Genomic DNA, 72,089 nt, shown 5'->3' on the forward strand with positions numbered 1-72,089 from the left:
GCGTGTGTGTTTGTGTTTATGTGTGTGCCCTATATCGGAATTTGACCGCCGTGTCATTGCCCAGTGTACCAGCCCCAGCAGCAGCAGCAGCAGCAGAGAGAGGCATCTTCTCAGCGGCGGAGACAAGAAAGGAAGAGGAAGAGGAAGAAGAGGAGGAGGAGGAGGAGGGGGGGACACTGTCCGCTTCACTACACTCTCACCATCTGCGCCCTGGACGGCGGCTTGAAATGAGGAGGACCACATCCCGGCTCCGAACCGCGTGAGGAGAAGAGACGAGCGGGGCGGCAGCAGGTTCTTCGGCTTTCAAGGACGCAAAGAAAAAGAAGAAGCAGAAGAGGAAGGGGGAGAAGGAGGAAGAAGAGAAAGAAGAAGAAGAAGGGAAAAAAGAAAAAGTGGCCGCCGGCCCAAGGAGCTGTGTGAAGCATGGAGCGGGACACCGACACCGACACCGTGCTGCCCGTGAGCGCGGCGAGCGCCTCTAAAAAGACAATAATCGCCAAGATATTCAAAGTTCGCAAGAGGAGGGAGATGCTTTTCGTTCAGGTGTGCTTTATCTGCAGTGTCCTCTTCGTGGCGTGGGGCATGTCAGCGCTGTTGACCAAGACAGGTGAGTGGAGGTGGAGGTGGTGGTGGTAGTGTTGGTGAGGGAGGGGAGGGGGGGACTGGACTGCTGAGATGCACCGGGGGTGGGTGGCACAGAGATAGAGATGGGAGATGGAGAGAGCCGAGGAGAGGACGGGAGCGGACGAGCGGCTTGGGGGGAAATCTGCAGTGTAATCACGCACCCACATGCACATCAGTTAATTGTAACCACAGAGCCCCCCCTCCCCTCGTCCTCCTCCTCTCCCCCCCATTCCCCTCCTATTGATCACAGACACAAACCAATAGGCTGTAATGTCAAGGGCATGCGATCTGAATGTGATATTCGTGTTCCCAGCAGCAGCAGCAGCTCCATCTGCCTGTCTCCTAAAATGCGTATGTGATGTGATGTGATGTGATTCCCCCCTGATCTGATCGCGGCGTCTCTGTCCGTTTTGGGTGAAGTGTGTAGTTGTTTTGCATTAAAATAGCACAGAAGGTGTTTAGTGTCCCTGGCTCCATCAGCACATGTTATTGTCAGCTGAGATATTCTTCTTCTTCTTATTTCTATTATTATTATGATTATTATTACAGTGTTGGTGAATCCATGCGTCTGTTTGTCCGTATATGCCGCAGTGTGCGCGCTTGTGGCAGCGGCACGTTTTTTAATTTGAGAGGCAGGCTCATAATCACGGCACACGCGCACCTCACGCTCCACATGCACGCACCGATCAAGTAACCGACCCCAACGAACGAACGAACGAACACAGTCAGGTTACTGCTGCATGTGTTTTCGCGTTTTATCTCCCTGTGCAAAAATAGATAGGTGCATTATATCGTCGGTCACACAACACTGGAGCTCAGGTCCGGTGGTTAACGCTGGCATCATCGTGCCTTGGCCCGGGGCTTCACACATAGACACACTCACACCATTGCACACTGGACTGGTCTCAATCACACTCGAGCATCATCACGCTGCTTGTCAGGTTGAGGCATGGCGATCGAGGGATGTCGATTTTTTTTTATTTTTCTTCTTTTACGCAGAGGCCACTGACGATCTTTTTTTTTTTTGGGAAGGAGGGCGGATGAACTGTGCTGCTTTTTCGTTCTGCTCCGTGTTGCAATATTCACATCTGATGATGTCCGAGGTGTGAGCTGAGCAAACGACTCCGATGGCTGATCATGCGTGATGCGTGTGATGCCCTCACACACAAACACACACATACACACTTCAAACAACATGCCCTCTGCATGCACACATGTCAAAACTCTTACCTCGGGCCCGTGCAAACACTGACACGCAGAGAGCATCCCACACAGCCTCACACACAGTTATGTAATCTAACGACCAACCTTGACATTTTGCTGGTGAAGAATGATAACTGACTGACACACCACTGGGATCAGAGGTTAACTTCAAACCACACACACACACAGGACACAACTATAACTGAGTGTAGTGCCAACATGAATCTTTGATACCATGTTTTATTGAAGGGAGACTTATTGCTGCATTTAAGGCAGGTATTTTTTTGCAGGAAAGAGAAGAAGGCATGGTCTGTGTTTTTTTTCTATCTCCTCCACCTCATAGTTGCTTCTTCTTCCTAACCCTAAAGCCTCAGCCCCGGTCGGACCCCGTGGTGGGATCTGTCCATCTGCAACCACTTAGACCTCGGGGCTGAAAGCGGCTGTAAATTCGCCACAGCCTCTGCCTATGACTGTAGATCTCTAACGGATGTATCGGGAGTTTTATTAATTACATTAAAAACAACAAGAGGCTTAAAAGATTATTCTGGAATGATATCATACAGGCGAGTGCAAATCTCCTATCTCCAAAGGCAGGCTGTGGGAGCCAAAGTAAGCCCCCTCTCCAACCCCCTCAACCCAGTCACTAATGGCTTGCCTCTTTTTTTTTCCTATCTAATCAAGTTCGCCTGACCCACACTGTGTGTTGTCATGTGGAGGCATTTGACAGAAGGCGGCTCTCGTGAAATTCAGACGACTGTTTGACCAGCAGCTGCAGCAGCATCGGTGGTGGTGGTGGTGGTGGTGGTGGTGGTGGTGGGGGGGGGGGGGGGGGGGGGGGGGGGGGGGGGTGTCAAGGTGACATGCATGAGAAAGTGTTCGACAAGAGAGAAAGTGAAACCCCCTCTGAACCCAAAGCTCAACCATAATCATCGGACTTGTCTAACTGGCCGTGGCCTTCTCATCTTTCAGCCATCACAACAGGAGAAAGCATTCGTCATGTCACAGTAACAAACCTGTGCCCCGTGTTTGCCACCACTTTGATTGATAGTAGCGTGGGGAGGGGGGTGTGGGGTGGGGGGGGTTGGTTGACGTGCCGAATGGTCCAGATGGATGAGATTTGATGTACTAGTCCCGGGTTACATCTCCATGAAGAGGCGTAGGGCACGACATGCTGTCGTGCATGCTGATCGAGGCTGCGTGTGTGCATGTGTGATGGAGCCTCCGCATGGGAGACCAGAACAGGTGTTTGTGAGAGAAGCAGGGCAGGACTCGGCTCTGACAGGTAGCTGCAGCAGGCTGATGGTGGGGGAGGAGGAGGAAGGAGGAGGAGGAGGGGGGTTATGTGGGCTGACTTTGCTGGGGATGCTGTATACACAAGAGAGTGTGTTCATAGCAGAGGGAGATTGATGGATGGCTGTCCTTGGTCCATCTCCTTCCTGAGCTGATTGGGGAAAAAAAACCTAGAGGGACGACATTAGCATGGTGCTATTTTCTGTCCCTCTGCTGCTCAGTACAGACTAGACTGTAGTCACAGTGTGGTTTTAAGCCCCATTTTAGCTCCGTTGTTTCACCTTCAAAGTAGCCAAAAAGATTTAGTTACCTGTTTTTTTTTTGTTTTTTTTACACTGCAGTATTTTAGGGTTTGGAGTTGGCCTCTCCTGTGTGCACTTTATTTACTAAGGAGTCAATTATAGAAGTCGTACAGAATGTAAACGGCCAACATCTCTGAGAAATGCTAGATCTCGCTGTTTAACTCCGTCGTCCACTTGAAGTGAGTTGACACATGCAAAGAAGAAATTGGAATCAAATGTAGATGTAGAGCTGAAATAATCAGTTAACTGAAGATTAATCAGTAGCTGCTCATCAGATGTGAACATATGATGATGCTTTTATTTGTCAGATATGTCTCAGTTAGTCCTCCAGACTTTAAAGTGTTACGGATACTTAGCATGACAAGTGTTCGAATATGGGGGGAAATATTAAAGGGATAGTTGCCATAATCTCTATAGTCTTAGGTGGAGGTTCGTTACCTTTAACTGTTGGTGCAAGATGTTTTTAGAACGGTGGAGCAGAGCTGCGAGCTGCTCAGAGCTATGCTACGGAGGCTAATGGGATTTCTTGGTTTCCCTCATCAAATACACAATCCAACAACTCCAAAACGCTCTCGTGGACAAGTTGTGATCTGCACATTCACCGCGCTATGAGATAATAACAGAACGTTACGAGACGGGAGTTGTTTTCTAGGCAAAAATACAGAGACTGCTTGCCGAAAAACTGCCCCCAACGGGAACGTGCATCAGCGGTTTCGCATGAATTTACCTCGAAAACAACTCTGTGTCTGCTAACGTTCTGTTATTATCTCATAGCGTTGTGAATGTGCAGGTCACAACTTGTCCACCAGAGCGTTTTGGAGTTGTTGGATTGTGTATTTGATGAGTTTGATGAGGGAAACTAAGAAATCCCATGAGCCTCCGTAGCGTAGCTCTGAGCAGCTCACGGCTCTGCGCTGCCGTTCTAAACTGACAATTAAAGGTAACAAACCTACTGCTATGACTGTAGGGATTATGGCAATTGGCAAATGTTGAACTATCCCTTTAAGGCAGTAACAAACATTTTTATGTGTTGAATTAATAAAATAACAAATTAAGTGCTACAATTAGTGATTATTTTCAATATTTATTCATCTGTATTTTTATGATTGATTGATCATCCCATAATTTGTGAAAAATTACAAGCATATAACATGTGGACCGTGGCGTAGCAGGAAGTGTCACCGTGGCAGAAAACCATATCACATAAATGTTAAATCAGAATTGTTGGCAGTCGTTCATTCGTTTTCTGTCAGTTTAATCAACTGATTATTAAAGCGCTAGAGTAATCGATTATCTGACTTCTCAGATTCAGTACCGGGACTCGAGTCCTCCTCGTCCATCAAATTCCACTGAAAACACATCTTGGGATGCTTGTAAACAGAGAGGGATTAATCAGGGGAAATCAAAACCATCAATTTCTTAACAACACCAGAGCGCTGGCCATTGAACACGAGGAATAAGACGATTAATCAAAATGAGTCAGCTTGGAGAGGAACGGGGCTGTAGTATGAGCCAGCAGCGCCGTGCCCACAACAGACTGCAGTCCTTATTTTACCTCCAGCCTGCCTAGAAGTACTGACAGAATCACGTCGTCTTTGTTTTCCCTTTCAGGTTCTTGGCAGTGAGAGTGCAGTACATTGAACGGCCCCTGTGTACACACACACACGCATACACACACACACACACACAGACACACTCTGTAGTCCAGCTTCGTGTAGTCTTCCAGAAAATGGTGAAGACACAGTGTTTTGAAGACAAAAGATTTCATAGTTGCGTTCAGGTGATTCCACACATAACTGTCCGGAGAAATTACACTTTACATGGGCGGTCATGCACAATTAGGACAAAATACACTTATGTCCGAACTAGTTTGGTGTTCAGCTGTGGGAGATCACACCATAATTCTTTCATTAAGTATGACCTCTTCTCTCAGTGGGTCCATATGTTTCCATGCCCTTTCCCCTGATATCTGATTGGACGGCGCGTTGTTGTGGCTGTAGCCTGAGAAGAAATTAAACAGGAGACCAGGGGCAGCAGAGGAGTGGAGCCGGGCTGGTTAGTGAGGAGGAACAGGTTGGAGCGATGACTGGAGGGGTTGGCCTTTTGGAGATCTGTGGGAAGCAGCTGCAGTCGCCTTGTGTACAATCTGTTAGTCCAGCGCCTGCTGATCTTCACGATGTCTGACCGAACCGGACAGACAACCATGTGATGAAGACACTCGTGTGTCAGTCCTCTGAAAATACACTCAGGTTGAAATTTTTAATTTTTAATTGCACATTTGGAGTTTGGGGAAACGTAATTTCGATCCCCTGTGTAATTGACAGTTACATAATGTGATTGACAAAAAAGTTTACTAAATAAAACTAAACTAGATGCACGACAACTCTTTTTCTCCACTGATAACAATAACTGATAACTTCCTGCTTCTCATAACCGATACAATAACATTTTTAATAGTTTAGATTCACACCTGAGGTTATGAAAGGCGAAGATGTAGTGAGGAAAGATGAATTTAACATTATAGCTCTGCCTCTGACATAACCAACATCACTACTGTAATCACAACAAAAACAACAACAGTTATGACTCTTCAAAAATCAACTTGTTTTGTTGTTTCAAATCAACTAGGAGTTAAAAGTAATGTTGGTTAACTTATCTATATATTCTGGCAGATAATTATGCTGATAATTATCAGCCAATATCGGGTCGATAATTATCTGTACCGATAGTTATCGTGCATCCCTACACTTATTGTAGGTCCAGGTAGAAAACTTGTGAAACAGAATCAAGAGTTAATTTATATTTTCTGATAAACCTTTGAAAAGGTTCTTTGAAAGCAGGACTAATTTGCCTTTTTGTTTTAATAAACCATGAAACCCGATCACATGAGGATCACATGGATTGCTCATTATCCCTGCCCTTCTAAGCGTTTTATAGCCTCTTTAGGCTCATTGTTTTGGTTTTTCTGTACCACATTTTAAGTCTTGCTGCTTCCATCAGCGTTGTTACAAAATGCAGAGGGCAGCTGTTATCAGTGGGGGGAAAAAAAGCTTCAACAAAGTCACTGTACACTCACCTGATCAGCACCAAATGGCAAATTGACACAGTTGGCGACTAGCTGGTGAACGTGGTGAAGCATTTGGCAGCCAAAGAGCCAGATGTTTCCCTCAGGAGCTGGTGGAGAGTGTTTTGTCGGGCGGGCAGGAGGATAATGTTGTTGTGTGACAGCTGGATGCGTAAATGGCGGCTTGTCAAGTGTTTTTCAAGTCATTCATGAAACACATTTTCCAAAGTATAATGTACAGTAATGGCATAATCTTAGGCTGTGGCTTTACTACTGTCTTGGGCTTTTTAGAAATATTTATGTATGGCAGTGCGTTGCTGTTATGTAGCTGCTTGGCTATGAAAAAACATTATTAGCTCATTTTCTTGCAACAACAGGAACTTTTTTTGTTCTGACAAGAACGTGATTATTTTTCACTTTATGACATTCTCCCAGAGAGAGAGCACATCACTTCGTCTTGTTACGCCACAGAACTTTCTTCTGTTATGTAAAATCAACACATCTCATTTAACATTTCTAATTTTAACACAAGTTGGACTAAAAGATAAATGATCAGATTAACTGTTAATCTTTCAAACATCTTAATGTTTCAAACACTTGTGCCACATGTACTTTTATTTTTCAGTTACACTGAGGATAATGTCATTTATTCAGTTCAGCTCTACAATGCAATATACAGTAGTACCTATGAATGTAGTGTTGTGTGGGTGTAAGAAATTGTTCCTCGATGGCTATACACTTACCGGAAAAACACACTTAGACCATGCTTTTCAATTTGTTTCCCTTTTTAAAGTTGTACTTGTCTCCTTTGTTTGGAGCCATTAGTTCCTCGAAGTCACTGCCAGAGGGGAACTTATCTTCCTGAGGGGTGGGGAGACATTCACATGGTCTGGGAGACCTTTTACAAACACTGAGATCATGAGAGTCTGTTGCTTCTTCGAAAGTCTTTCACACCTATACAGAAGGTGACCTCTTGAATGAAGCAGATAATCGGTCCTCAGGGATGTTCGTGCCCTGATTATATGCTCATAACCGTATACACAACAATAGCCTACTGTTGTTGTCGATCCAGCCCTGTGTTTTGTTCTGTATGGCGACATTTTATGAAAATTTCAAGTTTTGAAACTGCTGCTCGTCTCGTTTGCATGTGTGTTTTTTTTTTTACATAATAGATTTGGGACTGCTGTTTTTTTTATGTCCTCATTACAGAGGCTTAAGAGCAGTTTAATGAAAAATGAAACTTGTACGCTCCTCCTCCCACTCTGCCGTCCCCAAAACATAATGGCACAGCAGCTGCATTTTGATGTGTTATCGCCGCCGCTGGATGAAAATGTCATATCTACATAAACGGAAAAACTTTTAAGGGATTAGAAGAAAGCAACCTTGTTTTGATAAATGACCACGTTCATGATCGGGGATCTTTTGGGTCACGAAAGATGCTCTGTGCCATGGTGGCCATGTTAGGTTTTGATTGCTGTATTTCAGATATGCAAAATGGAGTCTCAAGGTTCCCCTGCAGCAGCAGAAGGGGGGAAAAATATTATATTTGTTCAAGAAGCAGGAACTTCCAACATGTTGTGTACTGTGGATTTGGATGCAAGCATTGATGCTGTATTTATGTGAACTGTCTGATAATCAGTGGTGTTTGTTGTTCTGTTTCAGGCCATGGGATGATAGTGGAAGGAAGTCCGGACCTGGAGCACTGGGGAAGACGACTAATGGCCTCCGTATCTGACAACGACACGGAGCCAAAGAACTGTTCAGCTCCAGGTACACTGCTCTGACATTAAAGCTGCACGATCAACTTTGTTGTTTATATTGACAAACTAACAGAATTATCACAGAACGCTGCAATTTTCCTCGACTGTGTGGTCTTCGGGTCTTTTGTGTTCTTCCCTCACAACTTAATATACAGCACAGGTATCACATACAGCAAAGATAATGTAATCCCAACCCTCCAAAAATCAATAAATACTGCTTTCTTTTCTAATTTCGAGCCAACGATCAAAAGGTTTAACGGTCTTGAGCTTTAATGATCAGTTGCTCAGATTCCGCTAATTAAAACACAGGGCAGGGTTAAGGCAGTTTAAGGATCATTATACACTCATATCTCTCATTAAAGGAATGTGTTGTTCTAGGAGGAAAAATAAACAACACGTATAAAACTATTAGGAGACTTGGAATGCATGATGTTAGAGTGGTTAGAGCATGTACCATGTTGGCATATGCCTGAAGCAGCGCTGGTTCGAGTCCCAACAGAGACTCCACCATCATCAAATAAAACAAAAACTGTAGGGAAAACTCCTGCTAGTTGAGGTTTTGCTGCTTTTCACCTCTGTCATGGGTCTACATTGTTAATGCTGTTTGGATCACATGTGTTGTAATAAGCCGTGGAAGGGGTTAATTTATTGATTTACTTCCCAGAGTCTTTTTTTTTTTACAGTTCGAGGAAGCAGCATTTTCTACAATTAGTCATAGTGGAGTGTATGCTGACACCTTTACTGACATGGCTGACATCTACATCACGCTATAAAAAGCATTTTTCATGGAAGTATCGATCCACTGTCATCAAAAGAGACGGCGCTCGTTTGTCTTGTTTGTTTTTATTTTCTTTTAATTTGAATTGCCTCGGCAATTAATTTTTTTATTTATTTTTTAATTTTTTTAATTTTCATGTTTCAAACACTATAATTCACTTTCTGTCGTCCTGGATGACTCGGTGGGAAAAGCAGCCAGGGTTACAGATTTTGTCCCATGGGGCCATAGTCATGATACATATTGTATGTTTTGGTCTGGTTGTATATGGACTGTCGGGGATTTCCAGTACAAAACCATTGGAGGAGGGAACTGATGAAGAGACTTGTTGAAGGAGGATTTTAAAACCATTTGAGTAATTATTTTTGCCAAATGATCTCAGTGTTGGAATTTGTATTGATTTGTATTGGGCGTCCACACAGACTCCAACGCTCAGACAATTTGGAAGTAATTTGAAGTGTTAAAACTTTACATATTTACTGGCTGTTGCTTCATTACTGGACCCAGCAGGCAGAGTCCCTCAGGGATCAAGTGAACCTGCTGCTTTTTATGTATAAACAAGCAAAACCAATGTAATTTTCCTTTTCATGGCAATTGAGCCACATGTCCATGTGAACATGTGAACTTTCTTTTAGAGTCACAGTTGGTTTCTATTGAAATCTACGCCAAATGACAAGATTATGTGTTGGAAGTTTTCCTACTAATCCTTCAGGATTACCTTTTTTTTTCCATTCAGATGTCTACAGCACCGGAGGCACCACACTGTACTTCACATTCCTCACATTGCTCGTCGGCTCTAGTCCTCCTTCCTCTTATCCTGCCACCCACTACCCTGCCTCATCAGTGCGAGCTGATCATGAGACTCTTTGTTCTTGGGGCTGGGTCTCGTGAATAATCCCGACATAGCTGCAGACTTGAGACGCTCAGCTGATGAGGATGTCTGGTTTTTGGTCTGTTTGGGCACAATGGGTGGTTTTTGATTGTACAGTAGTTGTGCAAGAATATTACAGTATCCAGTCAATACTTTGATATTGCTTTAACAGTGTATTGTATTTTTTCAACATAAAACCATCATTTAGGCTACACTTAAAATATGCAATTTGTAAGGATTTCTATTGCTACAGCATAAGCATCCACAGCTGATTATTCACCAGTCTAGAAGAAAGGTTGCGAGTAGCCTAGAGCATCAAACTTTTAGTCCTGTGCTGCCAACAGCAGTGGAAAACAACCCTAGAGTCATCTATGTACTGAAGTTAGCATGCTAACCAGCTACCTCTGACCCAGTAGAGTGTCACTGCACCCATCCTCAAGATGTCACATTACTCTTGTTTGTACAAAGACAATGATGCCTGAAACTCTGTCAATGACAGTCACCACCGCTCAGCAGCAGAGGGAAGTTAAAAATAGATCCATTTCAAAGGATATATTCTGTTGGCAGTGTTTTTTTTTCTACGTTTGAAGACGCTTTTGTTTGCCCTTGTGGACATAGGTTATTCTAAATATTTTAAGTAATTTTGTGTAGAAACAAGTGTCTGCATCATGAAAGAGACGGACCAAATCCAATCACAGAGTATCAAGAAAATGTAATCATAGCAGTAAGTTCATTCATAAAAAGGATTATGGACACGAGGAAGTCTCATTCTCATAAATTTCAGCTGCTCTGACTGTGGGTCTTGTCAGCTTTTTACAAACTCTGAGAATCAAGACACATGACTTGTCAGTCAAAGAAAAAAATTCAGACTCTGTTCAGTGTTGCCAAAAAAAAATTTATCTTACAGAAAGTACATGAAAAACTTTTTCAACTTTAGATGTGACAATCGACCTCCCACTTTGCAACGTGGTGAAATAAAAAGGTTGTGCTGTTTAGTACCAGTGGGTGAAATGGTAATGTTTTTTTTTTAAAGAACTGATTAGGTTTGACAGTGAATGAACTAGTTCATGTAGCATTTGTCACTGTCAAAGAACGTTTTGTCAGGGAAACTCCGACTAGCTGTTCATGGTGTTTGTGGAAAAGAAAACGATCTTGGAAAATGTGGGGATGGTAAACAACAAGTTTGTCATCCTAGAAAGAAGTGAATGCCCTATTATGACAATAAGAGACACATGTTTGTCTTGCAGATGTCTGTATGAGTGTGTGACAAACAGTGGAAACACATAATCATGTAAACATTGGAAAAAAATGTTGCAATGGCTTTGCCTTTGACGCAGGTTTGAGGTTTATAGTTTTAGTTTGAACGCTTGATTCCCTGTGCAGTTGTTTGTCCAGAGCTGATGATCCAGCAGTGGACCGGCGATGCCGCTGCTCTGCACCGGCCGGATGAGTATTATTGGAGGCTTTTCGTTTTATGCTGAGTGTGTGCAACATCTGACGCTCCGTTTAATTAGGCCGCCGGTTGTGGGCTGCATAGATTACACTCGGCCAGCTTTGGTCTCTCCACCTTCTCCTCCTCATCATTATTTCTCTGATCAGCGAGGGAGCCCTTCTCCGGGTTCATGGGGTGTAATGTACTTTTTGCTTGTCCCAAAACTTGCTCTGCTCAGGCAGATATTCATCATAAGTGCCTCTTTTATTGGTAATAACTCCACAAGGTGCTGTCCAAACAGTATTTTGTGCTTGATTGCAATGCATGCTTGTGATCTACAACGGACTAAATCACACCACAAAGGGGCTGAAGCAACCTCTGAATAGTCTTTACTGTCACATGCAGACCTTGAGATTCACTTCCCCTTGTAGCAATCCCATGACGAATGAAACAAATGCACTCTGACTTTCTTCACTAAAACCTGACGAGAAGTAGTAATTTAATGGCTGTTCTTTAATTTTATTTTTAATTTCAGAATTGAGCCGTTTATTAGTTCTCCCAGGCTGTGTGAGGAAGACGATCAGTGGTGTGTGTTTGCAGAGAAAAGACTTGGGGGTTTACATGGGGACACAGAATATTAGATGCTCTCTTGTATGTATCCCCTCCCATGTGGGACCGCCTGATGCCAACCGTGCAGCACAGAAAATTGGCGAGGGGGCAGAGCAGCGTGGCTAATGTTCTGTAGGAGGAATAATTTGCCTTTAATAAAGATGCTGCTTATGCCATATATTGAAAACTCCCACTTGAGTGCCATAATTGGCCTGATGGAAGTGGATGGCAGTGCAAAAAATACAATTGAACATTGAAGCGAAGGTTTTAGTGTGGCTTGGTTTGTACTATGAATTAATCCCACAGGATTTGGTTATAGTGGTTTTTAGATATGGTACTAATCTGCTCATGGGTAGGGGGTGCACATGTTGCACGTTAGGCGTTCGTGGAAGAGGAGGAAGTGTTGGTAACCCTGGCCTGCAGAGTTTGTTTGAGATTTTTTGGTACATTTTTGTGTGCAAGCTCTGTTGTTGGCTCAGAGAAGAAAGGCAGGATTTGAGGCAAACAGAGGTTGGGACGATACCGAGTCATATTTTTATTATTTTTTTATTTTTTGGGTGAGGCAGCAGACAAGAAATTTTGGCAGCAGCGTGAGGAGCAAAGCTGCAAGCGGGCAGCGGGCTGCTGCAGGTTGGTCAACTCCAGGGAAACACCAGAAGGAGGCTTTTTAAAAGGGAATTACACAAGCGGGGATTATGCTGCGGTGCATAATGGAAACTGACCTCGCTCTGCTTCCCGCTTGCATGCCAGCAGAGGAACAATGCAGCGCAGAGGAGGCGAGCGCGGGCACGAGCACCTGCACAGAGCACTTTCCGTTCAGCACAGTTCAAACATGCCTGACCTCTTTATGTACTTATTCATTCACGTTCTGCGCTGCTTGTGATTTGCTGCCTTTTTGTTACTCATACAATCTCATCCCATTGAGCTTTTGGCTAGTGTGGAGTAGGCTACCTGGTTTTTTTTTTTTTTTCATTGTTACTATTAAAACTGAGGTTAGAAACCAGAATGGGACAGGATTTTAAAAGAAACGTGTAGTCACAGCAGCAGGATAGCTCCTCTGTTCTTCCTTTGTTGCTGCTGATCTATACCCTCACCCCGAGGGAGTTGTTTACCTGTTTCTCGTTTTCACAGTTGAAAGCGTGCGTCTCACAGCGGTGTCCCCTTTAGGTTATTGAACCAGGTCCACCAACAGGCTGACTGCAGACACAGAGAGGCTACAGTAATGGGACTTTATGCTAAAAGTAGACGTGTAGGAGGAATGTGAGTGTGTTCATGCAGGTGACATTATTTCCGAGTGCTTACATGGCCCATGTGAGAGCAGTTTGTACATGTGATGTTTGAGCATGTGCAAAACAGCAAAAGGATAATAATCGCGTGTATGTGTGTGTGTGCTTTTTGAATCGACTGCCCTTTTTCAGAACGTATCGTCTCTGTGTGACCTAAAGATTTTCCCCACCAGGCGACTCGTGATGTCTTTGTCATGTTTACAAGAATGGTGGTTGTCAGTCGCAGTCGAGTCACTAAGCCAATTATCTAACGGGCTAATAATGACCCAGAGGAAGCGTTCTCCTCTGAAGAGACTCTTGATTACTGTACTGTGCCAGTTGTATTCTGGTAATGACCCGACCGGTCTGTGGGTCAGAGCGCAGGGCGGTGACAGAAGGTAGCACCAGGCGCGCTGCCAAAACATCTCGTTCACATCATTATAATTTTATTTTGATATCTGACGTCATTGCAGAGTTGTTTTCTCAGAATGATGTTTTTGGGAGATTTAGTTGGAGGCATCTTTGCGTGATTTCTTCTCAGTCTGTGAAATGATTGTCCCTTTTTATTGTTTCAGAGTTTCCTTTGTCCAGGCCTGAACCATGCGAGTGTTTGCAGCCTGGCCTTTTCTGTGCTCTGTTCTGACAGTCCTGAGACAACAGACGGCACCCGATACTGAGCTCCATTATGTAATGGCACCATAATATCTGGAATATTACCAGATTATGGAATAATAATTGCACAAATGTAAAGAATGGCCTGCAGGCTCTTTAGCATTAGCTTTAATACGTCAGTATATTTTATTATGAGGTTATCTGAGGGGGATTTTTGTATATTAACCAAGACTTAAAACAGTGGAAAGTGGCCTCTAAAGAGACAAAGTGGAGATTTTTGAATTTATGTTCTTTTTTTTTTTTTAAATCACTGAATTTGCGGAACTAGAGCAAGCAGTGCTATAAATCCAAGCGAGAACATACAGTACATTTAATAAAAGCCAGGGGTCTTTATAAGGATTGTGCTAAAGTGATGGAGGAGGTGGGGCTGCGTGGATGAGAGAGGGAGTTATTTTCTTTGAACCGTCCCCTTGACTTAGATAAAACACTGCAGTACACCCCAAATATCTCCAAATAACAAAACGATATTAAATTGGTCCATCTTATTTGATCATTAACTAAGAGAGAGAAAGCACAAAGAATAAACAATGTTTTGATGGGATTGTTCTTCGCCACTAATCATGCGTTGGAAATGTGGTGGGTTTATGTCAGACAGAACAAAGTAGTGAATATCCCAGTGTTTTTTTTAAATAAAGAGCTGCTAAGCCAACAGCTACTGTCACTATATGTGTGATCTAGGCCCAGTGTCTCTTGCAGGATTAATGTGATATTATGGGATAACTTTATGTGACATTACTATTATTATTTTTTCCTTTCTGCTAATGGAATGACTGTTAGAGATGCTGCTCAGGCCACTGTGTTCTTGCTTTCTTAAAAAGCTGACAGATTTCTACCCCATGTGGTACAGCAGCTCTCAGTATGAGAGGCAAGCACACAGGATTGCTGTCCTGTGCATTTCTATGTGGCCCACTGTGCACATTAAAGTGTCCGCCACTCCCTAACACACACACACACACACACGCCTCCCCTTCATGATAATTTTCGTCCTGTCCCTGACCCATGACAATGCAGCCAGCGTTGGCCTTCACAGTAATACAGTGGAGGGTGGAAACACTGCGTCTCATAAAACCCCCACCGTACACTTCTTGTGAGGACTCTGTGTGGACTTGTAATTACTTCTGGGGTTGAGAAGATGAGGAGAAGGAAGAGGAGGAGGAGGAGGAGGGAGGGGGGGGCAGATGAACAAAAGTGTTGCCAGTAATTTCTTGCATAAGCGGCACAGTCAGGTGTCCAACTAGAGAATCCAGGGTTTATTTATAGATTTGTAGCTTAGCTTCTAAAAAGGACTTTTTTTTCTCTCCCTTTTGCCTGCCCTGCGATTCCAGACGTTCCTCATTCACACTCCCTCGTCGCCTCCAAAACAGACAGCAGCCCCGTACAAATATGAGCGGCACAGCAGGATAGAAAAAATGTTGTTGTTGTTTTTTAATGTTTTCAGATGTGCACAATTGCAAAACCTCTGTTCGGCAGTCAGAGTAGTTTCTATTCTGAAAGCAGCTCATGTGGCACAATGAAATTTAGAATTTCTGGCAAATAACATTTAGTTTAAGATGCCAGACATTTAGATGTCTGTGTTTACAAGTCTGTACTGAATGGTAAATCATGGCTGCTGCATCTATCAAGTATCTTCTTGACAAACTGTCAAACATATAGCACATGTCTGAGGTGACGTCAGATGTTAAATATTCAAGAAGCAAGCAAATCTCTCTTTTTTTTTTTTAGAAGTGACAAAGCTCATAAACTGGATTGTGGTTTGACAGAAAATCAATCCATCAAACGTTCCCCAGTTCCAGCCTGTCACTTGTGAAGGTTTGCTGCTTTCCTTCTTGTCTGATGTCGTGATGAACCAACATCACTCTCTCTGAGGTTTGGATTATGATTCAAGACGACAAGAACAGACCAGATGATTAATGAAGAATATAATTGGCAGGTTAATGACAAGACAATTTGAAATAAATGTTAAGCTTTGGAATCATGAAACTGTAACTTTGCACATGCGTCCAGGGTTTCACAACATCTGCAACACACTGGACGATGATGCGCCTTTTTCCAATTTATTTCTTCCATTTCTGTTAAAATGACATTCGAGTCAACTTGGCTCCATATTATTTATGATTCTATTTATGGACTTCATTTGAGATGCATCACTGAAGCAGCGTGTCCGTCGACTCGCTGCTGTGTGTACATCCTGTCCTGCCCTTGTGTGTGTGTGTGTGTGTGTGTTTGGGGGATTGGGGGAACGGCTGTGGAAGCATGTTCATGTCCGGTTTGACCTCCACAATGTGGAGAGAGACACAGACGATTCCTGCAGAGGCTGTCTGGTCGAGTGTTTACAGGGACGGGGAGGTGACCCCTGCCGTCCCACTGCCGGCGCCCTTTAAACACCTTTTTGCCATCACCTATTTTTAACACGCGCTCAGCTAGAGGTGATTGTACATAGTAGCAAGGGGGCTGAAAGAGTAACTGAAGAACATGGATGACTATGGCACTTAATTATTGATTAATGGAAGTCCTACAAGGCTGTTAACTGAACATGCCAGCAGGAGGTGAAGGGACCTGGCAGGGAATTCAGGCCTAGTGACATTTCCCCTGTTTTTTTTCAGAAGTTCAACAGGAAGCCTTGTGCTATTCGAATCATATATGGTCGTGTGGTTTGTCCTTTAGGTATCAGTAGGAGTTGAGCCTTCTGTAATGGTGTCGGTGTGTTTTCAGTCACCTCTGAGGGCACAGCTGACAAATCCTGTAATTGATTGCGCCTTCGCTTGAGGCCGTCGGCGGCTTTCCGGCGCGTTACATTCAGCACATAAAACCCGTCAGAAACGAAATGAGCCAAAGCCGTCGGCCACAGTCGGCGTTTTCAGTGTCACTCAGGTATTCTCCAGTTTCTTGTTATCGTGTACATTAAAATCATGATCCAAATTACTTTTGTATTCAACTTGTTATCCCCCCCCTCCCCTAATCTAATCTGGTGCATTTACTGTGTTGTGAAAGGCGCTGCTGTGTCGCCTGCGAGATACCTAATCTCCTGCAAATCAAGGTCGGATTAATTTGTGTCCCACTGCCAGAAATAGCATTTGTAGTTTTCTTTTGTGTTGTGCCTCTTTGTTTCCGTGGCAGAGATAATGTGTTGGATGGCAATACGGAGATGCAAAGTGTACCGCATTTCCATATACGTGATGTAATTGAATGAAATCCAGGAGGCACACAGTTGATTAATTGGACCTGGTCTACATCCTGCAGAGTATTTGATTTGCCTGTGCAATGTTCCAAACGCTACGCCGATGCAGTCATGTGTGTCTGCACTGCACACCGTCGAATAATCATAAAAGCAGGCATCGGTAGCCTGTCGGTGAGGTGGGGACAGATGCGGTGAGAAGTCTCAGGTGAGCGCTGTTCCACTTCATGAGTCCATATGTGACAAGGGCCTAAATCTTTGCCTTTATGTCGTGTTGTAAACAGCATTGTTCTGCAGTCGCTCACATCTGCGTTATAGTGAGTTTTTTTTTTCAGTCAGGCAGCTGATCGCCTACTTTGATCCTTTTATGAAATGTGCTAACGATTGGCTGGATTGCTGTGACATTGTGTATTCACTATACTGTACCTAAAGCAGTGCCTCTTACACTTTTTTCACATGAAGGACTCTTTACCAACACAAATTTGACCACGTGCCCCGACATCTGATGATAAAAGCTTGTCCCAGGGTCTCCCTATCTGAAAAGATTTTTGCTTTTTTAGATGTTTTATTACAGAGAGTGTTTGAGACCCCTGCCTGAAGTATCTATAGTGTAATTGTCTACAAATAAAGTGAAAATAAATAGTTCCCCTCTCTAACTGATAAGCTCCACCAGGACCTGTGGACTCTGGCACTGCCTTAAAGAACAAATCCCAACCACATTAATGATCCGCTCACTTTTCATCTAGTGCCACAAGCAGCTCAGTAAGTTTCCACTTATCCACCTCATTATCTGCAGACTTAAGTCCAGACCTTCAGGTTTGTGGTTTCATGTGACACCTATTGTGTATATATGATGGATTGCCATGACATTTGGGAAAAAAAAAATCTGGTGATGTTGTTCTTAATTGTGTCACCCTCATCAGATCAAAATGTAGTTTTTGATTTGCTTTGACAAATATTCTGCAGAATGAATTGTATCCACATCAGCCTCAGCTGCGCCTTGTGTTTAATGCTTTAATTACCAGATGTTTGTATGCTAATATGCCGCCCCAAGATGGGGGGGAACAGGATCAACATTTTGGCGCCTAAACATTAACGTGTGTCACTGCGAGTCCTTTCAGCTAAATGCCAACATCAGCATGCTGAGTGGAGTACAGCCTCAAACAGTCGCTGCTCCAGACTCAGGGTCTTGTTTATCCTGGCTGCAGCAGAAGGCTAACTGTAGCTTAGAGATAGCTGTAGCTTATGTAAGCAATATTGCTGGTAACGTTGCAGGCTTGTTACAAGGCGAGATGTGAGCCTGCAGCATGGGGATGGGGAGGAGGAGGAGGGACGGCGGGTCGGACAGAGGCCGCTCCCTAAAGATGCTGGATCCTGTCGGGGAAGCGGCCAGCTCCTGTCTCCAGCCAGGTGCACCGTGGAGCGGCCGTGCTCCCAGAGATCTGAGCCGTATGGTGGTACCACGATCACACGGCGTTCCAGCTGGAGCTCTGGCTGACGGATGACGAGTCCCCAGCATGGGAGTCTTTTTTTTTTTCTCTCTCTCTGCCTGCACGCTTTTAATTCTGTATGACTTCAGGCTCTTAATATAGCCCCAGTTTTTTTTTTTTTACAACGGTTCTTGAGGAGATGTGATGGTTAATTCTTGCTCTCTTTTATTTTTATTTTCCTTGAATAGGTAAGAAGTCGTTGGTTGTCGGGCGGTGAGGCTGAAGATAATTTTCAGAAAATGTTTTGAATCATTTCAGTCCTTTGAAGAATTCAAAGCCCTTGATGATGGCTGAGTTTCCAGTTGTTGTTTTTTTTTGGATGATGATCACAGGCTGCTGTTTAATTTGCATCTGACCCTTTCTGGCTGTGCTGCCCCGTTTTTAAGGTATACAAGATGTTTTTGATGTGTTAAATAATCCTCTGGAAAGGGACAGAAGGAAGAAAAAAAAAGAATAACTCTAACATAGTTGCTCCAAACAAATGAGTGTTGTGTGTGTGTGTGTGTGAGTGTGCTGAACCAACAGGGCATCCCGGGCCTGCTCCTCTGATACCGACATCCATCATGAAGTCACACGCTCCTCGCAGGGTGGGGCGGGCGGGGACATGTTACCTCACTGTCAAGCTGCTGATGTGTGGTGACCGTGACATTTCCTCTCTCCTCAGCAATACACGAGTTCCCCAATGACATTTTCACCAACAATGAGCGAAAGAGTGGGGCCGTTCTGCTGCACATTTCAGCGGTAAGAGGGACTTCTTTATTTCATGATTAGCATTTTTAAGAAACTGCACCTGCATCTCTGTCCCCACGGTCGCTGGTCGACACTCTCAGAGGAGCTCAGCTGATTGCAGGTGGATTTAGAAGCTGTAGATGCCTCAGAGGACGTGAGCGGTGGTGAACCTTTAATCTTATATCAACGGCTTGAAAACAGTAGCCTATGTAAAGTATGATATAAAGCTAAATTGAATCAAAACTACAGTACATCAGGCAGGTTAATGGCTTTTCATTTTTAAATGTTTTGTAAAACAAGATGGAACATGGGTCAATAGCATGACACAAATGATGTATCCTTTCTACTGAGTTTCAAATGCATCCAGACTCATGGTATACATACAGTTCAATGCAAAAAAAATTATTGAGAAGTCAAGCTATTTGACCCGAGCAATTAGGAAGATTGACGTCTTTTTCTTCTTAAATAACTTCCCAGGATAAACCCGTCACAGATGCATTAAATAGTTCTTCTTAGATCCTAAACCTTAAAGGACTGCTGCCTAAGCATCACAGCTGATGTAGCCCAAAGATGAATTGTCATTTGAATGCACATTGCAACAACAGAGGAACCACAAGAAGTCATTAATTTAATTTAATGGCTCCGAGTGTCATAAAATGACGATGCCTCTCCGAGGAGAGCTTCAGCTCTTAAAGCGAATGCGGAAAGCTTCATAAATATGGCGGTGGAGTATTTTTAGCCTCATCTGAAATGCTCTCATGATTCATAAGAATGGTGAGGTAACTCCAGCCCCAGGTCAGGAATAAGGACGTGCACATGTCTTTTCTTGTGGGTCTGAGGTGTTTCGCCACATTTGAAAACCATTATTGTCCATATTCAGTCATGCTAAGCTCCATTCAATTTGACATAAAGACACAGGCCACCTGTGGATTCCAGTGGAGCTGCTGGGCATTGTTCATTTAAAACACCTGTGAATAAACTCTTCATGCTGGATTTAACTGGCTTTAAAAAGGTTTGCTCTTTTTTTTTGAACCCGTCCTGAGCTGCAGTCTGAATTTCACAGTCACGACTTCCAAAAAATAACACTGCTCTGAATATTATGATAAGAATTTAAAAATGAATGGAAATTTTATTTCCCCAAATGAAATACTGTTTCAAAGCTTGGTTTCTGGGAGGAAAGAATCTGAAGCCTTTAATAATGTATTATTGATGGTCTTTCTTAAAGTTAGTCTTTTTCTAGTGAAAAATTCACACTTATTTGTTGCAACCCCTCCACTGCTGCTAAGCAAGGAAGTACAGCAGAGGTTAAAAGGCAATTTCATAGTAAAAAAGACTTCAGTTAAAACGTTAAAGTGTTTCACAGGAGTTTGCTCCTCGTATTAGAAGAAATTGGTCTTTTAAACACCAAAGGAATTGAATACAAATAAAACCTTTTTAACCTTTATATCAACACCTGACTGTTGCTTTAAGACGGACATGTTCAGGACCAGGTTATGAAGTCTCCTTACAGATACAAAGAGAGTTGAGCTATAATTCAGTCAAAATTGACCTACACGTTGTCCCCATCTTTATGTTCTACAGTGAAATATGACTTAGTACTGTCCTCACTTCAGCACTGTGGGCAGGAGAATAAAATGTAAAGGAGGGGGGCGTGTGAGCGTACTGCAGTCCTGCACTGCCCCCTGTGGACAGCATAGAGCGGAGCACACCTGTCAGAGAGATGCTGGGCTATGATGATGTCACAGCTGATCTATAATTAATAGATTTCTCCACAGCTACTGAAATACCCCTTCCCTCCGCCCCCTCTCCCCCACCTACACTCCACAGAGATATGCAGATCCCGCCGTTTTTGCACATGGTAAAGGAAAAACAACCTGTCACTGAGCTGACATCTTGAATTCAGCACAGACACGGGCTCAGTTTTAACTAGATGCTGTGCTCTGGGGTTTCCCTTCACCTCATCCTTTAGCAGGAGTGTATCTTTGCTCTGCCGAGGCTCTATTAACTCTGCTGCAACAGTCTACACACTCTCACACACTTAACTCTGTTCCTTCTGTCTTTAGGCGCTCTACATGTTTCTGGCCCTCGCCATAACATGCGACGAGTACTTTGTGACGGCGCTGGAGAAAATCTGTGAGGTCCGTGCACTTTGTAATGTTTTCATCTTTCAGTGCTGCGGCGTCTGGTTTGTCTGTGTTAAATCATCCGTCTCTGCTTTAATTCTGCAGAAACTGGATCTGAGCGAAGATGTTGCCGGAGCCACCTTCATGGCAGCTGGCAGTTCTGCACCAGAGCTTTTTGCATCTGTCATTGGTAAACAAACCCCCACACACACATGCACAGGGAGCGCATGCATACACTTAGACATTCCCAGATGGTCGGTGTCAGCGCTGATTCTGATTGGCCTCCTTGTGTGCAGGTGTCTTCATCACCCACGGTGATGTGGGGGTGGGGACCATCGTTGGCTCAGCGGTCTTCAACATCCTTTGCATCATTGGTGTCTGTGGGATCTTCGCTGGACAGGTGTGTGTGTGTGTGTGTGTGTTTGAGGGAGAGAAAGAGAGAGGAGGAGTGACTTACTGCTGCAGCTGCATCATTCTGTTTATTTATAGACTGCAGAGTAGCACATGTGTGGCAGAAGTTTTTTTGCTGAGGGGTAACAAAGCCATCTGCTTCATTTAGCTTTCTCAGAACTGGTTTTAATAGAAGTGGGGGAACTAAACTCTGGAGGCGTAAACAGATTATTCATCTGTGATTCTTCTCTTCTACTGTTTTACTGTTAACTAATACACAAAAGTCTCAAACATGACTGCACACTCCTTTTTTCACTGTGAAATCTTAGGTGGTGGTGCTGACCTGGTGGGCTGTTTTCAGGGATTCCTTCTACTACATCCTGTCCGTTCTGGCTTTGATTGCCGTAAGTCTATCAACTTCACCATGTGCATTTATTAGTGGACACCAGCTGAGATTATTTAATCTAATTTCCCTTAATTTTTCAGTTCATCTACGATGGGAAGATTGTTTGGTAAGTTCTAGTTATCTGTAATGCACTGTTCAATTTTTAACACTTTCTGTAACCCTAATTATTGATTTTCTATTAGTAATTGTACCAAAGAAAGCGTACAAATGTGCTATAAGCCTAAGGATTTTGGATATTAAATACTGTAAATGTGAGTCTGAATTTGTTGTCCTGGATCTGTGTGTTTAGGTGGGAGGGTTTGACGCTGGTGCTCATGTACGCAGGATACATCCTCATCATGAAGTGAGTTCTGCATATTCATGTTGTTAAAAGGGTTCATGTTTAACCAGGCAAGTTGAATACCACATCACCATAAAAAGCTGAGTGTGTGCGTGGGGGTGTGTGGATGTTATGTATGTGTGTGTGTGTGTGTGTGTGTGTGTGTGCGCGCGTGTAGGGGGTGGTGGTGGTGCTCACACACTAACACCTGTGAGCTGCTGAGTGTACCCGACTGCACACTCGGTGGTTTTTACATGAGAAGAATGAGTTTCCAGCTGGAGGGGAGTGTCTCACTCATGTCGCCTGCACAGATGTTAGCTGCAGACTCAACTGTGGAGCACTTGTGGAGAAAGATGATGCTCCTTCAAAATTAAAATTAAGACACTGCAAAGTTTTTTTTTTAGGTGGGATAGAAAGGGCAATGTATCAAAACCATATTACGGTACCTTGTCTTGAAAATTACACCAGATATTAGGCCTGTCACAATTATTACGTAACCCCCTGATTGAAATTATTTCAGCTGATCGCAACCATTTTGCATAATTGTTACAATTGTTTCCATTAGAAATGTCATATTTCATCACTATTTACTCGTCGTTTTCCACCTTTTAAGGTTTGACTGGTGCTTTTTTAATGACATCATCATGTTGCGCCCCCTTCTTCTTCTATGGTTTAATGACACATGTGTGCAGTAACACAAACTCTTTATCTCAAGGTGCTTCATTTCAGCCTAAAAAAAGCCTAAAGGTTAAACAGTTGTATGCAGTTTTTATTAATGTTCCAATGTTTAATGCCACTAAATGGTTCTTCTTCATAAGGTGTATGTGTATTATTAAACTGTGTTTAGGCTTATACTATAATAGTGGCATAAAAAGATCTGAAAAAGACAATTACAGTAAATCGTTAATCACAGTTATTTGAATGGCAATTAATCTGCAACTAAAATTTCATGCTAATGACAGCCCTACCAGAAACCAAAATTAGGTGTTAACGTTCAGTGTTTTCACTTCAAGTGGTAATTAACTATAAATACTAATTTCATGCATAGTCCCGTGTTGAATTTATTAAGTTATATCTACACCTTGCAGTTTTGGTTTTAAACTTGTAATACTTATTTAAAAATACAGACTGGAGTGTGAACTTTATAGTGAAACAGATGATGACTATTCAGGGTCACAATCTGCCCCGAGAACGCCTCGTCCCCGGTCTCCTTTACTGTCAACATTCAGCAAATAACACACTTCTCTATTACACCACATTTGTGTCTTTACAATCCAAACTGCCTAATGCCAACCACATCGTTGTGCGCCGCTGTGTCTGTCCAGCTGGTAATCTGTGTTACACTCAGCAGCAGTCTGCTCTCTCCCTGCCATAAGAGTTTAATCTTTCTCCCTCTGCAGTGGCTAAGAGCACAGGCTTAACTGGATCACTCCTCTCCTTTCTCATTTGGAGGAAAGAAGTGCTTACTGTAGGATATGTTGTCATATGTCTCCCTTCTCCCAAAATATCTGCTAACCATTTTGGGCTGTTCAGTCAAAATGGAGCAGAGTGGGTTTTATATAGCACAGTGTCTGCTCTGAGGTGACCTTCCAGGGCCCGGCTGTGAAATAAATATATTTTTTCCCAGCAAACGGCACGCTCACTGCCAAGAGAAAACAAATAACAGCGCAGGGAAAAAACGTGATGGCAAAAAGTGTAAATGTCATTATAAAAACCTCAATACTTTGGAGTTTAATGTGAGTTTAATATTAGCCAAGTGCTCAGTCTAAAATATATTTCCGTAATTTTAAAATATTATCTTTATCTTCAAGTCTCCTAATCTACTTTCATCATTATTAACATTTTGTGGATGTATTTAAGTTGATGTCTCCTCTCTCCCAAACCAAACTTAAAGGTTTCTAAGAAACAACAAGGTAATTAAATGATTGTATTGTATTGTAAACATTAGCTTTAGCAATGTAGCTTGCTTACAGTAATAGGCTAGTTGTGAGTTAAGCCACCTTTCATCTGGTTTGAGGTTAATTTAACAGTTTAAAGTTTTGTTTTTACCTAGATTTGGTGATTGAAGTGGTGATTGTGTTGACTCATCAGTGCCATTTTTGGTTTAAATACTTTTCATACTAAGTCAATTTGTGCACAATATAACAACTTCAATCCCTAAAACCTGTAATTTGCATAAAGAAAACTTTAAAGTAATAATAAATGTGGAATTAAAATATCAATAATTTTTTGCACATTGCACTCAACTCTGAAGCTACAACACATTTTTAGTTGCAGTGTCGGCCTCTGATGCTGGACCTCTGAGTGCAGCTCTTCTGATGTTGCCAGTGTTACCTCTGCACACATTATGTTCAAAGGCAGCAGCGGCGGCGGCACTCAGTACAGTATTTTTGATCCATTTTTATGTAATGCACTCAAATGGTCTTACTGAAGGCCCATGTGGCCGATGAAAGCCTTGTGATTGGCTTCTGTGAACATTTCTGGCTTTCGCTTCCTTTTCTGTTCCAGTGCAGAAACGGCATATTTCAAGGGTTTTTATTCAGCGCAATTCTGATGATGATTTTTTTTTTTTAAAGAAAGTAGGCCATGTTAACTGTAGATTCATCCTATAGAAGTAAGGAGTAAACACTTTTTTTTAGGCTAATTTGAACTATATTTCAAACGATTGGAGGCTTTCATCTGAAGTTTCTACTGTAAACCCTATTTGCAAAATGTGAATCCTGACACTGAATGGTCTATCCAGTTTGTTTTTCCCTTTCCTTTCCTTTTTGGACTCTCTGTTGAACTATTTTAGCATCTCTAATTTAGGGATTATGTTCCATCTGTTTACTAGATTCAACTCCACCATGCAAAGATTTTTCATGGGGAAGTCGACCAAGAACGTGGCCAACGGTAACGCTGCGGCCAGCAGTGAGATGGAGGACGGTAATACTAGTTATGACAATGTTTGGGATGACGACCCGTCATCGCCTTTACTCTCAGCAGGTAAGGTTAATCAGACAGGCTGGGTACCCAAGACTATTCTCTGCCAAGAAATGAATCGGATGTTTGTTGAAATGTATAGATTAAACTTCCCAAGCTATATAATAGAAATAAATGACACGATTTGACCTTTTTTCTCTGGAAGACTGTGGGTGTTTCCTTCTACTAAAAGGTCTGTGGCTTTAAACTTTCCTCCTTTCAGCTGAGCTCATCTAACTTCCTTCAGCTCATACTAAATTCTGCTGTAATATATTCAAAGTAATAGTTTCTCATTTTTGGGAAATGTGCTACTTTACTTCCTTGCTGACAATTGGATGAGAAAATAGATACCACTACTCATATCTGCTTGCTAAAACAGAAACTCTAGCCACCAGCCGGTTAGCTTAATTTAGCATTACAGACTGGAAACAGTTTGGTCCAAAGGTAACAGCCAGGCCAAGAAACAGTCTGGTACACGATAGCTGTAAAACCACCAAAAAAGATCATCTGTTCTTGTGAACTTTATGCTAAGCTATCTGGCTGCTCGCTGTCGCATCATTAGTGAGCATATGGACACGAGAGAAACAACATTTTAATGTTCAAATTCAACATAACAAGAGAGCACATGTTAATTATTGAGTTTTACAATCACTTCTGTGCCATTTCTTCTTTTGGTACAGTATGCTAGGCTGACAGGTTGCTGGCTGTGGTTTGGTTTGAGTGTACAGATGTGATTGGTGTTGACATTTACTCTTGGCAATGAAACAAATTAACACATTTCTCAAAAGTGTCTCAATCTCTTCCTTTTTCAAATAAGAAAGGAGCAAGCTGCTAAATTTTCCAAAGTAAGTTTTCTCCCCTGGCCTTTTGAACTTCACTACCTGAAGACACAGTTTGTTAAATGTCTCCTTTTTATATTTAAGTTATATATGTTGCTCCATTAAATGTCTCTGCCTGCCAAGTCCTTTTAAAAGTGATAAGCAACTGAAGCTTATCTGAGCCTACAGGGGTCACAAAATGAAATGTTCCCGTTGAAAATGGGAAAAGAGTAATGAAGATATTCTTTAATCTGTCTTCAGTAATGCAGTTTAATGTCAGGGGACTTTGTTGTCCTGGTGTCTCTTCAACCTTTTTCTGAATAATGTCATGTTTGGCTGAGACTTCTTTATAGCCACAGTTCTCCACTTCTTCCTTTTACTTTCCTTTCTGCCCTTTTCAAAATCTTCTACTCAGTGACATTTAACCCCTCCGAGAGGTTTAACTCTTCCCACTTTGGCTGCACTAGTGTTAACACGCCTGTCTGTTTAGCCTTACTAAACTTACTTCTGCTTATTGTCAACAGTGTTGTGCTGCTGTGTGCCAATTCTTTCTGCTTGCATACTACTTTTTCCTCTGCCGGTCTCTGGAGTGTAGACCCACTCATTCCTGAAGTGGTAATGAATTTCACAAGGGGAACTGTTTATGCCGTCTCTGTTTACACAACTAATTTATGTGCATTCTTGCATGTATAATAAGTCAAATTAAGGCTAAGTTAAACTAATAAGTGTCCCGTAGAACTTTTTCATTCCCCATACACTGGATCTTATAGCTAATTGTAAGCAAAGAGCAAATGAGGATTTATAAGATGCCAATGAAAGAATTGTGTCAGAATTGTGTTGTGGTGTTGTCAGACAGTGAGCTACCTGAAGGGGAGTGACCATGCGTATAAGTTTTGAGGGGGTCAGGTCAAAGATGCCAGAGGTTACATCTCCAGCGTAGCAGATTTTGAGATCAATCTCAGTTGGCCCATAAATATTCACAACTGGTAGCCAAAACTTCAAAGCTGCACCAGGCAATTTGAGAGAAGTTCACTATCCCGAAATCATGTGGACTGTGCACAGCATGCTTATTTTCATCCCTACCTATTGTGTGGAGATTTTTATACCATAGGGTTTAGGGGGGGCAAAAGGTCAAACGCTGCCGAGTCCTGCAGGTGAATCTCAAATTTTGTTTTTTACACACCTCCGTTCCTTCCACAAGATGTGGGACTGAAATCTGCTGCTCCATTTTAAAAACTAGATTAATTTTTGATCAAGTGCAGTTATGAATGAATTTGCTCAAGCGCAGCAGAGGTCGCTTAGCCGAGCAAGGTTTTTCTGCACATTTGCAACAGTTACACTAACTAATATATGCAAATGAATGTAGTCTTAGAGGTGAATCTTTTTCCACATTGTCACTGTTTGGATTATGTGAATGATGTGATATTAGCTATTATTTAGTATTTAAATTTGAGATATTGGATTTTAAATTGTCCAAACCAACATACAGTACAACAATCCTTTAATCTGCTTCCTGGATAGACGTCGCTGTCATATTTGTCCTCAGTCAGAGCAGTGCTACCAAGAATCACTTCCCTCGTCTCTTTCAAGGCAACAGGCAAGATGAAGGCATCAACATGAATTTTCTAGGTCGCAGGGGGAGAGACAATTTTGGTAGCAGAGTGACAGGAGAAGTGATTTTCAAAGCTTTAAAAAAAAAAAAAAAAAAACACCCCAAATTGTCTAGATGAGACATTATTCAGTTGTTTAGGAGACATTTCTGCTCTTAAAGGGATAGTTTGGGTTATTTGACATCGAATAACTCAGACTATCACTTTAAGTTTTGATTTGTGTAGGTATTCAGCTGTCCACTTCCAGTCCGTGTTGTGATTTAGGGTAATAGGAATATGTTTTGACATGGAAAAAAATTGCCTATTGCAGCTTTAACTCTGGCATCGAGACAAAATGGCTCTGGTTCAGCATCCATTAATATTCCTTGGCCCAGAAAACTTCACTACAGAGTAGAAAACGACACTGCAAATGTTCATAGCATAGTATGTTTTCTTGATGACGGTGCCACTCTTGAATGTTTAGTCTTGTAATTTGTACTCCTGCCAATGGGGTATAATTTACTTTGTTTGTATTGTATCATTTAAAAAAAAAACACTGTGTCAAAGCACTTCAGTCATGAAAGTGTCAAGTACACAAACTGTTTATTCATTCATTTATATTTGCACCATATCCCTCCATCCTCTCAGTCAAGCCCACTAAAGCTTACAGCCGCGGCTCAGTGGTGATGGTGGACGAGATCATCAACGCCAGCCCTACAAAGTACAGGTTTCCAGAGGCCGGCCTCCGCGTCATGGTCACCAGCCATTTTGGACCCAAGACCCGCCTGCGCATGGCCAGTCGCCTCATCATCACAGAGGTACAGCAGGCCGTTTTTGCTCCTATAGGTGGATTAAACTGCTACTGCTGCACAAACATGTCAAGAGTCTTTTCAACTTTTGTACAGTTTGGTTTCAACCCTGTGATAAAACCCTTTTAGTGTTTTCCTTATCTCGCTCTCACAGTGTGTCATGTATATCTATTTGTTTTTTTTTTTCATTTTAATGCAAAGACAAACAATTGCAGTAAAAAGTTTTGGCAGTGGCCCAGCACTCAGAGGAGCAGCGCGTCTGTTCACGTGCTCTTTGACTTAGTTTCTTTTTTCTGAAAGCGCCAGAAGTTGGTCCAAGCTGCTAACGGTGTGGAGACACAAGTGATTGACGGGAAGGTTGAGATCGAGAACGGGAACGTGCCAGAGGACAAACCCACCGAAGCGCCGGAAAATGAAACCATCTCGCCGTTTCACATTCCAAGTACGTGATTTCATGTATTTACTTGATGAATGTGCATAATTTGGCATACACGGGTGGGTACTTAAGGGGGTAAAGAGATGCAGGAACAACATAATTATGGAGAATCTCTTGTGGTGGTTACTTTAACAACTTGAAGCATTATTATTATTATTTCTGATAGCGTTTTCTCTCTTTTTTAGTTGGACAGCTCCGCTCAGCCTGCTTAAAAATGTCTTTCCGCTTCAATGGTTATTGATGTCCTCCCTCAAATTAGTCAGTGGCTTCATATTTACTGACTAATGATCACCCTCTTTGACAGCTCGGAGCGGGGCTGCCCTTTTATCAGTCGGTGGCTGCTGATGTGAAAAGAATCTGAATCTGATTAATCTGATTTGGCACGAAACGGACCAATTCATCACAGTGGGTGGAAGTGTTGCTGCATTATATTAGGTGGAAAAGGCATTAAAAGAAGCGCAGAGGAGCAGGAGGAGGATAAAGTTTTGGTGTTTGAGGTGCAGTCTGACTGAAATCTTGCACAACAAGAGAGGAAAAGGATGCTATCTGTCTAAAAAAAGAAAAAGCTTTCAATTTTGGTGGTAAATGATGGATGGAGTGGCATGTTTATTCTTTTCACTAAAGCCAAAGAGGCTGGAGAAAAAAAGATGTAAAAGGAAATTCAACCATGGCAGAGACATGTGTATTGATTGGTCCCATTTTAACTGAACCTTATAAAGAGCACAAACAACAATATTAGAAAGACATAGAATAAAATGAAGTGTGATGTTAGACATACATCACTCAATTCTCCTTATAATCAAATAAGGAAAAGGATATTTGACACACTTGTGGATTTCTGCTGCAGGGGGAATCGGCAGCAAGTTCAAGTGGTTGATCTCGTGGCCTCTGCTCCTGCTGCTGTACTTCACCGTCCCCAACTGTGCCAAGCCTCGCTGGGAGAAATTCTTCATGCTGTCCTTCATACTGTCCACTGTCTGGATTGCTGTCTTCTCTTACTTTATGGTCTGGATGGTGAGTGTAGCTACAGATGTTTTGATGTTTTGATTTTTTTTGGATTGTTTAGCCCAGCAGTTTCCAGCTCAGGGCGCCAAATGAAACTCTCATGTGTTGGTTGCCCTCATTCAACCCTGTGTAACACTCAAACCAGATAACATATTCTCAAATCATGAAGGCCTGTGTCTGATGTTTTTAAAGATACTTTTGTTTTGAAACATTTAAAAACATTCGTGTTTTTCTATATGTATACCTCATAACTAAGACTACACGGTTTTCAAACTATTTTTTTTGACCCACTTGCATTAACTTAGTATCATAGTCATTATGTTAAAATGTATGTGAAATTTTAAGGCGTTGCAGATGAAGCTAAGATTTGTTCATTTCTTAGTGTTGTGTACGACCGCCCTGTGAGCTCGACACGATGCAAATTCAGAGAACATCTTCATCAGTCTGCCAACACATACGCTGCAAAAATCACAACTAATGAAAAGTGTTGGTGTATTTGCATGTGTTAGTGTTACTGCAGTGCATGTGTTGTCAACTTGATTTCTGAATTTTCAGCTTGTTTCGGCTTGTGATTTAAGTTCCAGTGCCTCAAGATCTCAGTATTATTATTATTATTATTTAAGTGATAAGTCAATATATTTTGCACTGTTGGTTGAACAAAACAGGCAATTTGACAACAGTTTCGAGACGAAACTATAAGATTTATTGAAAGACTTTTCAGATTAATTGGTAACACAAAGAATCATTAGTTACAGTTGTCAATCCAAAGATACAAGTCAGAAAAGCAGGACGTTCCACACCCAAGACAACTGAATTCCCAAAAGTATTGACTGTCGAATGAGTTACCCTGTGCTTCCTGCCAGTGGGGTGACATTAAATATCCATCGGACGTAACTCAATAATTAATCTATTCAGATGTACACACACGGTCCAGGAGAGTCAGTACAAAGAGGAAAAATGCATAAAACATGAAACGAGGGTATTTGTCAGTGTTTGAATGTGACATGCCTGTGCTCATAGAAACAGAAAATGCTATTTTTGAGGCCCTAACGCTCGCTGTGTGTTTTTCTCTCAGGTAACTATAATTGGCTACACTCTGGGAATCCCTGATGTCATCATGGGCATCACTTTCCTGGCAGCCGGCACCAGCGTCCCAGACTGCATAGCCAGTCTCATCGTGGCTCGACAAGGTACACCTCTCCCCTTGAAATATTTTTGGATTTCTATTGGATTATGGTTTTATTATTGCGGTGGAGAGTCCGATGTGGATGTTTCTGTTATGTACCGTTCATTTAATAGCGCTGGTCCACCAGGACATTCTCATTTTTGTTTTTAGATCCTCACACTTTTTTAATATCCCTGATGGATCGTCGGCTGAAACAATAAAACAAACCATTAAAATACAAATATAGATTCAGTTTATTTGTGGATGGATGGAGGTAGTTTGAGGTGAGAGTGGAGACACGGAAGAAGTAGAGAAATGCTGATGCATTTCTCTACTTGTTCTAGATGAATAATAATGGATTATTAACAATTTATGTACATGCAGATGGAGTTACTGTAACTTACACATGGACATTACAACCTATAGTGAAATCTACAGGCAGCAGATATGCAAAAGTGCACTTTGTTAGCTTTTGCAATTGTAGTGCAACATACAGATGTGTCACCTACAGGCTACGCATTGAACCAAATAGTTCAAATAGGAATATGTGCAAAGCAAAGGCATGAGATAAGGGTGCAGGAACATCACCGTTTCATCACTGTCCTCTGAGCTGAAAGTGCAGAGCAGAGAAATAAAGGGGGTTTGATTTAACGTGCCGTCTTTGTTTCGCTGCAGGTCTGGGAGACATGGCGGTGTCCAACACAATCGGCAGCAACGTGTTTGATATCCTGGTGGGACTGGGGGTTCCCTGGGCGATACAGACCATGTGTGTAAGCTATGGATCAGAGGTAAGGAGCTAGTTTGTGTTTGCCACAGCTGAGACCTTATTAGTGACAACACAATCCAGCATCGTGTTCCTGTGTTTCTCACTGTCGGTAATGAGATTTAATGGCTGCCGATGGATGGGCTGATCTTTTTCATCCTGTGTGTCGCAGGTGATGATTAACAGTCGGGGGCTGGTGTACTCGGTGGTGCTTCTGCTGGGCTCTGTGGCCCTCACGGTGAGCAATAGTTAATGATGTTTACGCCACACACCGGTGCTGTTTGTTGACCACATGCAGGAAGACGAGCTGGTTCGCTGCTGTGGTGCACCTTGCGTGTTTTTTAAAGTGTAAAAACAAAAAAAAACAAAAAAAAAATCCAGTGTCTCTTAGATTAATAAATAAACATCTTTGTTTGCCTGCGGTCCTCACTGACTGATGCCCTGTTATGTAAGGGAGACTGAAGCAGGTTATGTAATTGGTTCATAAAAATGTAAAAATCCAGCATCATAAACACTTTGTGTCCTGAATTAGTTATGGTGCATTTGATATTATTGGACCTGGTACTAGAGAAAATAAACCAGAATGTGTCTTAAACCTCTTAAATCAGTGTTCGTGTCAGAAACTGATACATTCTTTTAAAATATCTCTCACACAAGGTCAAATAAACATGTACTAAGAAGACCTCACTTAGTTTTGGGGTTATTGTAATTAGTGTAGGTATTTTAGTTGGTCAAATGTGTGCAGACCTCATTAACAGCCATTTTCTCTAGCTGTAAACCAATATAGTATTAGCATGAGTATGAAAAGAGATGCTCACTGCTTTAATACAAGTGACTGAAATTTGCATCTAATGACCATCAAGTCTGAGGATCGGCTGTACACTTGGGTGGTTTTTGAGTCATCTTTTTTTATAGGCTAATATCAGAAAAGTGATTTTAAATGCCAGTTTTCATTTAGATACTATGAGCTTGTACACAAGTCGCCCTGATGTGTATTTTTGTGTGTGCACAGATTCTGGGGATTCACCTGAACAAGTGGAGGCTGGACCTGAAGCTGGGCATCTATGTCCTGGTCCTGTACGCCATTTTCCTCTGCTTCTCCATCATGATCGAGTACAACATCTTCACCTTCGTCAACCTGCCCATGTGCATGGAGGAGTAGAGCACAGCAGCATGTCTCAGATACCAAAACCTCAGTGCTCCCATAGCAACTCCAACATTTTTTCATTTTTTTTTATAATACTGGACCTAACTACAGACTTTTTTTTTCTCCCTCCCTCGCCCTTTCTCCTCCTGTAAGCTTTTCAGTCCCAAATATGAATCTTATTTCCTCAAGAGGCGGTCCACTGTAACAGCGGACTGCATTTACGTCTCTGATTTGTCCTCTTGTCACACAGTGCCGGTCCTTAACGCCCATTGTTTTTTGGGCTTTGCCTGTTAACTGCAGTAAAAGTCTTTAGTTCCTCCGTGCACCTGTTAACTTTCTACCCATCTAGCATGCCTTTTAGATGTCGGGGACCTCCAAGAATCTCATAAGTGGATTGTGGATTGTCGGTGTGTGTTTTCATTGTTCACATTGTAGATTTCCACACACCACCATTTTCACAAGTCTTTCCACAAACCAAAACCAGAGTCTGTGAAGAGAAGAGAAAAAAAACAAAACAATCCTACCACAAACGCTGATTTCAACCAAAACCCGCGTGTAGAGACAAGTCTCCTTTTTTTGAAGTAATTCCTAAAAGATTTACCAAGCAACCCCAGCACTTAAAGAAGAAAAAGTACACTCCTCTATCCCTCTTGACCCCCTCCACCCACCCCCCTCCCTCCCTCCGTCCCTCCCCAGCCCCGGAGGAGGGCCTTGTCCTTGGCAGCTCCCCTCCTCCAGCCTGGACCTGACTCTCCTGGCATGGCCTCTGGCATCAGGGAGCAGATACTGTTAGCGCTTCACTTCACTTTACCCTGCACAAACTCTCCCCAAACCCTCATCTGCTTGATCAAATCTGCTTTCTTTTCTTAAAAAAAAAAAAAGAAGAGAGACATTGTCAGGACACTTTGTCAAAAATAATTCACAGTCCAGATCAGTCGACTGTGAGGGTGTTATGCATATGCAGCACTGCACAATGTAAACTTGTAAACACTTTTTTTTGTTGTTGTTTTTTGTATTTATTTTTTCAAAACAAGGTTTTATCTAGTACGAAATAATGGAGGAGAGCTTGTTGCAAATAATAGGACATTGCCTGTTTTTCACTGAAACAAATTGCACATGGAAACGCTTTTCTTGCTTTGTGCTGTAAGGAGATTTGACCACTCAGAGGGGTATTCATGCTGGCGGTGCTGGCGGCGGCGGTGGTGGTGGTGGTGGTCGTTGTGGCGGGCGGCGACGACTCCACTCCGGCGTTATTTTCCATTCAGTGATGGGTCGTTTCACTTTTTCCCCTCTGCACAACTTCAAAACTGGCTCCAGATATTGTGGGATGCATCTGATTTTTTGTCATCATCTGGTGACTTGTTCTCATCTCGAGGCAACAGCAGCAGCAGCATGGAGGTAGTTGTTTAAAAAAAATGCAAAGAAACCAGGCAGTTCTCAAGACTGACTGTCTGCTATAACGCCCCTTGGCCAGTAGGGGGTACTGCAGCCCCTCTACCCAAGGGCCAGGGGTGCCAACCACAGCTGTCGGTTATCAGGGAAACTCAGAAATGGACAACTCCAAGAGGTGGCGATGGTGATGGTCTCTTGATTTTGAGTTACATGTAGATATTGCACTTTAACAGCCATCCTCTCATTCTGAATCAACTAGTGCTTCCTTCTGTGCGTGTGTATTTTCAGTGTACATGTGACTCTGTGTGTGTGTGTATGGATACATGCGTGAGAGGACATTGTATGAGTGTGTGCGTGTGTGTGTGTGTGCGTGCGTGTGCCCTCAGTTTTGGGGCCCACCACACTACGTTTTTTCCTCACACCGGGCTCTCGACTCTCAGACTGGAAACCTTGTTAACACCACGAGCACACCCGCCTCTGTCTGCAGTGCATGCTGGGACATTCAACGCAGCTCCTCTCCACACAGCACAGCAAAAGGCTGAGGGCTTCTGGGCGTCTCTATGGAAACCGCCCCGGACGACCCCATTTTACAAAAATCGGCAGCTACGAGCTACACTGCAATCCAGACATTTTGACATCATGCAAAAATGCCTGTGAGGAGTTCACAAAGTGAGGTGCAGAGACTAAAAACCTATAGAGAGAGAAGAGAGAGATGGGAAAAAAGAAAAGAAAATCGTGTGGGAAAAGCGTTTTAAGTGTTGAAAAATATTCCTGTGCCACACGGCTGGCAGCAGGCACTTGTATATGCAATCTCAATGTAAAGAATATATGTGACAGAACAGAAGGCCCCCTGCCAGGTTGCCATATAAAGACGGGAGGGGTTCACCTGCGGAGGTGATGTGACGTCGGATTTGTCTAGTAGTACTTGATGTGTGAGCTCACAGGTGTGTGTTTGTGTGTATGGATGAGTGTGTGTGTGTGTGTGTGTGTGAGGAACTGAGCCAACAGCATGGACGCTTCTGGAACAGTGGCATTGTGGGATGTCAGATTTTTTTTTTTTCCCCCTTCTTCGTCCTACCCCACAGTTTGGCCCTCCTCCACTTTTGTCCCCTCTTGCACAAGGGCATTAACTCTCCACCAACCCTAGCTGAAGGAGCAGAGGGGCAGCAAGGGAATAGATGGATGGATGGATGGAGGGATGGATGACTTTCCTCCACTGCCCTCGGGACTCTGTCACTTTTCGGTGGACCTGCATGAGAGCTGTTCTTAGGGAATTTATAAAAACAAAGCAAAACAAAACGTTGGGCCCCCCCCCCCCCCCTTAAGCTGCTACTCTGTCAGGGTTCAAACAGCTGTTTACTGGATGGAGGTGACCACACAGGGCCTAAAGACTCCTCCACACCTTCTTTGACGTCCTTTCGGACTCCATCCATCCTCCCTGTAAACCCTCTCAGTGGGTCTTCTGTACATACAGGACCTATTATTCATCTGTTTTTTGTTTTGTTTCTGGGGGGAAGGCACACATTTGTACTGTCCTTTAGTTGATTCAGAATGTGCAGTGTTAAGGTTTCTTTTTTTTTCTTTGTGTGTGCATATTTTTGTTATTGTTGCTCTGTGTGGTCATGTCCGGGTTGCCAGGTTTGAGTGGTAAAACATCACAGCAGGGGAGGGGTGGGGGAGGAAAAAAAGGACAAACAAAAAAAAACAACCCACACTGCTTCCTCTATTTGTCCTCATCTTGATGCACAGCGTACGTCCTCACCGGTCGTCTGACTCACATCTTTGTTACCAATTCCACTTTTTTTGGAAGAGGAAAAAAAAAAAAATCTAACATCATTCTTGTCGTAGCCCTGCATAAATCCAGATTGTACGGAAATCCTGTGTAGAAAATAAACGCACACTTTAGAAACACACATACACATGTAGAAATGGCAATTGAACACCAGAGAGGACCTGTATGTACTAATTGATTGAATGCGACCTGATGCACTGTGAGCTCAATGTGACGTGGGAGTTGTTTGTCAAGAATAATAAATGATTAAAAAATATATTTAATGTAAAGTTAGTTACTATAAAACATTACTGAGGACATCTGTATAACTTATATGAATGTATTGTCTTGCTATAATGGACATATCCAACCAATGCATTTTACTGTAAAGCAATAATGTGAAGAAAAAAAAATAAAATGGCAAAATAATTCCTGTACATTTGTCTCATAAGTTCTTGGATTGTTTGTGGAATATACATAAATTAAATGAAGCCAATTGTACATGTATCTACTGCTTGTGCTGTTGTTGTTTTTCACAGCATTTACTGATGACGTTTTATTAATTTGTTGAGTCTTTTGGCTTGTAATCATTAATAGTCAGTAGGTGATACATGTTTGAGGCTTAAAATGACTTCAAATTAAGACAAATATGTTAGAAAATGTGTGTTTTTACTTCCTTGTTACTAACAACCTCTTCAGACTTATCGTGACCATCGGAAAAGGGTTTGTGAACGACCTGGAGGGAATATCTAAAGTATTAAAGTCTGGTTTAATCTCAACAACAGTAAAGTGCTGATGCATTAGTCTGAACAATCTAATAACGTCATCCAAGCACCTGTAGTTGATAATACTTGTCCACTTTTTACCTGAAGGTGATCCATTGATTTAGTGCTGCACCTTCATAAAGTCGGGAGGGCTTGTCAGACACGGAATAAAAAATTAATGGCGCAGTTTAATTAAAGAAGCTGAGATATCCTGACTTATAGTCCTCGGTGTAACTGGAGCTCTGGCTGTAAAGTCAGAGTCGTGGCCCTTTAAGTGGGATTTTGGAAATGGGACTTTTACCTGTAATGAATTTCTTTCTTTATATATATATATATACAGTATGTAGTCTCAGTATTTGTTCTACAGTAAAGGATCGAAGTGCTTTTTCCACCACTTAGTATTAAACTGATCCTCCATCGTGCTAATTTATAGATATGTGTCTAAGTAAGTGCTTTAAATTTTAATTTCTGAAAGTATAAAGAACAACTTAATTCAATTGCTGAGCTGCTCCGGCGATATCTCGTTTCTGTAATTCATTCTACTTTGTTAATATCAGATGTAATTAACAGAAGGCGACAACACTGGAGGGTGGGGGGCTTGGGGTTGGGGAGGGGGTCACCTTCACATTAGCTGACTCAAGGTTTCTCTTCAACCTGCAGCAAATTGAATGGGTGCAGCCTGCATAGTTTTTGAAGTGAGAAGTTTAAGATATGTAATAAATCTTTCTTGGTGAAATGACCCTTAAGCTAAAATTAATGAGTTTGATGTACTACCTTATGGCTACTCTGATGCACCAGCAGTGATTAAAACACTTTTCAAGAAAAGTAGTTCATGTCCCCTGAATAGAATCTGTAATATATTCTCTCCATATCACCCTGGCTTGATTGCATCCATTATTTTTTCTTTTTTTTTTCTTTTCTCACTGCCTGGCCGTGCTTTTCTTCCAAAAAATTCACTCATTTTTAATTAAAGTTACAGCATCTTCTGGTCACATCAGCTGTGGATAAATTCACGCTCTCCAAGTAATACCATGCAACAACTCCTTTTCATTTTAGGGGATATGTGTGAGATTAGATAGCAAATGAATCATCTGGTATTTGGTGAGTCGAATGAACGAGTCCCAGTCATGATTTAGCTGTAACGGTGTGTATTCCTTCCCTGAGTGAATGATGAATAATGATTTATTGGCCCTTACTGGAAACTTGTCTTGTGCAATAATCAAGCTCAAGAGTGCTGCACTTATCGAGACGCCATGATTGCAAACAATTTGTTATTTATAGTGACAGCTGGCAACATGTGAAGAGTCCATAGAGGGAGGGAAGTGATTGGGAAATTCATGTTTTGATTGCATCCCTCCCCGACCCCCCCACCTCCATCAATCTGGACTCACATTCAGCTAACACCAGTAGGGGGCAATGTTGCAACAGGATTCCCAGTCCCTGTGTCGCAGACTAACTTTGTTCCAGCTCAGGAGGAAATGAAGAAGCAGCTTCTATCTCCACCTAAGTGACTATAAAGCTCTGGCACTCCATGACATAAAAGTTTTAAATAATATGAAACCATGGCAAAGTCAAAGCATGACTGGAATGAATGCTGTCCTTATGATTTCATGCACAGAGAGAGAACATACTGCACACAATTTGTTAATGATGGATGTCCATGTCCTTCATCAGCCAGCGAGACAGGCTACAGCCATCTGGTGAGACCAGCATGGCTCGTGCAGGCTACTGGTGCTTCTCCCTAATGAGCCACCCTCTTGGCTACTGTGCTGCAGTTAACAAGCTCCTCTGTCAGCCGTGATCTTGTGCACTGATGAGTTCCCTCTCTGCCCCCCTAACAAGCCCGTTTGGGCAGCTACTGCGTGTCTCCGGTGAACGCTGGCTTAACTCCCCTCCACCATTTGTTGTGGCACATTTAGACAGAAAGGCCCACGCATTCCTGGCCTCCGTGCACACACAGTGTCGTAAATTCAGGCTTTGAAAAGTTGTTTATCTGTGCACCCGCCACCCCCACAAGTTACAGTTTGGGGACATGTTATTTCCTTGTTTGTGCCATGCCAGTATTTTTTGACACTCCTCTGCTGTTTGGGTAAATTGTTGTGTTGTGCTGCAGTGATGGATGGTGAACAAACTGGGCTGCTGCTGCTGCTGCTGCTGCTGCTCCCGCTGCTACTCACTGCAGTCCCTCATAAGGGCGCCATGTGCTGCTGAGCCCAAGGTGTTAGTGTGGGTGGGTGGCCCTTGTGTCTTTAACTACCAGTCTGGCCTCCACTTCCTCTGGCATCCTGACAAAGGCTGGCGAACATGGAGTAATGAACTTTTCTCTAAAACTGTAGTTCATCCCTCTTCTAATTGCCATGAGAACAGTCTCTTGGCTAAAACCACAACCTCCCATGATGTTCACACAATAGAAAGAAAGTGTTCAAGAGGTCTATAACATTGAATTCATACCTGCAAAGCACAAACTTTACCAAATATAGTCTTTTACAACTAATTCATCTATCATTGATCAATGTGTATCGTATGTATGCATGCATATTTATACATGTATAGATGTAATAAAATTGTATTTTTCTGTATTTTATGTGTGAATAAGTTTGTGTAGCTGCCTATAGATTTAATATTTTCAAATATATGTAAATCAATTTACAATTTGCCACCTAATTTGTCCATCTTGTTGTCCTTATCTGAATAATATTATATGTCTCTCTATATATATAGTGTACACAGCTCTGGGAAATCAAAAATGATCAGTTTCTATTTATACTGTAAACTACTGACAACATTTCTCCCAAATTCATCATAAAGTAAAAAAGATGCAGTGTTTTCAGAGCTCAAACAATGCAAAGAAATGAAGTTTATATTCATTTTTAAATAACACTGTTTTATTTATTTATTTTAACTCCGGAAGAGTTCAGAAATCAACACTGGTGGAATAACCCCAATTTTAATCACAGCAGTGGTTCTTATACCCCTCCTCATTAAATATGATTTGGTTCAGGTGATCACCTAATCAGTGCCTCATTAAGTAGAATAAGGTGTGCTTGTGCTGCAATGCAATGGCTGCCAAACATGTAGAGATGCTCATTTATTAAGAAACATTTGCAGTGGTGTCTTATATTGTAATTATTATTCATTATTATTATTCAAATGAGGATAGTATTTTTATGCTCCTTGCTGAATGATGATGTACACCACCTATTTCTGTACATGGAAACTGTTCACAGCTCAAAAAGATGTGTGCCTGTGCTTTTATTGAACATTTAGATGTTGTGAATAGAGCATCATTTGTTGCACTGGAATAAACAAAAAATAAAGTAAGTAAAAAAAAAGAAAGAAAAAAGTTAAGTTTATCCAAATAAATAACAACAAAAAAAGGATCTGAGATGTTACATAGCTGCCATGAGAACATACTGTATGGATTTGAAGTCTCGTCTCTTAGATTTCTGCCTTTGACCTGATTCGGGCGAAGTGGATGGAATTTTGTTGTGGTCTTTATGGAAATAAAAAAAAATATATTAAAAAAATTCATCAACATCTCTAGTGAGACACAATGTCCCAGATAATTTACAGGCATCGCCATGATTTCACTGGAACTACAGCACTTCATTACGACTAAAACTTTCCACAACAGTTATTCTGAATAAGTCCAACCTCTGTTACTGTTTGTTCCCCTCGGTCCTACCTTCCTTAATGAGGACCGTGGTGTTGTATCAACCTCCGACTGGTGATATTTAACCTTTAAAAATCACGTTGGGCTTGTGGGAAATTGTGTTTTTCCAGCTTGTGACCCCATTATAACTTAAGCTTCATATTCTTGCCTCCACTTATCATAGGTGACTTGATGATGATCAAGTTCAACTGGTGTTGCTTACTCAGGCTGTTGAAAGTTTTATACTTCTGTTAAAATACAAATGTTATGCCTTTCATATATTATGTAAAGCACCGATGCAGAAAAAAACAAACATTTTTCTTGCCAAATATAAAATTAAAGTAAAAAAAAAAAAGAAAGAAAGAAAAAATAAATCTTAGTTTCTGTTGCTGAAACTTTTTTTTTCTGCTTTCCAACACTGTTCACGCTCAACCACTCAGAATGATCCAGTGACCCTGGGGTCGGGAGCCAAAGCCTGCTCCATATCATGTTTTCATATCATGTTTTAAGTATTTATCATCTCAGTCTAGACAGATGGAGTGAGCGATTCACAGTACGAACCTTCAAAAAGTAACTTAACATGTTGCTGAAAAAACAGTTTCTCCTGTCAGGGCTGCAAGGTGTGGTGGGTGGGTGTGGTCATCAACAGGTCTTGGAGTGTACCTGTATGTCACTGCAGCAAGGTGAGGGCTTGAACCACAAGTCAGCAAAAACAATATTTCAAAACAGTTTTAAGAAAGCTGCATTTTCAATACATACTATTAATTTGTGTGCGTGTACTAGTAATTAGCGTCTCCCCTGTTCTGTCTCCAGTCATTATTCTCTTTCTCTAACTTCATTCCTTAGAAATCAGCTGACTTCAGTTGCAGCAACCAATCAGATCTCACCAATCAACCAAGCTGTCCTCATTCAGAACCTGTTCTCCTCAGCTGTCATCATCACACTCACATCCATAACACCATATGCTCCACTTCCTACAGTACCTTCAAGACCACCTCCAGCATCGAGACCCTTGGGACTTTCCTTAGTATACTTTGCACAGCCTCGCCCCCCCCTTTTCACATATGAAAATGGAAAAAAACACATCATAATGGGGTCTTATCCCCCAAGACATACAGTATCTGTGTTTTTTTCTTCCTCCTGTTTTTCACATTGCAATAAAACTTTGAAATGTTTTTTTGAGTTTGTGTTTTCTTTCATCTGCAGGAGAATCCACTTTTGTTCTCTATTCAGTATCAGTATATAGGTAAGTGATTTCTTTCTATTTCTTTTTGCCGGTAACACAAGATGATTTTCAAAGCTTTTCAGTATAGGCACAATATCTTAAGGGTTATTTGGGGAATTGTACTCTCAATACTGGTCTTGTTGTACTGTTTGATTTGATTGGTTTTCAGCACTGTCACCCACACACTCGTTTTAATCTGTCTCACCCCAAACCAAAGAGTAAAAATCCACAGGCTGAGTCCATTTAATGTTCCTAAGCTAACAGTCCACAATACTTAAGTGGTTGCATTGCTTTTGTACTCCATTACAACCATGTGACCTTTCCTTGGTATTTAAAGCGTCTGCAAACTTTATAACTAGATAAAATTAAAATAAACTGAATAATGATGAGGACACTGACATTACCGGAGCCGTAACCTGCGGTCACTTGCTGTTTTGGTTATTTTTTTAGCAACATAGATGATAATGAAGACACTTTAAAGATGGCATAGAAATGAAGTCATAAACTCAAAGGACAGTCAGCTGTTTTTATAACTAACAGCGGGAATTTCTTCCACGGTGCACGCTCAGCTTTCATTTATGCTTATCTGTTTATGACAGCCTCCACAGTCTGTTCCCCTGGTGCATTGTGGCTCAGTGATTAATCCATTCTGCACATGCAGTACAGTTCATGAAGGTAACACAATACCTTCTTATCTATGTGTGTATGAATATTAAGTAGTCGGCCCTGGTGAAGCTAGCAGTGTGCAGCGGAGACTGATAGTTCTGATAGACAAATCTGTAAAAACCAATGGTGAGTCATGCATTGAGCCTTTTAATCAAGGTTATAAAGTTAGGATGTGGAGTGCGTCATAGATCAGATCAATGAGTGCTGCCGTGGACTTTAGGCTACTCCACAGACATCCATCATTACAAGAACACATTAGTGCTGGAGAGAGTCCAAGGTTTGCATTTATTGTGGCCTGAAATATACAGTAGATTCACACTCAGAATCAAATCTTATTCTAAATTAAAAGAGAGGCCAACTTGGATGCTTAGCTTGGGTTTTAGTAGAAACCACACTCATAACTCAGTCAGTGTATTTTTCTTTTTTTAATTCCATAATCAAAATATGCTTCTTTCCCCCTTAGTGGAGAATTATAGTTTGTTAAGACTTGGCAATTGCTTAAAAATTAAGTCGTTTTTATTCATTTATTTATCTTTGTGTGTGTAAATTATTAATTTCAGCACTAAGAGAAAGATATACAGAGCAAGTGCACAGGTTTGTGGGCATTTTATGTCTAGATTCCCCTCATGCAGTAGCCTGGCATCAGGGAGGAATATGATTTGTTCCAAATTTATTCTGTGGCATGACAATGACCTCAATTACCCAGCCAAGGTCATGAAAAGCTTTCCTCAGATGCCCCGATGTCAACATCATGGAGTCTGGGATCATTTAAGGAGACAGAAGAGCTTTGAACAACCAGCTATGTATTAAAAAACTAAGCCAACACACTAAGGAGCAGTGGTGTTGTTTTGCAATATTGATTAGATTTTCTGTAAATAGCACTTTCTAAAAGATTAATTGAGAAATAAAAACCATTCATGGCATTATTTTTTGAAAGTATCCTAACGTTACCTTTAATGTCTAATGCTTTTGCACAGCAGCCTGCTTTAGAATTTCTTTTCTTTTCCTTGGAGTTGGATTTACATTTTTACAAAAAAAATAAATATATATAGGCTATATAAAAAAATGCATGGTTTGTGTCTCTTATTCCCTGCTTACTGGTAGTTCCTGTTTTATTTTGAAGTTCCGTGTCCTGCTTCCTGTGCGCGCCAATTCCCGTGATTGCCTCATGTGCCTCACCTGTGTTGTTTTCCCGTGAGTTTAATAACTAGTTTTCGTTTCACCATACCGGTTTCTGTGTCGATGTCTACATCTGGGTCCAATCACCTTGTAAATCCTGACATTTTTATTTATTTATTTATTTTTACATTTTATGTTTATTGAATAGGACGGTGTAGAGAGAGACAGGAAATCAGGGAATAGACGGGGACAATCACAGATCTGTTGGTCGGGAATCGGATCAGCGGCCAGCACTTGAGGTAGGTGGCCTAAAAGGGACATTTTCTGTAACCACTCAACCATCAAACTCATTTCTTGCATTTTAATATGTTGCTTTTCCAATCTCTTTTACAAAATTGCTTTCATTTTTGCAATATTTTTTATTCTACTTGTTCTGCTTCTCTTCTAAATCCACTGTCTACCTCATAAAGTCGTATAAACCTTGTATTGTGAACATGTGTGTGGATGGATGATAGTTGTTGGTAGAGGAAAGTGAGCTATTTATATTTTCTTATAACATGTACAAAGCTAACAGTTGTGTTTAGTAGGCCTATTACGAAAATGAGTTAGGCTACCACAGGTGTTTGCAAATTATGGTTGGCGTTAGCTAGGAGGAGATCTGTGCCAGATTGTGCGAGAGTGTTGTTGAGACAGAGACAGGTCCCGAATAAAGTTTATTTTGGCCCTGTGGAAAATGACTCAAATATTTAGTTATGTGACTCTGGGGCTAAAGAATCGACCATAATCTGTGCTCATGTTCACTTCTCCCATTGGAGTCAATGGACTGAAGACCTGCTGCTGGTCTCATAAAGGGGCAGGGTAGTTGCTGAAACCTACCTGGTGGAGCATCTTCTTTGATCATAGTGATCTAGTTATCCAGTCAAATCTATCATGATAGTTAAGTAGTAAAATCATGGCTACTTAATAGCTGCCTTGATCACTAGTAAAATCTTAGCTAGTTAGCCAGTAGTATAGTTGGGTAATGTGCCATAACTTTTTACTATGTAGGCCAACTATTAATCAGTTAATCTCCTTTGTGAATGTATTGCAATTCCACTTTTCAACTGCATTCATTGCACTGTATATTTTTTTGTCCGCTGGAGGGCACTGCAAAAGAAAAAACTGTATTGTTGATATGTCAACATCAACCATGACTGTGGCAATCCGCTGTAGCAAGTAGTTATAAATATACACATCAAGCAGCCATGGAGCAGCATTAGCATTCATCCTGAGTCTTGTCTTGTGTCTGGCTTCCTGCCAGTTGTTGCCTAAAGTCTAAGATTCACTCTTTTCTCGGTTCTTTTCTGGTTTCTAACCCTGGGGGAAATATCTGGCTCTTTAGCTGATAAATGCTTCTCCATGTTCACCAGCCAGTTTAGCTCATTTTGTCTGACTACTGTTTGCACCTGAGAAGGTCGTGTACACTAGGTTTTTATCACAGCACCCACCAGTATTTCTGGAGCTTACATGGTGTAATTCATTTGTTCAGTCGATATGATACTGTATTATGGGAAGTTACCCGCTGTCACTCTACAGTATACCACACAGGTGTTTTGAGGCAGGCCACTCCTGCTGATGATTACACTGCTGCTCTGGTTGAAATAGGGAAACCATCTCGCTTCGTGTGGGACTCCACAGCATTTTTATCTTTTGTCCCATGTCATGCATCATCATCATCATCATGGCAACCTCGTACATCGAGGATCTGTTCTCCTCCTCCCTTTAGATATTCTCTCTCTGAGCTTGCCGGGCTCTCTGTCTATGTGCTTGTTGATGGCTGTAAAGACCAAGGTGTGAATGAAAGAGTCGGGGGCAGTCTGTAGCTACATGAGAGTGTTGGAGGAGCGCGAGGAAGCATTAGGCGGAGATGTCTTTCTTTGCGCCTCGCTTCTGCAGCTTGTGCCCTGTCTGCTTCAAGTTTCCGTCCACCGCAAGGTCCTCCCACGTGTCCACAGGAATCCGAGACCTTTTGAGAAGCTGCTTGAGCTTCTCCTTCAGCCGTCTTTTTGGCCCACCTATCAGCCTCGAACCATGATCCAGTTCCCCGTACAGGGTCTGTTTGGGGAGGGATGAGTCTTTCCTGCGGCGTAAATGGCCGAGGAAACGCAGCTGGTTCTTAGCGATGAGAACCTCCACGCTTGGGAGGCCAGCGGGAGTTAGAACCGTGTTGTTTGTGACACGTTTTGATTAGACTGATGTTACATCGTGTATAGTTGTGTAGTCTTACCTGTTATAAACAAGAGATAACGGGTTATGGGGTGCATTTATTGTGTCGCGTGCACAGAGATGAGAGCTGGGACACCGGGGTGGCGGTGCTGATCTTACAAAAGTGTTTGTCAGCCAAGAGATGCTACGTAGAAAGCAGAGAGCCTCCATTTTCCTCATAACAAGTTACATATCATTTATGAAACCATCACAATTACTCCAAAGCTGTTTAACTAAAGTAAAAATGTAGTTAAGCTAAAAATCCTGCATATTTCCTCTCTAATTTCAATGATATTTTCCTTCTGCGATCTGATGCACGGATGTCAACTTCTCACAGGGTCTCTGGCTCTACTAGTGGATGTAGCAGGGAATATATAGTATATAAAATGCTTTACGCCTCATCGGCCACCACATGGCCCCTGCAGGCTGCTTTTAACAGCCGAGTGCAGAGTCCAGTGGTCGCCGCCACGTGCAGCTGCTTCGTCACTGCGTCTTAGGTCAGTCAGTGCCTCTGAGCATCAGCACTGTAGCACAAACTATAGTCACACTTGCCTGGACATCCATGGGAACATTATAAACAGGAACTTCTAGCAGTTAATTGGGCTTAGTTTTCATGTCAATGTCAATAATAGGCCAGCCTGACCATGTCTCATTGTGAAGCTCCATGCAACATTATGCAATGTAGCCTACCTCCTGTTTGATGGGGAGAATCTTCCTTTTTTTTTTGTTCGCAGTAAACCTCCACTAATTGTCTCACTAACTTTTAGCATCATTGGGCGATTAACCAAGTCCCCCCCATATCCAGTGGACAATAAATATTGCAGTTTTTATGATAGAAGCACAGCCAGGGAAGCGATTTCCATTTAGATTACTGTGTGCAGTGTGTGGCATAGTTGAAGGGTTACGTAGTCAGCAAAGTGATTACAGTGTGAGAACGAAGACATTTATTAACAAGTGGGAAGCAACAACCGAGAGGACACACTCCTACAAGTCAGCAAATGCAAAGGTGGTCAACAGACAGTCGGTAATGGTGAAAAACACTATACTCGTCCAACTGGTTCTGATTTAATTTTGCTGAGACTAAGTGCTTCGGGAAGTCATGGATACACAGCAAATCACTGGCAGAGGGAGGAAAAAAGGTGCTTTTACCGACTTATTATAAATGGAGAAAGCACAATTACATTCCTGATGCGCACGCCTGGTGATTTATGGATGAATCCCTCGCTCGGTAGGTCTCGAAAAGGTGATCTGGTTCAGAGACAGCCACAGGTAATTTATTCTATTCCCAAGTTTGCCATTTACTTTTTCCCCTTCAACCACTTGCGCTGACAAGATTTATTCAAACAATAGTGACATTATGCTGCCGTAAGCCTAACAATGAGCTGTGATCCAGACCACAGCAAAGAATTGGTCAGTCGCTGACATAAAAATAAAGTTTCTCTGTAGCACCAATGACTTATACATGAGGATATTTTCAATTAAATGCCGAACCTGGTTCTCAGTTTTCATTCTTTTGAAAAAAACATTTTGCTGAGTCTAGAGTCTCGTTTAGACAGCATAAGAAATTTAATATAATGCGAGTTGCAGGCAGCACAGAGCCAGAACCAGGGATTCATTTGCTATATAGGAACCAGATACACAGACAGTTTGTCACCTCCCATTTCTACGTCTTTGGGCCCGTTTAGTATTAAAAAGATGAAAACCGGTGTCATTTCAACATTTAGAGTTATTGCCTATTTATATTCAACAAATCATTTTGCAGTGCACAGAGTGTGTAATTAGATATTTTTTTTAATCTACTTGTTTATGTTGCGTGGAGTCAAACCTAGATTAACTGCTGTCTTCACTAACAAGTGCTCTAAATATAGAGGCCTGCATGTGACAATAAAATATGTGAGGTGACAAGATTTTGAGGGATTATTTACCGAGGTAGAGTTATGGTATGTTTTCGGATGGGTGGATGGATGGATGGATAATTGACAGTAAATAGTGTAATGCAATTTGGGCACAGTGGAAAAAACTGATTAACAGAAAGTGATTGCTTTTTGGCGCCCCACAGAATATTATATTATGATGCAATGGTGACGTCCCGGGGTTGAGTCTGACCATGAATATTGGCCATTTAAAGGACAATTCAGATTTGTTGCAGTTTGGTTCTTTTACTTTCAGCTGAAGGTAACTGCTGATTCCTGGAGGCAACATTGCTTCTGTTGCTTCTGACAGGGCAGAAAAGGCGAGTGGTCGAATGCTCATTGTAACAAGGCAGCAGTCAAACCTAATGATCTAAAGCATCTGGAGGTAAAGCCAAAAGTGAGTGCAACCACAACGCTGGTAATAGCCTAATCCCTCACTGTACAGGAAAACTGTTTGAGTGCACTAAAGTGATTGTTGGTCAAAGTTGAACCAAAAAGGTCTGTCAACTTTGATGAATGTTTACTACAGTGGACCGTCAGAATTGCACACATTTTGCAACCCTGATAGGAACCAGACCAGTAGCTGTCACTTATAACTCATAATTACCTAATGTTTATGTTTATTCTTTACTGTTATGTGCAATAAAACTACATATAAATAAAACAGTATGGCCTAGTATACCATGTTGATATTTTGTGTGAGACTCACAGCACTGGTGTGAAATGGATTTTTGAATTACTCGAATCTGGGAATTATCTGGGGTAAATCTCTCTCTGTCTCAGCCGCTGAGCACCCACTTGACAATGCTTAAATAAATAAAGACACTAAAATGAAATATGTACAACACGCCACATAAACAGCTGCAGGAAGCCTTAGTCACGCATCTGTTTACAATTATGCGCAGTGTGAAGAATTGCACAGTAGGAAATCTTGCAAAAATTAGGCAAACTATACTCCGGGTCACAGTCTTAGTAGTTTTATTCATATGCCAGTTATTAGGGCCACACGGTGGAGTTTTGCTGTAAGACAGGAGCTCAACTGAAAACAGACAACCCAGAATGAACTGGATTTTGCCCAGAGAGCTAAGTCTCAGAAATATTTAATACTTCACCAGCGTGAACGATCAATATGTTTCCACAGAAGAGATTCCAAGAGAAGAGTCTGGCAGTTTGTAGAGATACGGCGAGCCCCAGACTGATCCCGCTCTCTCAGTTTGATGAGCTTGAAGCAACAATGTAATGGATAGGGTGAAGGAAATAGGAAATTAGCACCTTGGTGTGTGTGTGTATGCAGTATTTTAGTTTTTCGAGGTAAAACTTATTGCAAGCAAAGAAACACTTTAAACAACTTAATCTGACTATAAAATACGTCTCATTAAAGCCCCGGTACGGAGCTTTTAACTGGATACGCAAAAGTCTCTGGTTTCTGCTGATGTGTCTCTGTTACCTACAACAGCAAATGAGCCCATCAGTGTGAAGATACACTAAATAGCCTAATTCTATACCTCTGGAAGGCATGGTCAGGTCGGACAACTGACGAAACGATACGAATAGATACATTACGCTGCAAAAAAAAAAGAAACAAGTCCCGTCTTCTTTCCGATGTTTCCAAAACAAATCTACACAAATGTCTTCATGGCAGTGGGAAATGCAGTCTTCATTCCGGCAAAACACCACCGTTTTTGTCCACAGGGGCCGCCAAACTCAACACTAAATGAAAAGTCTGTACAGGGGCTTTAAATATAAAAGATGATTAATCTGTTGCAGTGGCTATTTGCTTTGCAGAGGACAGTTAGCATTGCACTAGACAAACCCACTTACGTTGCCCCCCTTAGTGTAATTTTACCCGTGCAACTGGTGACTCAATCACTTCAATCACAGTGATGAGTGAATGTTTGTTCTGGTCTTTGCCGCCAGGTCAGTCTCATTTAGCTCTGGTGGCTCAAATAGTAACAGCACTGCACTATTACGGTGCTGGGAACCATGAATGAAGGAGAAACCTTGATCCATATAATATTCTCATGTCAGGGAAATGTGACCACACTTTGGATCGTCATCGTCATCCAGTCTCTTTGTCACTCAGCTATTGTTCATGGGGCAGGTGTCATTCAAGGTCTGAGAGTGAGTCTTTGTGAGCTGAGATCAGCAGTTAACCTGAGTTCACCTCACAACAGTGAAGTGACTGTCCCTGTGCGACTGACCCCTCCATCTCCCACCACAACACTTAATAATTCCTCTCTGTGGAAACATGAAGGTGATCTGTCAGCTGTAAAGGCTGTATTTAATAACTGATACCAGGCTGGTGCAGAGAAGATTTGTGTTAACAGAACAAAAAAAAAGAAAAGGCAAGCAAGTGGAGAGGTGATAATGAGATCTGGGAGGAAGAGAGAGACACAATTTGAGAGAAGGTTCATACATTTTTATCGCATTTTAAAGATAAATCTATTGCTTGCTTTCTCCAAATGCGGTAGCCTGAGGGGGAGAAAATTAATGCTGGAGTCCAGGAGGCGGCTCAGCCTTGAGCGCTGTGTGGATTCCTCCATGCAAAACAGAACAGAAAACGATTCTGCTGCCGTGCTGCTGTCATTTAGTCGCTGCTGTCGAGCACAACAGGAGCACTAAATACTTCTGAACTCAGCTGAAAAATAACATTTTCATCAATCATGACCAACAATATGGAAAGATGAAACCATGCTGTTGTCATAATTCTTTTATTTATACTTTTATTAAAACATCATTGGCCTCCAACAAGTAAAGAATGTACATAATGATAATAATAGTAATAATAATAATAATTAACTGAATATTATCAGAAAAAAGTATCTTCTGTTTGTATAGTATTGTATTTATCTTTTTTCTCTTTTGTCAATTCTTCAGTGAGGCGTTTGCCGGATCTCTGCATTCTTTGACTTCAAGGCTTGAGCTAGTTTTAGAGGAATGTACAGTACAGGAAACAAAGAGTATCCCCCCCCTCCCATCATAATCTTTATTTTATTATTTTTTTCATCTGACATCACTACATGTTATGTCTCATTTGCAAGTCATCACACTCACGGAAACCTCAACATCTCCCCCGAAACTGTTTGAAATAACCTAAACCTCCTGTGGCGAACACACAAACACACACATACAGACACACACACACGCTTTCAGGCACACACTCTAAAGACTAGTGTGCATGTTGTACACACATACAGTAAAACACACGCTTGAATGCCTGCAGTGGATGCTGTATAGCGCTGAGCTCCGGTGCTTTAATCAGACCTTTTGGTTGTAAAGCGTCACGCCGGCCGAGACAGCAGCTTCCACCGAGCTGAGACAAAACACACAGGGGGGGAAAAAAAGCATTCGCCTGCCACACAGCCTCGATCTCACACGGCATCGATAGCCCCCCCCCCTTTTTGACTGACCCCTGTCACTCTGGGCTCCTCCTCTCCATCAGTGCTTCACATAGAGTGGTATGTCCTTTGGTGCTGAAATTCAAAGGAAATGCCACAGATGCACTGTTGAAAAAGTGACCTTTAGAAAAAAAGAAAAGAAATTACAAGATACTCACCAAGGGGGCGGTGGGGGAGTGGGGGGGTGGGTTGAGGGAGGGGAAGGGGGACCAACTGTCCATTTTACAGAACATAATGTCACCAGGCTGCAACACTGTGGAGATTGTCTCTTAATAAAGTCTGAACTTTTTAAAACATTTGAAACAATTAAAAACACAACAGCACGATAAAAACGCTCGACTTGGTTTCGAAGTCTGCTCGCTGCACTCAGTCTAGTGTAGGTTTACAGTTTGTTCTGACAGGCAGGTGATGCTGAAAATCTCTTTTATGGTTTCACAGTTGTTCATGTGGGCTTGACAAGAGCAGAATATCATCCTGTCATGCAGCTGATTTCTCTATCTACCTTCGCTCCTGTAGGGTTTCATAAAAAGCAGTCCGTCCCTCCGACGGCGCCGGTTTTCCAGCGCTGGCGGTCATGTGTCGATGACGTCCTGCGCCGGCGAAGGTTCATGTGGCAAACTGGTGGCGTTGGGCAGCGGCTGCGTGTGGCTGACAGAGTTCTGCTGCAGCTCCAGCGCCATGGCGTTCTGCGGGTGGGGGAACTCCTTCACCTGCCTGCGGTACTCCAGGAAGGTGGACGCCTTGGTGGCGATGGCCACCACATTCTTGCCGACGAAGATGGTGGACACGCGGCTGTCCTGGAACAGCACCATGTTGACGCCGCGTATGAGGATGGTGACCACGTTGATGGTGACCAGGCTCAGGACCGGGTACAGCATCATCTTCTGGGGCGACATGTGCTCGCCCTGCATGCTGATCTCGCTGAGCGACACGCAGGGCAGGATGAGCAGCAGGATGTAGCAGTAGAAGAACATCAGGCCCTCGGCCCAGATGGGCAGGCCCGTCCGCTGCGGCTCCCACAGGTTGGCTTGGATGTCCAGCAGGTCCAGCAGGTCCAGAGCCACCCAGAACAGGCGGCTCCGCATGTCCTCCTTCTTCCGGAAAGTTCTTACATATTCCATACTATCCAGAGCCACCAGGACCAAGTACAAACCCGGCACGCACACGGATAACAACAACGTCAACGCTTTCCGCGCCACCGTCTCCAGACTCTTCCTGTCGGCTTTGCAATTCTGGAAGACAAAGTAGAGTTTGATCTCCAGGACAAAGATGTACAGAAACCACAGGATCATGGCGTATCCTCTGCGGGCGGTGCGCACCTCGGCGCCGACCCACACCGCCACGTACCGCAGCACGATGAGGAAGCACACGTCCCCCACCAGCACTATGATGCACACACCGATCTTCCTGGGACCCTGGTTCTGCTCCACCAGGTAGGCGTCCATGAAGGCCATGCTGGTCATAATGACAATGGTGGTCAGGCACACATGGCGTTTGTCTGGGGGCGGCAACACCATGGCGAGGGCACCTTGCTGTGGCTCTCACTCTCTGTCCACAGCTTTCAATTTAAAAAAAATAGAATAGTCCAGAAGGTAAACACGACGGCGCTGCGTCCGCTCCGAGCCTTTATGGTCGGACGGGGAAAGAAAAAAGGGTGTTTAAGGTTATCTGACAGCACAGGAGCAAAAAGTCCAGCAACAGTGTGTTTTATATTAAAATGATACTATAAGTCACTGCACTAATAGTCCATTGAAGGGGGGGGGGGGCGGGGGCCGTTATTGCAGCGTGGAAGCAAAGCGGTGTGTGGAGTCAGCGGAGAGATGCTGGCTGCTGATTGCTCTCGGACCATGTGAAAACAGGAACATCACCTCGTTACTCAGCGCACTTCCATTGATCCAGCTCTGCCCCTGAGCAGCAGCTACACTGAGGGCTCTACAGCTGACACACCATGACTGATAGTAATCCACACACAGTCAGATGGAGAATACTCTCGGAGTGGGGCTCGGTCTAATGGACATGTGATGGGATTGCGGGACACGCCGGTGCTGCAGTGTGGAAATGTTTATGGAGGTGTTTAGCTCTGCGGGAGACGGTGTGGGAAGCAACAGCGCGGCCTGCGGAGGACGAGGACGTGTCCGTGCCGCCGCCCGGCATGTGCCAGGAATTCCTCTTCGGATACTCCTGGAGATGATGGTGGTGGCGCAGTGTGTGTGGCTCGGTGCGATCCTGCGGCGTGTGTGGAGGGAAACGGAGGAGAGAGAGGGGAGAGGAGTCTGCAGTGGCCAGAGGCCTCCAGTCGCCATAAATCACAGAGACAGCAGGTCAACGGCCCATGAGGCCTTGCGTCCAACGACGGTTCCCCCGGGGGGAGGCTCTTACACAGGTCTGAAGATCCATCCTTTCTCCCTCCTCTCGCCACGTGCTGGCCTCTCCACAGCCTAGAGGAAGGAGAAATAAAGAGGAGAGGAGGAGGAGGGGGGAGGGCAGAGGAGAAAGGAGAAAGAAACCTGTCAGCACTACTGGGCCATATAACACAGTTTTCATTGCCAACGGTCTTACACATATGAGGAGCCAAGTAATGTGTCAGCTTGTCTCCAACATCGCCCATTTCACCGTGGATAGGAGCGAACGTATTGTATTGCACATGTTAGAATAAGGCTGCTTCAGGGTCTCATTACCTCTTCATTGTATGTGAAGCGCCTCAAGACACCTGGTTCTGGATGCATGGCTTAATATGATGAGATGATGATAATATTATTGTATTCGACATATTTGTGGCCATAATAACCACTAGTCTCATTTTAGGAGTGAAAATTAATAGAGGATTTATGACAAGAAATTGCAGAAACCAATTTCAAAGTCTCGTACAGCAGCAGCGAAGGCCTCGATAACTCGTTCTTTTTTTTTTCTTGCATTACTTGGCTCTACATTTTCTTCTTAAGCCAGCGTAAATGGGGAAAAACGATGGCAATGGGTTCATTTCCTGCAGATATTTTGAGTCGGGTTGGTGTAGTTTCTGAGCTGAAACAAGGAAATCATGATTGCAGTACGCACTGGTGCATGTTTTTTTTTTTTTGTGTGTAACTGAGGGATTAGAAGGGACGGGGAAAGTTTTCCTGTGGTGCATCTGCAGCACAGAAAACAGCGTGTCTCCTTGCATGCTCAGTGTCTCAGTTTTCTACATCGATAATGACCAGCTTGTCCGTGTTTCATTTGCTGCCAGCTACAGTCTGCAATTACTGTCATTTTCTCTGAATGAACTCCCAGTTTTGATCCCTTTAGTATTTCATGCTGAGGTGTGTGACGTGTCAGGTCGGCGAAAGCTTCTCATCAACAGTCCAGCTGGACATTTACATCATTTTCTTAAAGGGGAACAAAAACAAAAGCCAAACCCTGTACAGCTGTTGAGCGGTTAACTCACTAGAAGGAGCCCACCTTGTGCCCTGCGAGGCTTCAGCCCATCACTAAATATAGATCTCAATATCTTTATGGATAGAAAATAAACAACACCAAAAAAAAGCAAAAGGGAGGGGGGAAAGGAAGTGAAATGTGTTAATTGAGCAGAAATGTCACCCTCAGTTTACGTTTGGTGCTGAAACTGGAATTTATCTGTCGCTCTGTTCGTTCCCGTCGGCTCCTCCTGTCACTGGATCCTTCAGGCAGAACGTAAATAAATCACATTAGTGCTTTCTGTCAACGAAGGTATAGCCTACATTTTCAAGTCCAGATATGACTGAATCATTCACAGAGCCCTGCCAGCGCCTGATACAGCTGTTTGCAAATGATATAAATAAACCTTTATAAAATAGTGAATTTTTCAAAAATGACAATGAAGACGATTTTGTAAAGTGATTGTCGTGATATCTCACGGGTAAACACAAATAATCAAACTCAGTGTGGCACCACACAAAGTCAGGAATTGTCAGGACAGAGTTGTTTTCAAGGTAAATACAGAGACTGCTTGCTGAAAAACGGCCCCCGACAGGAACGCGTATCAGCGGCTTTTCATGAATTTACCTTGAAAACAACTCTGTCTCGTAACGTTCTGTTATTATCTCATAGCGTGGTGAATGTGCAGGTCACAACTTGTCCACGAGAGCGTTGTGGAGTTGTTGGATTGTGTATTTGATGAGTTTGATGAGGGAAACCAAGAAATCCCATGAGCCTCTGTAGCGTAGCTCTGAGCAGCTCGCGGCTCTGCTCCGCCGTTCTAAAAATAGCTTGCACTGACAATTAAAGGTAACGAACCTACTGCTAAAACTATAGGGATTATGGCAATGGGCCAATTTGCCAAAATGTTGAACTATCCCTTTGATATATAATGTTTATGTGTGCCAGAGAGCAGGTTTTGGGTTGTAAGACTGATAAATTCACCATCTCATCTGTTTGTTAATGATTAATTAATGGTTATAAAATGGTGTTAATCCGTTGATATAGTCTCGTGGCTTTCTGTCTAATGACTCTGCAGCTATATGTTGTTAATAAATGGATCGTTGTTCAGGTTGTTTGCAGCTCCTCCTCTCTGTGGACACAAGAGTTTTTTCAATCTGATAAAAGTTGTTTTTATTAATGGCTTTATCTGATCCATGAAGCATGAGCAAACAAACACCAGCCACTGATAGAGCCATCACCTCATTTTAAATGGGTGCCTCATTAAAAAGTGGCACCGCAGTTGGAAAAAACATTAGCAAACCAGGGAATGTCACAGTCATCAACAGCGCTTTTAACAAACAACTGAAGGCCAAAGCTTAAACGCCTGCTCCTGCTTTTTTCTGAACTTTTTAGCAAAACAATTGCAAACCTTTTAGTGATATTGATTTGTTTCATTTCAGGCCAAACCACATGCAAAAAGGAATTATTCCACAGCTAGGGCTTACTTCTCAAAGTCAAACATTACTATTTCGCTCCTATTTTGACTAAGTGAGGTCTCGATATGACAAATTTAAGGATGTGATAAATAAACATGAGGTTTTTCTTTTCAGCCGCGCTGTGTGAAGTCACCACTGCAAAATAGGCTTTTTAGCTTTTTGAATGAGATCCAAAGATTATGGAGAGGTTATTTTTCATCAGAAGGTACCACCCTTGGACAACATGAACTGTACACAAGGAGAAAAACATTAACCAATGCATATACAACAGATTTATGCTGCTACACTTGAATTTATTAACATTAAAATACAACACTTGGTTTTGTATAAATCTTAAACTGAGCCCCCTAAAACACACTGAGCTTTCAGACACTACAAACTGAACCCCCAAAACTTTTCCCCTCTGGTGTTTTTGGTCAGACATCCAACTGGCAAATACACTCCAACATCAGGGCAAATGCTAATCAGAGAAAACCAAATGATTTAATCAACAAACGATGCCTATATGGAACATTGGAAGACTGAAACCAAAGCTCTTAATTGGTATCTGGCTTTGAAACCGTGGATATAAATTGGCAGAGTTTGTCTTCGCTGTCAGAGACACACAAGGCGGAGACGGGCGAGGAGGGCGCCTGTGGTCAGACAGAGACACACTTCCACTTTGAATACGACAAATCATATTATCAGAGTGGACTATTTTAAGAAGTCTGATTAGTTTAAAGACAAATTTCACAGAGGCAGACGACAGTGAATGGCGACAGGTTTTTATTAGCAGCGTACTTGAATGGCATCAGACTCATCATTAAAACAGCATCACTGAATGTGACAGAAAATCATCTTGACACAGTCTGAGGTACTATGGAGCACCCACACACACTTGTTAAAACAAATGCAGGCAAATCCACAGTTTTCTTTTTGTAATCTTCTCTTTCTTGTTAAAAAAAAATCTATTTAACTTTTTTTCCTCATGTCATTATCATCATTATCCTAAACACTGGTTGCACATCTGACATTCCAGTCAATTACTAAGTATATGAATTTGAAATGGAATTGACTACAGAAGCAGCAGCGGTAAAGGCTCTTCGCAAGACTGTAATTGGACGCATTGTGCATTGTCTTAGTCTTTGGGTTTTCATGAAAAAGCTAAATAAGATGTTGCATCTCTAATAACATCTCAGGTTGTCAGTTGAGGCCCAGGAGGAGCATGACACCACAAGGAGTCTCATTTGTAATCCGAGCATGGATTCCCATGTTGAAAGCCCATTATGTAGAACAGGGCCTAAGTAAGAGATTAAATTCATAAGATGGTGATTAATTGACTGATTAGCAGAATGCTGCGGATCATTAACATGCTATAGGGAAGAGTTCCCCCACATATACAGTACATCACATCATCATTTAAATGCTGTTAATTATCAAAAAAAAAAGAGACTTTGAGATTGTTTCCCTAATGATGGGATTACAGCCGCCGTGATTACATAAGAGCGCTAAATTGGATGGCTTGAACCTCCCAGGAATTATGACTTCTGCAAAGAATCATGGACCCCGAGATGTCATCAGCCCCCGATCCGATGCCTTTACCAAACAGCCAGCTGATGAAATTTGACAGTAATAGATGATTATTAATCTTTTCTGTCACATACTGTAGAAAAGTGCCTTTGTCTGGGTGAAACGATGACAGAAATGCGCCCGCTCTGTTTTGCATATTCTGTTCAGCATTTATAATGTATCACTCGAGGCTGGAGATTAGCACACGGTGTCGCCGCAAGAATTGGAGAGAAAAGACGGGAAGAAATGTCCGCAGATATGTGACTCGACAGCTGTGACGAGTATCATCTCTGTATCTTTGCTTAACCGTTCCCTCCCCCCTCCCCCCATAAGAGCTCTTGGACTCTCACACTGCACCCTGTACGTTTCAGCTTTCTGCTTATATGCTTCAATTACAGCGTATTAATTATGGCGCGCTATAAATAGGCAACATGGAGGGATGTGAACTGGCAGTGCAACATTTCTTCACAGAGGGAGGCTATTATGGTGTCTGTGGTCTGGGCCATTATCTCTCTAAACAGCCAGAGCTTCCTTGTCAGGCAGTTATATTAACAGTTAGCCTCCCTGACTGGCTGCAGGCCTCCACATGCATCACAAAAAGGACAAAGAAAAGTGGCATCGGTGCTAGTTTTTTGTTTGCTTTGCCAGTTCTTTCCAAAAAAAAAAGGAAAAAAAGAGAGAGACAAAAACAATAGAGAAGGTCTGTTTAAACCACAGAACAAAACAGTCAGCACCACTAGAAGAGAAGTTTGGCTCACGCTCCTTCCAATAATCTGCTCTGTGGAGGAATAATCAAATCAAAGCAGAATAGCTACTTCCAGGTGCTCCTTTTGAATGTGCATAAAAACAGTTCCCTGCTTTAACTTAATCACCCGTGTTCTTGTTTAATCTGTATTTGTCTCACAGCTTCAGGATAATGAAGTTCCACGAAGCTTTTCTCTCTCAAACGACGAGCCGTTCTGACACCGTACACTCCGCAAGGGCTGTTTACAGCAGCAGAAATCATTTCAACTACAACTGTGGGATGGTGCGCACACTTCTGTTACCTGTCGCCTTCAAGGAAGACAGAGATGTTTATGCTTTTGGGGGAGCCGAATTATTATGCATTAAATGTATCGCATTGCACACCACCACCACCCCTCCCCTCCCCTCCAACTCTGCTTTCTCTCCACGCGTCGACCCTCCTGCTCCTCTCTCCCAACTCATCACTCCCAAGGATGATCAAATGTTTACGTCAATGTCAGGACGCTGCAGTGGGACACCGCCGGTCTCCAGAGTGGTCCGTTTTGTCCGATATTTATGTCAGGTTGTCTTCATTAGGGCCAGAATGAGACCCATATGTCGTCTTGGCTGCCGGCCATCTCCGTCATCTCAGCAGGTGTTCTGCGCCGTCCTTTGTGTTACGGACAGCGCTTGGCGAGTTTTGGGAGAGGTGGCAGATTGCTTTGAATTCGCCCGATACACAGAGTGCAGCTCAGCACAGCTCAGCTGAACAAAGGCTTGCACACACACACACACACACACACATACACACAAACTTATTGCACACATTTGTAATTCACACATTACTCATACGTGCATGTTTCCTCCCCTGAAAGGTTGCTGACAGGATTGCAGTCTGCAGGCCAATGTCTTTATCCCGTCTTTTCATAGCCTGATATCATTCTCTAACCACAAACTGATCGCATACAGCCCTTGTGCAGACTATTACAAAGCAAGGTATTAGATCCTCTAAATCCCTGGATGCATGTTAAGATGTGTCTCATGAACCCTGCTGGGACCTATAACCAACCTGGCTCCGATCGAAGATGTCTGCTCGATTCCCACGGTCGCGCTGACGAATGCGTGTGACATCTCCGAGGCGCTCGGTGCATTCCTTTACCGTAGTAAAAACCATCACACTCAGCTGCCCTCGCGGGGCTTAGCTTTGTCTGTGATGCATTATTCGCAGTGTATATATCAACTGTACCTAATGGATCAGTGTGGTGGCGTATTGAAATTCAAAACACGTCTCTTTTTATGTTTTGGTTGAGCCCTTTCCACCTATATTGTTACATTGAAAAGCACCCAGCACAATTAGCCAAAACAACAATACACGGGGGTTTGTATGTTTGTGTGCCCGCTGCTCTTAAATTCCCATTCTCTTGTTTTCTTTAGATGCTTGCATAATATGCCTGTAATTGCTTGCGAGGTTGCGCTAGGTTAGAATACAGACGAGGATCGGAAACCGAGAAGGGGGTCGTGTTTTGTGAGAGTGGCTAAGCTCATTTTATCACCCATTATGGTTGATTAAGGCTGATCCTCACTCTACTTCGCCATGTCACATTGTGTATGTGATAAGCACTGGAGGTTCATTTCAGCACATAACTGTAACTAACCCAGTTTGTATTCGGGGCTGTCTGTGCTTTTAAATAGCCGTGGGTGTTGATCAAACGCAACTGAAATCAAACATGCTGCAAACGACAAAGGATGGATAGCTGCTGTGCAGGGTAGGCTCCCATAATAACCATTGTATAGGGGTTAGATGTTGAAAGCAGCTCAAAAGTGCTTTCCTCCAACTTGGCCCTTTGCAGCAGAGTCAGAGAGAGGAGGGGAGGGAGAGGGAGAGAGAGGAGGGAAGGGGAGGGGAGGGGGCTTTTCAATATGACAGACGTGTCTTTTTCTCCCTGCCAACTCTCAAACGGCCATAATGTGCGCAGCGTCAATCAAAGTGTATTCTTTATTCACAAAGCTGGGGAAAGGATCAAAGGCACCACGCCACAGTGAGTCATCATCAAAGTGAGGAGCAGCCCTCTGACATCCCACCCGGCAGTTAGTCACTGACTCAGGGGGGCGTAGATGACGAGTTGCTGCCCAACGTATACACATGAGACGAGGCCGTTCTTGAACTGCCGTCCAGAGATGATGCCGTTAATAACATGTTGGTCACTTACACTCGAGTGGATATTACGCCGTGAAAACTTGAACCTCTCATTTTAAGTGCCTCGTAATTTCTCTCTCCAGATAACATAGCTGATATCAAAGCTATCCAGTCTATACGTTATGTTGCTGCAGTGCACAGACGGCCCTGTCCTGAGAGGCTCCTGCTACTCTTCTATTATCTCTCACTGAGAGTTTCTTTCATCTGCCTCTCTCAGAACGTGAATCCTGGGGATTTGACATCCATATTTTATCATCAGAGTATCTGCCTTAGATTTTGAACTTTTTGATATTTTCATAAACTTGAACAAAGATTAATACGTACGTGCATCATTAACACTCTTGTGCACTCAAAGACTCATTTTTCTGCACTGTTTTCCCTTATAATACAATTACAATATTTTAAAACTTTCAACAGGTGCTACATACTGTATATTCAGAATCGGCACAATCTCAGCTAATTATATGCCATTCAGCAAATACCTTTGTACAATGGATTAGGAGTTAATAGCCCATGAAACAAAGAAAGTAAATAAATAAACTTGCAACTGGATCTTGAATTTGTCCTTATTCTTTAAACTGTAATAAAAGAAAAAACAAATCAACACAGCTTCAATTTTTAAATTAGTTTTTGCATTTACAGGTCTCGTTTCCTCTATTTCAGCTCATCTGATTGGCTATGACAGCATCCACCAGAGCGGAGGGACATAAGTCTTGACGTCACACGCTACGAATGTGGACGCGGATCGGTCACAAACATTTAGAGGGAGAAATCAGCAAAGTGCCATAAAACAGGTAGGACTGCTTCACATCTTTCCTTACGTTAAATGTCAGTGTATCTGTGACTCACACGAGCGAACACGGGTTTAATGGAAAGTGTGAAATTTCTGGTTTAATGAGAAATAAACGGTACTTTTCCAGCTCCATCGCTCGTGGAGTAACAACGATATATTTAGAAGCAGATCTGGTCCCATTGGCTCTGTATTCATCCTCAGTTTCTAGGGTGAGTTTCACCCACGCTCCCCCCGTCTTTCCTGCCTAACTTTTTAAACTAGAACAACCTCTGCCTATAAAACTGTTCATCCCTGTCTGTTTGTTACCCAATTTGTCTCCATCATACCTTTATAACCTGCCTCTCAGCTGCCCTCAGCCTGCGTAACTGCTGACATTTACCCCACAATGGTGTTCAGATCTGGCATCCTTCTCCACCATTCCCCTTAAAGCCATGGTTGCATAGTTTCTATAAGATCTCTCTCTGGCTGGTGCAAGTGCAGTGCACTGCATGGCAGGCTGCCCAGCAAGGTCATGGGTGGCTGGACTTTGAGTAGTTTGATTTTAGTGTCAGCGTGATATTGAACAAAGTTTCTGCACTGAAACAAAATCTTAAAGTTGTGGTTTAATTTTTGACTTTCTTTGCAGCTGACGTAACACTTCCCTGTTGAATCTCTGTAAATGAATAACCATTTCAAAGGCATGACAGAAAAATGAGTGTAAGAACAAATTTAAAAGAAGGAATAAAGTGAGCAAAAAATAATTTCTTAATTACAATTAGAAATTTGATGAATGGCGAACACGTTAACGGTTGTGTTTTATATGTCAGATGAAGAAAGAACAATAGCATCTTTCATTTCCAGTCACTTGGTGAATGTAAGTTCAATAGTCACTGTCTTTATAGCTCTGTTTTGGTCTAACTCCTGAGAGAAATATTTGATACATGTTCTACAATATTCATCGTCGCCATATCTGTCTGTCTGCTGTTTGTGTTACTGGGTAGTAGTAGTAGTAGTAGTAGTAGTATGCAGTGGGCTTGTCAGAGACTTTGCTACAAACAGCTGCATAGAAACGGTGTCAAGGTGAGTGATGAGAGTAAATAAAAACTGTAAAGTTACAGGCTGTGAAACCAAAATGAGTTAGAAGATGCTAAAACACTGGAGGCAAAGGGAACTGCAGAGTTACTCATTGTGCTCTGTGCATTCATAAGATCGACTCTTTTCACATTACACGTAGACATTTGATCCTTTATTCACAAACAGTATTGATTTGTGCAGCCTTAAAGGTAAAAAACAAACAAACATGATGTTCTGCCAATATCTAATGACATCTTTGAGCTGACTTTGGTTTTCACTCCGGCAGCGAAGCCTTCTCTTTGGCTTTAGGAGAACAAAATGGAATAAATCCAGTAAGAAATGGGCAAACCGTTGTCAGTACAACCTGGATCCCATAAAGGAAACCACCACTCAATTTAAGAATTATTGCAGGCTACACCTGTGACTTCAGACGTTTCCGATGACCTACAAAACACACTTTAATACCCAAATGTGCTTTAATCTCCACTTATGCTGTCAGCTTTTATCATAGAAACATATCCTCATCCCCAGGAAATAACCTCTCATTTTCCCCTCACCTTTAACAAAATTTTTAGGTTGCAGTCAGTGAAGCAGGCTCACATGTAAATCCCAGCTGCTTCGTCCCTGGCTTTCAGTCTTAACTGAGCAATAACAACGAGGAATTCCTGAATAATTAAGTTTTTTGCTTCCTTTTAATCTCTTATGTTGAGAAAACACACCTTCAAGCACATGTAACTATCCCTCGCTCTGATAATTGGATTGTCCCTTCAAGTCATTGACGGACGCTGCTTTAATGTTTTAAATTGAAGGCCACAGAAGAGCCTAAAGTGCCGCAGTGATTACTGTTACTCCTCATCTTTACACACACACACACACACACACGCATACACACACACACACACACAAACACTTGGATAAACATCTCTGGCATGGCATCGACGCTGTACCACACTAACACGCTATTACACACTCCTCTAGCTTTTAATTCTCCCATGCAACGATGCAAGAGTTTAACAAGCATATTGATTCGCCCATGTGATACCAGCGCTCATATTCATTCTCTAATGGTAATTTGGGTGTGTGATCACCCAGTGACAGAAGCGATTTTTATCCAGCGGTTTTACAGGGAGATCCATTTAATCTCTGTGTCAATAACCTCCTCCTCCTCCTCTCCTCTTCTCTCTCCTCACCCCACCCCCTCCCTCAACCCCTCTCCTTCCCTTTTAAGCTTGCTCTTTTGCCACGCTTTGCAATTCTTCCTCCTGTGTTCACTGTCGCCATTTCTAATCTGGCCACCCTAAGGGAGCTGGCATCCGTACCTCATTCCAGTCACGCCGCCTTTCTGTTTGCTTTCCATCCCACTTGAGGGTAAAATGACTTCCCAAAGACATCAAAACCTCACAGGCCCCATTCAGTATTTATCATTTCTGTATTGTGTTAATGCAGCAAAGAGTGGTTGAAAAACATAACAAGGTAAAAAAGATCCGCCCGAGCTCTGCGAGGCGTTGTTTAATCACTGGGGCTCAACTTTGTTTCCCTATATCTCAATTAAAAACACCCACTCATCCTGCTGGTAACATGTTGCATAAAGCAGATGTGCACTGGCAGGTAAAAGGGCAAGAAGACCAGTCACCTTCATGCAGGCGTCCTCAGAGGAGGGGGGTAAAAAAGTACCAGGGGAAGGAGAGAAGAGAAATGAGATGGAGATGAGGGAGAAGGAGAGAGGGATTGATGCCAAAGAGCAAGGGTTTCTGTTCCACGTGATTGAATAAAAGGCAGAAGAGATGCGATACAGGGAGGATTTGAAGTGCTGCTAATGAGCTGGGAGTTAAAATGGATAGCTTTGCAGAGGAAACAGATTAAATATTACGAGCAAGGGATTTATGATGAGTGTGAAAAACAGGCAAAAAAAAAAGTCCCCCTTTTTTTTCAACAAGTCATTTCATCTTATATTCAGACTTAAAAACGTATTTTCCATGAAGCAAGAGAAGAAAATCTATTGATGGAGTAAGAAATATTCCCTATTTTCAGGATGATAGCTCTTTCAACCCAAATACAACATCATTAACCTGGAGTGGGGGGTGTTTGGCAGCGAACACAGGTCTTTGTCAGATTGTGCTCGTGTGCTTTTCTATCACATCTACGAGACCTGCTATTCGACAAAACACTGCAAAACTTTGAACGTGTCTCACGGGCTGGGTGTTTGCTGAAGGCGACACCTGCTTTGTATGATAATGATAATGAATTGGGGAAACAATATTTCACTCAGGATTAGACAGTTGTTGTTTGCTGGTGCAGAGCGGAGTCAAATTTTTCTTGGCGACCGCCTTCGCCGAGGTGCGGTCGGGTCTAAAGTTGTGTCTCCGAACCGAAGGCTTTGCGCAACTTGTGGTTCGCTCACTCTGGAGCCACTGTGATAATCATACAACTGGTTGTTGTTGTCAGCTGGATTTGGCTCGTACTGTGGTTGTATCACAGCATAGTGTTTCCTTCAGGCCTTATTATGAGTGTTGACTACTAAGGTTTTACAAGCAATTATTGGCTGTGTCATGGCGAACAGACTGTTGTAGCTTTTGGCATGTTGTTGTGGATCTGCTTGGCGTCGTGCGGTGCATGGTTAATAGATGTCGATGGGATAATTTGGCTGTGTGTTGTTATTGTGAGGCAGGAGCTGTTCAGCTCTAACACATATGCAATTATGGCAACATTGACTTACTTGGAAAATGTTATCCAATGCTGATTACTTATTACTCCCTAGTGGTTGCACAGAGAAGTCTGAAAGTCACACTCCCTTCATTCCTCAATGTCAGCTCAGAGCGGCTCAGATTTAAATAAGACAACTTCAGAGTTACCCGAGTCTGACTATTTTAATTACGCTGTACATGTGGGGGGCAAAGGGCAACGCACCCGTTTCAGCTTTGTATTGAAACTATGTTAAATAGCATCTCCCCCATTTAATAAGATTAGTGCACTTCCTGTCTCTCTACTACTTCAAAGGCGTCCTGAAACAGATGTCTGGGTGCTATTCAGCTCTGCATGATTATGTAATTCCTGTAAGAACATGAAGCTAGAGAAAGACTTCAGAGTCACAGATATTGATTGCTATCAACAGTAGCCAATAGTGTTGAGTGTACATCAAGCACCACCCGCGGGATCGTCTGTAGCCGCCGCACTCTGTTGTGTGACTTCTGTCCGCGGCCTTCATCTACCACATCAACTCTCGGTGATGAGTTGTGTGGGGATGAAACGGGGGGAAGATGATGAAAGTGTGAGACTATATGTTGGAGCCTAGAGCGAGAAGGCTGCACTCCTAGTAGCAGCAGGAGAGACGCAGGCACAGTGTTGGCCCAGACTCACAAACGAGCATGTGGGGGTTGTGACGGTGACTGGCAGGATTTATAGTTTGGGGGAGAAAGAGGAGGAAAAAAAAAAGACACTAATTCAATTGCACGCAAATAACGCCCTCGAGTGCAGGATGAGTCATCAAATGTGTGAAATCATTTCACGGGAAGAGAAAATACACTGGTTTTGATTGTGTCTGTTGACACGAACTTGGCAAATACCGAGAGATAAATGAACATCACAGATTCAGAATTAAAGCAGGGGAAATACATTTCTCATTTCACTTTAGGAAGTTACCGGTATCTCTATTTCTAGCCGGGCCTTTTAAAAGTTGCCTTGTCCTCAACATGAGTAGAGACAGAGAGAAATGCATTGTGGTTAACGAGCAGCAGCTGGCCTGCAGTTGGAGGGTATTTACCCAGCATCAACAGTCAGGTTGATGGCTGTGACTGTGAGCTATGCTTTTCTCAGGTTGTGTCTTCCCAATGAACACACACACACGTTTGTATGGCTGTCTTTGTGAGGACACTCAGTGACATAATGTTTTCCCCTTACCCTAACCTTAGCCATCCAAAACAAATGCCTAACCTTAACCATTACTTAAACCTTAAACTTAAACCTAATTATAATCCAAAATGTCCCCACTTTCCCAAAATGTCCTCACTCTGATGGTTTAAACCTGGTCCTCACATGTATAGCTGTACAAGTACACACAAACACACACACATGCACTCTCCAACTCTAAACAAAACCCCAGGTGTCTCCTGAAGCCACAGCATATAAATAAAACAACCACGTAGTCACTGGAAGACGTATTCTGCCTGTTTTGGTGACTGTGACGCTATAGCAGCTGCCTCCCACTCTGTGGTAAGTGAACCCACAGAGAGGAAACTGACACGACAACAAACGGATTCAGAAGCCAAAACGCAATAAGGTGACTTCAGATTCTTGGCAAACTTGTAATCTGCAAAATCAGGCTTAACGGCACAATCGCTGCAAGTTAGTGGTCCACAATAATGGCTGGGGAGGAGTTGGCATTTAGAGATGATCTGTGATACGCAGCTTTAAAGCCTCAGTGGAAGTTCAGTAGCAATCTTCAGATATCTTATCAAGTGCATTTAAGAGACAATACTTAGTTACAATAATAATTCAGTCAAAAACTGATTATCTTGAAAACATTAAAACAGTTAAAACGTGTCATTGTGCAGAAGAACCAACGCATACGATCTTTTCATGCAAGGATCTTTGTCAAGTACGTTGAAGGAGCATTGACATCCACTTAAAGATAATAGCTCATTGTGTTGTCCTCGGCGCATGGCGTCTTCTTATCAATTAGGACGCTCTGAAGCCTTGAATCAAAGCCTGACATGAACATCAGGTTGTCTGATGTAAACAGCCCTCAGACAGATGGGCCACACTAATAAACTTCTGTTATGTCACGCCATTCAAACAATGCAACGCTGTAATTTATGACCAATCAACAATGCAGAGGAGCCATTAAAGCCGTTATTAATTATGTGGCTGTGGACGATTAAACTGCGGAGATGCAGAGAGAAATGAATAAAAACTGTTTCCATTGAAGCCTGTGTAAAACGTAACGTGTCAGTTTATGGGAATGTCTGATTTGAATTCATCGGCGTCAACAAAGGTAAAGGCTCAGTCGCCTTTTGTGTTTTGAGATTTGAGGATGGCGACAATTGCCAAATTGATCTGTCTCTGTTCGCTGGATCAACAGTATCGATCAGCCAATATGTCACAGTGTGGTGGGATCTGAGAATGTGACAGTGTGTGCATCAAACACACCTCTGTGTGATGTGTAGCTCATTGCACCTTAAAGTGTTTGGTGTAATAATCATAGGAAACCTGTGGATTATCTCTATCTCTGCCGTTTCTGCAGCATACAGAGCAATCACCATCATGAACGCACCCCCCCCCCCCCACTCTCCGTTAATGTTACTGTCAAACCGTTTAAGCTCCGAGCTCCAGTTTCAAAGGTGCTACAACCACCCAGACTGTCAGCCTTCTGCTTGTCTGCCAGGCGGATCTTCTCTGCTGAGCCGAGATCAAAAACTGACTATTGATATGCCGCTGAGTGAGGGTAAGGTATGCACGTCTTACCGCGCCCTGTTTGGTATGCACAATGTGTGTGCAGTTCTTCTTAATACCCAAAACTGGTAGCAGAGTATGAGATACTTAGCCAGGAAGTTGTGCAGGTGCAGAGATCAAAGCTGATGTGGGCGAGTCATTCTGGAGGTCAGTGCGTCCGTCTGCTTTGCTTATTAAACACATTCCTTGTGACTTAAGTTACCAAAACTGTTAATAATGCTCAGTGTGCGAAAGTGGGCAATTTAATTATGTATCGAAAATGTAAAAAAACGTACCATTTCTTTCAAATAAAATATTACGCCTGGAAACTCCAGCACCCAGATCTGGTTTTCATACTAGATTGTTACAAGGTCAGGGTCTTATTTTGAAATTCCAAGATCAAATTCCCGAGATGAAGGGAGTGAAGGTCTACTAAAGTTTTACCATGGCCATTTTAAATTTCCAATAAGACTTAAAAGAAAAACTTGATATATCTTAGGTTCAGTTAATAATAAAGTGAATTTAGAGACAGTTAAAAACAATAAATAAATAAAAGCCTATAGGTCTCGTGTCGCAGGTTTTTATGACTCAAGTTGTCATCGAGTGGCTGTAGTCATTATGGCAGGAACAAAGGGGGGAGGGGTCAACAAAACACAGGAGTGGAGTGAATCTATCAGTCAAGTGGCTTATATAACAACGTAAACCATGTTAGCAAGTAACCATGACAACAAAGATGTCAAATGTTTAGGAAGTAGTTATGTCAACCAAAATCACTATTTATTCCAAAACTAAACCTAATCAACCATTACTACACAACCATGGCAAACGGTACCGCATGAGCTAGGGTTAGGGTTATCTATCGCCACATTTCAAGAAAATAATTCTTCTTTTATCCTATAAAAATCTATATTTCATTAGCCTATACATGTGTTTGTTTCACTATAAACCACATAGTCAGATTGCCTCTCATTATACTGTAGTCAAGCCTGGCCTTTCGTTAAAAACAAAAGCAGAGATTTAAGTGACATCATGTCACTCATCATTCTCTCTATTATCAGAGTTTTATTTATCTTTTTTAATCTCTCTAATGCAGCTTGAGTTGCGCTGCACTGTGACAATTGATTGTGAGCAGTGAGAACAAAATATGGTCCCATCTTTTTGTCAAGGTCTCAGATGAAGCTCGAGGGGGGAAGTTGTTGTGGGAGAAAAAGTCAATCAGATCAATCACTCAGCTGCTGTCAGGCTTTCCAAATGAGAACAGCCCCCATCTGTGGAAGCGTCACACTGATGTGTATACCACACACACACACAAACACACACACAGACCTCAGGCTAGCCTGCACCTTCATAAGCAACAGAGTGCATAGAGGATGAATTAAAAAAAACAGCAATTGGCTGTCTTTTCTACAGTGTTTCCAAATGTGATTCTGCCTCTGGGCCGTGCTGTTGCCTTTATTAACAGATTAAAAGCCAAAAAGTAATTGAGAATTAGCAATTCATCAAAAAGTTATTGGCGCTTTGGTCTCGCCAAACTGGGTCTAAAATCATTCAGGCCATGGGCTTTTATTTTAGCAATCCTATTTTTCAGCTCAGAGAGGGACTCAGTGGAAATGCACTGTTGCCTGCTACTGTAGTTCTCTTTGAGACTTGCACTGTCCTTTGACAGAGGCAGAGCCCTATTTAACTGCCTCCTACATTGACACACAATTTAGTTTTTGCTAATTATAGGGTACAGCGGTCATAAATTATTCCTTGCTCCTTAGCTCTCCCTCTCCCCCTCTCTCTTTCCTCATACACACACACACACACATCCACAGCAGCCATACAAACAAAATTACCCATCTGCTGATTTTCACACTGAGGCTGAATGTCACATACAATAGGACGCTGCACACTGACTCGGGGTGGGGGCTTAGAGGCAGAGAAAAAGGCTAGAAGCAGGCGAACGAAACAAGAGCAGGGAAAATCCAGCAGTTCATCTCTCCCCTGCTGTTAAAGGCCATTCATAAATACTCAGCCTTCACTATGCCCTCACAGTCACAGATTCTACGAGACTCCAGTGCCTCGGCGAATCACAGGCGATGCTTTAAATTATCACAACACCGAAAGATGGAAACATAAAATGCGTCTTGACAAGAGAAGAAGAGCGGGAGCCAAAAAAAGGCAGCACAAAAGTAGACGCTAACAGCAGAACAACCTGGAGCTCCCCACTTAGAATAATGAGACATTCACAGTGATGCTATATTCAGTCAGGAGGAAGGTATTTTCAGATTACAATACGGCAAGTGCTGAAGCCTTATTAAAGTGGCTTTTCGCGGTGCTGTGGACACGTATGTGTGTCACTATGTCGTAGAGTTAATTGGGTCATCACAGACAAGAGAGGCTAAATGAATAAGAAAAAAGATGCAAACACAAATAATGAGTACATCCCTATCCACAACATATGCTTACTCGCTAATTTAGGAAGTTATTAAATTATTATTTTATTAAATTATTAAAACAGCCACCCAACCATGGGTGCACTTGACTACTCGCGTGATTTATCTCAGCTCTGAAAATTAAATCTTCTGCAACATCCTGTACACAACCCAGGCTCAGCTGCACATCATTTAAAATGTAGATGAAAAATATGTTAAATAAATAAATAAACAACACATATCCATAATACATGATGTGTGTCAGGTGAAATTACCATTAAAAAATAGTGTAATTTTAATTTTTGTACAGATTTCTTTCCACCCCGCATATTTTGTTAACATTTAGCAGCTATGGCTCCCATGAGGAGTTGACATTGATTCTGTTAGTAACCTTTTTGCTGGTTACTAAACAAACAAACTCTTTATAATTTATATGTATTTGTTTAAAGAAAAAAAAAAGATAAGCTGCTCAGATCTCTTACAGGCAAATACAACAGCAAGCCGGAAAGTAAAATTCAGGGTCGTACAGAATTGTGTTGTCAGAGTTTTCTGTTGTTTGCTTTCATGAAATATACGTAACCACTGTTTCCCTCCTGAGTTTAACAGAGAGTTTGAGCTGCATAGTTGTAACTTTAGTACTTTTTAACTTCCTGAAGTTGTCATGCACAGATATTGCATGGTAACCATTTTGAAAATGTTGGCTTCGAATGCAAAGACAGAATGTTGTCATTGAACGTAATCCAGGTTTTTTGCAGAATAATTCAATACTGATGCTACTTTCTGGCAGCAGGGTTGCAAAACTCTTTTACCTCGTGGACAAATAACCCCAGCAAGATGCTTCACCTTGTAATTTTTGTCTCCGTATGATAATTCAAGCAGGCATTAATTGCATCCGGCTTCCAGATGGTCGATGTGGGATCCACGTTGGCGTTGCTGTTATTTACTGTAGCTCAGGTCTGACCGGCCCTGGACTGAGACGACTCGTGTGTCAAGACAGAATTGGGAGAGAGTAAGCGGTGCGGGAAGGATCTTCGCTCTAACATGCTAAAGAGTGAGCATAACTCTAAAGCTGTGGCGGGTTAAAGAAATCGATGTGAGTGACAATCTCAAACACGGGGGATAAAGAATACAAATACTAAGTCTTTGTTTTCCTCGTTCCTTTCAGTCTCTCAATCTGGTCATAAATGTTGAGTATCCACGAGGGGGAAATGCTCCAATTCTCCCATTTCTCTCCTTGAGCGAGCTCGCAGATTTCTAGCCTCTTTCCCTCTCTGCCCATCTCTCTTTCTCGCTCCCTTCTTTCTGCCTCTACATCTTTGCTGTCCTGATTTTTTCCCCCTTCCCTTATTTCACACAGCCTGTTTGACCTGCGCCTAGGGGATACGACTCTGCCCTCCTCACCACACAGAGCTAACAATCTTCTCCTGCTCCCCATTATGCTGAGCATTCGCAGCGCACACCTCGCTCAAGGTCACTTGAGCTTTCGCTGTTCATGTTTACACAGCGAGAGAGGAAGATGAACAAGAGCTTGGAGTCATAATTGAACCCACACAACATGTAATTCTTTTTTTTTTTTTATCTCTCTCTGTATATATATATATATATATATATATTGACTTAATGCACAGGAGAGCCAACTAGCATGGCATGTTCAGCAGAGCATGTTAAAGCCAAATTTATTTGTTGCTGAGGCAACCGCTCTCCTGACAGAGACGGAGGTATGATAT

At 42.4% G+C, this 72,089-nt stretch overlaps 2 protein-coding genes across 2 annotated transcripts; one reads left to right on the top strand and one right to left on the bottom strand.

The window, feature by feature from the left end:
• Positions 1 to 423: 423 nt before the first annotated feature.
• Positions 424 to 33,313, top strand: slc24a4b (solute carrier family 24 member 4b; the record flags this gene model as incomplete). The annotated part of the gene is made up of 17 exons (XM_084001204.1): positions 424 to 607; positions 8,146 to 8,253; positions 19,197 to 19,273; positions 21,325 to 21,399; positions 21,490 to 21,574; positions 21,681 to 21,784; positions 22,104 to 22,178; positions 22,261 to 22,286; positions 22,470 to 22,523; positions 25,333 to 25,484; positions 28,516 to 28,685; positions 28,977 to 29,118; positions 29,960 to 30,126; positions 31,193 to 31,307; positions 31,958 to 32,070; positions 32,218 to 32,283; positions 33,058 to 33,313. The coding sequence occupies 17 exons, from the start codon at positions 424 to 426 to the stop codon at positions 33,205 to 33,207; spliced, it is 1,863 nt and encodes a 620-aa protein (XP_083857330.1). The 3' UTR covers positions 33,208 to 33,313.
• An 18,595-nt stretch (positions 33,314 to 51,908) lies between these two features.
• Positions 51,909 to 52,853, bottom strand: tmem121ab (transmembrane protein 121Ab; the record flags this gene model as incomplete). The annotated part of the gene is made up of 1 exon (XM_084001207.1): positions 51,909 to 52,853. The coding sequence occupies one exon, from the start codon at positions 52,851 to 52,853 to the stop codon at positions 51,909 to 51,911; it is 945 nt and encodes a 314-aa protein (XP_083857333.1).
• Between the last annotated feature and the right edge of the window lie 19,236 nt (positions 52,854 to 72,089).

This window comes from Trachurus trachurus (genome assembly GCF_905171665.1).
Source record: "Trachurus trachurus genome assembly, chromosome: 24".
Lineage (NCBI taxonomy): Eukaryota > Metazoa > Chordata > Actinopteri > Carangiformes > Carangidae > Trachurus > Trachurus trachurus.